This window comes from Zootoca vivipara, chromosome 8, assembly GCF_963506605.1.
Source record: "Zootoca vivipara chromosome 8, rZooViv1.1, whole genome shotgun sequence".
NCBI lineage: Eukaryota > Metazoa > Chordata > Lepidosauria > Squamata > Lacertidae > Zootoca > Zootoca vivipara.
Genome location: NC_083283.1, coordinates 23,841,884 through 23,912,991, shown reverse-complemented (window position 1 = coordinate 23,912,991; position 71,108 = coordinate 23,841,884). Strand labels below are relative to the sequence as shown.

The 71,108-nt window shown below is 43.0% G+C and overlaps 3 protein-coding genes across 5 annotated transcripts; 1 reads left to right on the top strand and 2 right to left on the bottom strand.

Moving 5' to 3' along the window:
* Nucleotides 1-3,763: 3,763 nt before the first annotated feature.
* On the bottom strand, nt 3,764-13,196 carry LOC118089807 (cytochrome b-c1 complex subunit 7). 2 transcript variants are annotated; one of them, XM_035124753.2, is made up of 4 exons: nt 13,143-13,196; nt 10,959-11,030; nt 8,641-8,807; nt 3,764-5,030 (listed from the first exon to the last, which is right to left on the bottom strand). In XM_035124753.2, the coding sequence occupies exons 1-4, from the start codon at nt 13,159-13,161 to the stop codon at nt 4,953-4,955; spliced, it is 336 nt and encodes a 111-aa protein (XP_034980644.1). In that variant the 5' UTR covers nt 13,162-13,196; the 3' UTR covers nt 3,764-4,952. The 2 variants fall into 2 exon arrangements, with proteins under 2 accessions (XP_034980644.1, XP_034980646.1); XM_035124755.2 differs by lacking the exon at nt 13,143-13,196 and adding an exon at nt 12,751-13,061.
* Nucleotides 13,197-17,818: 4,622 nt separating this feature from the next.
* Nucleotides 17,819-31,152, bottom strand: MTERF3 (mitochondrial transcription termination factor 3). 2 transcript variants are annotated; one of them, XM_035124752.2, is made up of 8 exons: nt 30,977-31,152; nt 28,121-28,461; nt 26,966-27,118; nt 25,814-26,003; nt 21,477-21,624; nt 19,452-19,523; nt 18,376-18,537; nt 17,819-18,066 (listed from the first exon to the last, which is right to left on the bottom strand). In XM_035124752.2, exons 2-8 carry the CDS (start codon nt 28,446-28,448, stop codon nt 17,872-17,874), a joined length of 1,248 nt encoding a protein of 415 aa, XP_034980643.1. In that variant the 5' UTR covers nt 28,449-28,461; nt 30,977-31,152; the 3' UTR covers nt 17,819-17,871. The 2 variants fall into 2 exon arrangements, with proteins under 2 accessions (XP_034980643.1, XP_060133679.1); XM_060277696.1 differs by lacking the exon at nt 30,977-31,152 and adding an exon at nt 29,003-30,961.
* Nucleotides 31,153-31,278: 126 nt separating this feature from the next.
* Nucleotides 31,279-70,127, top strand: PTDSS1 (phosphatidylserine synthase 1). The gene is made up of 13 exons (XM_035124756.2): nt 31,279-31,586; nt 39,172-39,263; nt 44,270-44,314; nt 45,828-45,952; nt 48,167-48,325; nt 49,000-49,151; nt 52,403-52,544; nt 53,707-53,819; nt 55,380-55,445; nt 60,595-60,694; nt 61,537-61,605; nt 62,559-62,628; nt 66,670-70,127. The coding sequence occupies exons 1-13, from the start codon at nt 31,408-31,410 to the stop codon at nt 66,777-66,779; spliced, it is 1,422 nt and encodes a 473-aa protein (XP_034980647.1). The 5' UTR covers nt 31,279-31,407; the 3' UTR covers nt 66,780-70,127.
* The last annotated feature ends 981 nt before the right edge of the window (nt 70,128-71,108 follow it).

Sequence of the window (71,108 nt, the reverse complement as noted above, 5' to 3'; positions counted from 1 at the left end):
CTTTTATTATTATTCATTTATGTACTGCAAACTCATGAAATCCATCTCAAAAAGACACAATACTTGAGCTCTGCACAGATTTAGGTGCTTGAATTCAGATCTACTCTCATTAGTCAGTTTGAGAGAAAGAGGGGCCAACTCAAGCTTTTCTCCCACAACCTATTTCCTAGCAATTTGTCAAAAAGGAGTTTGGGTGGGAGGGCAAGAGAGAGAACATTCCTTACCTTTACAGACCCTGTTTTTATGCAGCTGGCACCGATATGGGTTCAAGCACACAGATGTACTGACGTCAAATCTACTTTACCATCAAAGATCAATCACCATCAGTCAAGAGTTCAATATTTCAATTAGACAAGGGATGTGGGTGGCGCTGTGGTCTAAACCACTGAGCCTCTTGGGCTTGCCGATCGGAAGGTCGGCGGTTCAAATCCGCACAACGGAGTGAGCTCCTGTTGCTCTGTCCCAGCTCCTGCCTACCTAGCAGTTCAAAAGCATGCCAGTGCAAGTAGATAAATATGTACCACTGTGGCGGGAAGGTAAACGGCATTTCCGCGTGCTTGGGCACTTGTCACGGTCCTCCCTGCGCCAGTAGTGGTTTAGCATAGCTGCCAAGTCTCCCGTATTCCCCGGGAAACCCCCGTTTTTCCAGCTGTCCCCAGCCGGAAAAACGGTGGTTTTTTTTTTGTTTCCCCCCGGTTTATTCTGGCGCGACGGCCATTTTGGAACTGGGCGGAGCATGCTCAGAAGCAACTTTTGATGCTGCTTTGCCCAGTTCCAAAATGGCTGCAGCACGACTTCTGGTGCGGCGGCCATTTTGGAACAGGGCAGAACAGCATCAAAAGTCGCTTCTGAGCATGCTCCGCCCAGTTCCAAAATGGCTACTTCCGGTCCTCTACTTCTGGTCCAGTCCCTTATTTCTCAGGCTGGAACTTGGCAGGTATGGGTTTAGTCATGTTGGCCACATGACCCGGAAAGCTGTCTGTGGACAAACGCTGGCTCCCTCAGACTGAAAGTGAGATGGGCACTGCAACCCCATAGTCGCCTTTGACTGGACTTAACTGTCCAGGGGTCCTTTACCTTTTACCTTTACCATTTCAATTATGTATGTATGTATGTATGTATGTATGTATGTATGTATGTATGTATGAGCAGTGGTTCTAGGGAACAGATAAAAAGGAGAGGCAAATTACGGACAACCAAGGCAAACTCTTTCCATTCAGTCTATGGAAAGTTTTTTTAGTTTTATTAGGGTAGAAAGGACTAGCATTTGATAGGACTAAAGCTGCAAGTGATAATGGCAGATCAGGGTGTAAAAACTATGCCATCAATGAGTTTTAGAGAACACTACATGTGCACACATGTGCATGCAGGATTATGAAACATTTATTTGGTGCAAGGGGGTGGGGTGGGGAAGAAACTAATCCTTTAAATTTATTGGCTGAAACCTATTTTTCTCCTCCAGTTATTTTTGGGATTCCCATCAGCCCAAGTCAGTATAGCCACTAGTCGGGGATTATGGTAATTTGATTTAAACAATATCTTGAGGGCACCAGGCTGGCTACACCTGTGCTAAAATAACCCATGCCAAGAGAAAACTGGTGGCAAAGCAGAGGGAAGGGAGCTCAGGTCCTGCTTTCAGACTTCCTGTAGGAATCTGGTCAGGCATTGTGAGAATAAGATGCTGTACTCAAGTCGTTGAGCTGATCCAGCCAGCTTTTCTTACATTCTGAAAGGGTTGAGACCCCCTTTTTCTTCCTAAGCATTCTTTGCTCTAGTCTAGACCTCTATATACTTTGTTTGAATTTGCCTCACCCAAAGTAAAGTGCCGTTACCTTTGAATTCAGTTTCGGCCAGTCTTTCAAGGAAGAATTGAATAAATCCACAAATTATCTTCTGCAAGTTTTATTCAATTGCTCCCATTATACCTCACCAGATTAAGACAATGGCGTATATCAGGGTCCCCAAACTAAGGCCCGGGGGCCAGATGCGGCCCAATCGCTTTCTAAATCCGGCCCACTGACAGTCTGGAAATCAGCATGTTTTTACACGAGTAGAATGTGTCCTTTTATTTAAAATGCATCTCTGGGTTATTTGTGGGGCCTGCCTGGTGTTTTTACATGAGTAGAATGTGTCCTTTTATTTAAAATGCATCTCTGGGTTTTTTGTGGGGCATAGGAATTCGTTCATATTCTTTTTCAAAATATAGTCTCCCCTCCTCCAAGGTCTGAGGAACAGTGGACCGGCCCCCTGCTGAAAAAGTTTGCTGACCCCTGCGTAAGATTTTCCTTAAGGGGCCTTTCTGGGGGGGGGGAATCTTCCATTTTACAGCAATTTTGTAATTCAACAGAATTCTGTCCTCTTCATTTGGAAGTTTTCTATTTCTGTGCCGAGGACAGAAAAGAAGTTCACTACAGAAAGGAATTGGAATTGGGGTAGCCCTTGAACTGCCTGCTGCTGGTAGGGGACAAACTTTACCTTGGAATTGCAAATGCAGCCCCTTCAGGTGCTCCTGTTTTTAAGGCATGAAATTGGACCATTAGATGAATCAGAATTAGTTTCTTCTAACTCTTGAAATTGATGCTTTTGAATTATGGTGCTGGAGGAGACTCTTGAGAGTCCCATGGACTGCAAGAAGATCAAACCTATCCATTCTTCAGGAAATCAGCCCTGAGTGCTCACTGGAAGGACAGATCGTGAAGCTGAGGCTCCAATACTTTGGCCACCTCATGAGAAGAGAAGACTCCCTGGAAAAGACCCTGATGTTGGGAAAGATTGAGGGCACTAGGAGAAGGGGACGAGATGGTTGGACAGTGTTCTCGAAGCTACGAACATGAGTTTGACCAAACTGCGGGAGGCAGTGCAAGACAGGAGTGCCTGGCGTGCTATGGTCCATGGGGTCACGAAGAGTTGGACACGACTAAACAAAACTCTTGAAACATTTTGCTACAGTTACTCTGGAACTGCTATGTTGATGAGTTACTCTGAATTCTTAAGTACGTTTCAAAACATAGCCAGATTATGTGTACTTCTAGTCTTGGAAAATGGTATGCCTTTTAAAAGAGAATCTGGGTAGATTAATTTTGTATTCAGCACACGGAGGCATGTAGAACTCATGGAAGTAATCAACAGATGGGATGCACAATTTATAACTGGAGATGTCGACAACAGCTAGCTTCCACCACAGAGCACATTTGTGCATAATCAAGAAGCAAGTAAGAGAGCCTCATTAGTTGCTTGTACCTCTGCTTTGCCAGCTTTTGCTGTTCAGCATCTGAAGTGAGGACTCATTTCACTTGCTCTTTTGACAGATCTATGAGTCCCAGGGCCCACCTGGAGCTCAGTGATCACAAACCTCATACTTCTTTATTTCACACTAACAATCTGATTCCCCAAAGGATAAAATTGCTTTCCTATAGTTTATAGAAAAAGCAGTTATATTATACAACATAGTTTATGAACTATTGCCCATCTCTCTCTCTTCTCTGTGTGTGTACAGTGCTTTTTTTTCCTTAAAAAAATGTTTAGGGGTACTCTCATTTTCCTACTCATATTGAAATACTGCCCCTCAATGAGGCCAAACTTAAATTCACAAAACGTTTAGGGGTATGTATACCTCTGCGTCCCCCCAGAAAAAAGCACTGTGTATATATAGATATATAATATGAAAGCGAACAAATCAATATTTATTTTCTGCCCATTATCAGAAGGTCCTAGGGCAGGTTACAGCAACATAAAACACAGCATTAAAACAGTCTAAAACACATTACAATCACAACTAAAGTTTTATATACATATCAAGTATCAAAGGCCGGGGTAAAGAAGCCACAACACAAGGGCTACATCCAGTGCCAGATTTATGTATAAGGTAAATAAGCTATAGCTTAGGGCCCCATTCTCTTGCCCCCCCCCAAAAAAATAAAGGAAAAAACACTGGATGTACATTTCCAAAATATAAGATAAAAAACAAATAAAATAAAACCTACATACAGCAGTGTTTTGTGTTGACTCCTATGATGTAACTAATGGGCCCCGCCTGCTAGTCTGCTCCTTAAAATATAACTGGTTTGCTCATATAAATTACCATATAGCATATATTCAACACAAAAAACAGCAACAATTTGTTGTTGACAAAGGACAGCTGGACATATGAAGGGCCCCATTACCTTCAGTAGCCTAGGGCCTCATCAAACCTAAATCCAGCCGTGGCTACATCTGTAGCAGGTGGTATACGTGCCTCCGTATGTAGAGTACAAAAGGAACTTTTACTCCAGAAGTCTGCTCAGGACTGTATACTTTAGTAATTCAGCATGCTAAAGTATACTAGGCATGCCTTAGTAATTCAGCAAATAAATCCAAGTGACTAATTTAGGTTAAATGAGGCAATTGCTTTTATTTAAAGATTGGCAAGAAACACAAATTCCAAAAGCATCTATTAATGCAGCATTTCATTTGTTTGGGTAGACACGATAGGGATTACGTAATCCCTATCTAGTGCTGCTGCTGCTGAATACTCAAGTGTGTCTGCATTCCCACCTCCAGAGACAAGAGGCGATGATGGCTATATAGTCATTCTGCAGATGGGCATCCCTTTTAAGAAATGAATCAGAAGAACAGAAACAAACAGCAAAGGTTGTTGCTTATCTACCCTTCCAGCTGCAGGAAACATCTGTATTATGACAAAAAGAATTACTCAAACAGCTGGAATGAAGATCACAGATCACCATGTTAGCATGCAATGAAGCTGAAAAGACTTGAACCAATTCCTTGCAATTTAGGAGAAAGGATTCCAAGTAGATTTGGTAATGTTTATTTTAGGTGGATGAATATTAAGTGAGGAAAGATTTACATGAGATTTCTCCACACCCAGATTTTCTCAGTAGACCCCTACCTGAACAAAATAATTTAAAACTTAAAAGAAAACATTCTTCTGAAGTGCATTGCAGCAGCAGCAGCTATTTCTTTTCCAACTCTTCTCTTTCAAGTCTTTCACGGATGACTTCTTTCAGATATGGCTCAAGATAATGTTTGTCCTAAAAAAGAGAGAGAGTTAAGGATACTGGACATTTCATACCGGCATCTTTTTGTAAGAGCAGCATCAACAGTAACATGGATTATCTGGTACTTCACCACCATTTTAGGAACAGAGCAGGCAGACCTAAATTTAAAATGCTTAATCCATAATTCCCAGTAGTGATGTATGGAAGTGAGAGCTGGACCATAAAGAAGGCTGATCGCCGAAGAATTGATGCTTTTGAATTATGGTGCTGGAGGAGACTCTTGAGAGTCCCATGGACTGCAAGAAGATCAAACCTATCCATTCTTAAGGAAATCAGCCCTGAGTGCTCCCTGGAAGGACAGATCGTGAAGCTGAGGCTCCAATACTTTGGCCACCTCATGAGAAGAGAAGAATCCTTGGAAAAGACCCTGATGTTGGGAAAGATTGAGGGCACTAGGAGAAGGGGACGTCAGAGGACAAGATGGTTGGACAGTGTTCTCGAAGCTACGAACATGAGTTTGACCAAACTGCGGGAGGCAGTGGAAGACAGGAGTGCCTGGCGTGCTATGGTCCATGGGGTCACGAAGAGTCGGACACGACTAAACGACTAAACAACAACAATCCATAATTCACCAACTGGCCTTTCCTACTACAATTATTACTTGTAGAGTCATTTCCCTAAATTTGTGTGATTAGTGCATGCATCTGCCCTACTAAACATCTTATCAGTTACTGAAACTGCCACACAGAATCAGTCTAACTTTTGTGTCTTGCGTTTAAACATGTTTACAATAAGTCAAGCGCCTGTTGAGAAATTTTTCACCACCAAAAATCAAGAGCATCGAGGGTGCTACTGACTAACAAGTTTATCATAACACAAATTTCCATTGACTAGAAGACTAGTTCACGAAAGATTATGCCATAATACTTGTTAGTCTTTAAGTTGCTACTGGATTTGTGTTTGCTGCAGCTAGATTTGCAAATAACACCGATACACCTCTAGACATCTTTCACTCAGTATTGTACCAGTTGTTAGCCAGCAATGGTCTCCATTTCACTGTCTTCTCCTCTGTAAAAGCATGCCCAAGCTGCAGGTCAAGCTGTTGGTGGCTAGGCTATGTGACATTAAAGATTTTGGTTACACTGCAACTTTGCCCTGATATGCCGTTTTTTTAAAAAAACTTTTTCTTATATAAATAATGGGTGGCATCACCAGTATGGGATGAAAAACTGTCTGAGGCAAGCATTGCCATTTACCCCTGGTGATCCCAGTGCCTAGTGTGAGAAGATTTTGTCCTCTAACAACTCTGATCTATATTACAACTATCTTACTTTGTTTTACAGATTTTCATGGGGCCGATTATGACAAAGCTTGACCTTCTCTACACAACACTGATCATGCTAAACTATGACAATGACAGAACAGAGAACCATTTAAAAATAATAATAATATGGAGATAGAATTATAACCCCCCCACAAGACTCAAGGTGGATAATACTACAAGTCATGTATAAAGGAACTGAAGGTTTATGCACTATTAAGTTTCATAAAATTGGGTTTTACTGCACTAAACCTGACAAACAGCAGATTAATGATGAGACAAATATATCCTCCCAAAGCAAGACGTGATCAGCAGGTAAGACCTGATTTCTATAGATAAGTTGTCCCAACCACATTATGTTCGAAGATGCATTCAGTTATCATGATCACATGCAAGTTTCTGGCTGTGATCGAGATCTGTTGGGTCTTTTGGCAAACTGCTCACAGAGCCCATTTCCACTCATGTGCTGTGAGTGAAGGGACCCAGGTGGCGCTGTGGTTAAACCACTGAGCTAGGGCTTGCTGATCAGAAGGTCAGCGGTTCGAATCCCTGTGACGGGGTGAGCTCCTGTTGCTCGGTCCCAGCTCCTGCCAACCTAGCAGTTCGAAAGCACGTCAAAATGCAAGTAGATAAATAGGAACCGCTACAGCGGGAAGGTAAACGGCGTTTCCATGTGCTGCTCTGGTTTGCCAGAAGCGGCTTTGTCATGCTGGCCACATGACCTGGAAGCTATACGCCGGCTCCCTCGGCCAATAATGCGAGATGAGCGCGCAACCCCAGTCGGTCACGACTGGACCTAATGGTCAGGGGTCCCTTTACCTTTACCTGCTGTGAGTGAAAAGTAGTATGTGTTCCCTTATCTCCTCCTCCCAGCCATGTTTTTGCTGAAGAATCAGAGTAGGTTTTCTGCAATTTCTATTCCCCTCAAAGTTCTGAATTGAGCCATGAATATTCCATCCACCCAGAAGCAGTTCTACAGCCTTAGATTAGCATCACAAGAGTTAACCAATACTCAACTCAATTCTTCAAAGTAATAATCATCATTATGAACAGACACCATTCAGTAGTTTAATACAACGGGAAATCAATGGGACTTAAGTCATGGTAAGTAACTTATTTGATTTCAATGGGACTAAATCATGACTTAGTTTAGATAAATCCAGTACAGTGGTACCTCGGTTTAAGTACATAATTGGTTCCGGAAGTCTGTTCTTAACCTGAAGCGTACTTAACCTGAAGTGAACTTTGTGGGATGCAAAGGGTTAAGTGCAGCCAAGTCACAACAATCCCTAGATAGTCCACTTGGAGGACTGAGGAGGAGGATATGACTAAGCCTAGTTTCCTCTTCCTTCACATCTTAGTGAGTCTCTCCCTCAAGGCCTCCAGCCTAGAGAGAGAGATGAGATGGAGTCTCACTTCTTATAAGTGAACTTCACAATGTATATATTACCTTTTAACTAAGCAAGTCTACCTCTTGAGTGTGCTGTACCTCGAGATGCTTGTAAGTAAACATCTTTTATACTTTTAAGAGCATTGTGTTGTGTCTTTTCTTTTAAGAGGGAAAAAGGGGAAATACCAGGAAAATACACTTTATTTTAGTGGCTTAAATCAAGCCTGCGCAAACGTTTTTCTGCTGTGTATTTTGCAAAAGGGGAATGTTTTTACTCTGCTAAAGTTTGGTGCTTGCTAGCGCAAGCGGGGATAGGATATATTAAACAATATCTCCTCATCCACATTCCTGAACATTCCCACAAACTTTCCCATTGAAAGTAATGGAAAGTGGATAAATCTACACCAGACGGGTCCGCGGAGTACTTAAACTGAAAGTACTCAAACCGAAGCGTACTTAAACCGAGGTATGACTGTATCTTACGTTGTTTGACAAGGGAACAATGATGTGGAATGGAAATTTTCCAACTACTACACTTTTTCTGTGGAAAGTTTTCCATTTCTAAAAAATGCATCATTTCATAGTTGGTTACAATGAATGGCTATACCAGCAAAATTGGGCAGTTTCAAATTATAATTAACTCGTTTCATGTATTTATTCTCAGGAAGTGTGCATGTAGAATTCTCTCTCTCACACACATCTACTTATAAACAGAAGTGTTAATTAAAATCCAACTATACTTAATTGAATATGATAAGCTACATCCTAATTGAGTCTTTAGGGCACTGGAAGATTTGATACAAAGATTTCCAGAAAACTCCTATTAATGGGAGAACACAATATTTATGTTGAACATAATATTTATGTTGGCTTACAACCAACCTTCCCTAGAAAACTGGGTTGACTCTTATTATATGGGTATGCAACCATACCTCTTCATATTTTACCCACTGTTCTTTCGGAAGTATTTGATGCCTCATGGACAAGTCCAACGCTCTCTTGATGCGAAATAATCTCTCATTACGTACATCTTCAGGAAGCCTCTTTATCGCTTCTTTCACATCTTCATTTTCATACATTGTATCATCTCGCATAAGTCCTGTAGCAGAAAGATGTTTCTCATGTTAACACAAATGACAGCTGAACAGCAGTAGAGATTATTATTTTTATTAAAAAAACCACACTTTTTGGGGGTAGGAGTACCAAGACCAATGGCATTTCTTTTCACTAGCTCTAGAAATTAATTTTTAGCAGCTTATTAGCTCTAAGTGCCTGAAAACAGGTATTTTATATGAATGTCCATAACTCACAGAACATCCCACTGATAAAGCTGCAGACTCCAAAGCAGTAAATATACACCCGGGTCAGGCCACTAACCAAGAAATGATAGCTCGACATACTCCAGACCATTCTGAACCCATTCTGAACCCTTGCTGCACTTTCAGCAGTCGCCCCCCCCCCACATCCTAACACCTGCCAGCAGTGCAGATCAAGGTTAGACTTGCTCTGCCAGTCATCAATAATTTTATTACTCATGCTAGTTACAAATTAGGTAGCTGATACTGAAACCCAATGAAATTAACTTTCATAGATTTTTAGGCAACCCTGTATTGGGTATAAATAATAAATTGTTGTTGTTATTGTGTTGTAAGTTGCCCAAAGTAGTAGCTGGGGAAACCCAGCCAGATGGGCAGGCTATAATAAATTAATAATAATAATAATAAATAATAATTATTATTATTATTTTGAAATACAGTTTAAAGAGAAGGCAGTCAGTTCACAGGGAGGGGATAACCAAAGTTGTTGAAGTCTTGGGTAGTACTAAGCAATGACTTTTGCTACGGTTTACTTGTGTTCCTCTTCTTCTTCAGGGATACTGACAATTACAGTAGGTAGCAAGCAGGACAAACTTTGCTACCAAGTTAGGTTTAGCCCAGGCTATTGTAGGGCTTGGAAGCAAGCAGCCTTGTTCCTGTAATAGCTAACAAATTTTGCCATAAGGAAATAAGAAGCTAAAGTTCCACCCACATAAACTGGAATATTTGGCATTTTTTATCATGGTCATATGACATCATAGAGTTGGAAGAGACCACAAGGGCCATCCAGTTCAACCCCCTGCCAAGCAGGAAAAACCATCAAAGCATTCTTGACATATGCCTGTCAAGCCTCTGCTTAAAGACCTCCAAAGAAGGAGACTCCACCACACTCCTTGGTAGCAAATTCCACCGCCGAACAGCTCTTACTGTCAGGAAGTTCTTTCTAATGTTTAGGTGGAATGTTCTTTCTTGAAGTTTGAATCCATTGCTCCGTGTCCGCTTCTCTGGAGCAGCAGAAAACAACCTTTCTCCCTCCTCTATATGACATCCTTTTATATATTTGAACATGGCTATCATATCACCCCTTAACCTTCTCTTCTCCAGGCTAAACATACCCAGCTCCCTAAGCCGTTCCTCATAAGGCACCGTTTCCAGGCCTTTGACCATTTTGGTTGCCCTCTTCTGGACACGTTCCAGCTTGTCAGTATCCTTCTTGAACTGTGGTGCCCAGAACTGGACACAGTACTCCAGGTGAGGTCTGACCAGAGCAGAATACAGTGGTACTATTACTTCCCTTGATCTAGATGCTATACTCCTATTGATGCAGCCCAGAATTGCATTGGCTTTTTTAGCTGCTGCATCACACTGCTGACTCATGTCAAGTCTGTGGTCTACCAAGACTCCTAGGTCCTTTTCACATGTACTGCTCTCAAGCCAGGTGTCTCCCATCCTGTATTTGTGCCTTTCATCCCCCCCCCAAAGTGTAGTACTTTACATTTCTCCTTATTAAAATTCATCTTGTTTGCTTTGGCCCAGTTGTCTAATCTGTTAAGGTCATTTTGACATATGCCTGATTGGTCAACTGACAAACCTAAACCACCCACACCTGTATTAGTTTTTGATATATATTTGACTATTGTTCGTGACCAAAAACAGGGACAGCCAACTTCTGTATTCTCAAAGGCCACTGGTTTACCCAAGTTTATTTAAAACTGTCCCATTTCTTTTCTGCAAAAAACCCCATGTGGATAATAAAAATTCACACACAATCACAACACCAAGAAGAAGAATCCAAAGATACTAGCAGAAAGTGGACAAAATGCAAGATAATTCTCCCCCCACAACAAGCAGACCCTTCTTAGTCAGGTTCCAAATCAAACAACTTCAACAGTAAAGGGCTTCAGTTACAGAGTACATGCACTTCCAACACCTACCAATTTTGTTGAACCCAGCTGCATTGTAATACCATTTGCGAATACCATCAAGGAGACGACCGCTGGCTGCAGCTGGAAGTATTAATAGCCTCCGTTAGTTCAAGAGCATAACTGGTAGAGGCATTTATTCAGACACAAAGAATCTACAGTATTTTAGTTTGCTTTTATAAACATGCAACATTTGTAACAAACAGAAAGCAGGAACAACAGTTTGGATGCTGTGCAGTTGTCAACAGGATGTAAAAACACAATGCTACTCAAAATATCCATGAAACAGCTATGCAACAGCAGATGAGATGAATGTTTGCTTAGTCATCAGCCCCACCACCTGCACCCACCATCTACAGTGGTACATCGGTTTATGAACACAATTGGTTCCAGAAGTCTGTTCCTAAACTGAAGCATTCATAAACTGAAGCAAACTTTCCCATTGAAAGTAATGGAAAGTGGATTAATCTGTTCCAAACGGTCTGCGGAGTACTTAAACTGAAGCGTTCATAAACTGAAGCGAACTTTCCCATTGAAAGTAATGGAAAGTGGATTAATCCGTTCCAGATGGGTCCGCGGCGTTTGTAAACTGAAAATTTGTAAATGGAGGTGTTCGTAAACCGAGGTTCCACTTTATTGTGCATTAGCAGCTATGCAACAATAAACAAATCATGAAGTAAAACCTGGCCTCAACTGCAAGCAGTGTCACTTCATAGCTTTCCTCAAAACAATAAGCATTTTAACATGTTTAGTGCCTTCAAGAATTTGTTGTTGTTGTTTAGTCGTTTAGTCGTGTCCGACTCTTCGTGACCCCATGGACCATAGCACGCCAGGCACTCCTGTCTTGCACTGCCTCCCGCAGTTTGGTCAGACACATGTTCGTAGCTTCGAGAACACTGTCCAACCATCTTGTCCTCTGACGTCCCCTTCTCCTAGTGCCCTCAATCTTACCCAACATCAGGGTCTTTTCCAAGGATTCTTCTCTCCTCATGAGGTGGCCAAAGTATTCTTCAAGAATTACTACCCCTTTGATAGTTGACAGTATATGGCTAGATTCATAATTGACATTGTACTACTGTATGTGCACTGCAAGCAGTGTTCAAAACTCCCACTGTTCTAGGTGCATTTTGCGACAGGGAATTTCATTAGTCTGAGCTCTGGGTGCAGTACTGCGCCTAAGATTTCAGATTAAAACTGCAGAGTGGAAGGAAAGGATAACCGTTTTCTGCCTCCCCACTACCATCTACTCTCTGAAGACTGGAGAAGAGATGCTCTTAAGAATATTAGGGGGGTGGGCATCCCCAAACTTTGGCCCTCCAGATGTTTTGGACTACAATTCCCATCTTCCCTGACCACTGGTCCTGTTAGCTAGGGATCATGGGAGTTGTAGGCCAAAACATCTGGAGGGCCGCAGTTTGGGGATGTTATAAAAAAGTGTGCCTAAGCACTTCATTGCAGCACCCATAACCTAGATTTAAGGTGCTATTTAGCTCCTAGCTTTCTAACACGGACTGCAAGCTGGGGAGGAGACACATTCAGAAGGATGCATTGTGTTGCAATTCACAAGCTAAAGGAGAGTGACAGATTTGCTACTTGCTGCTGTCCTAGAGGACCGTTTGCCACGTTTTAAGAGACAAGGGTGGCCAAAATGAAACTTTTCATTCATCTACTCTTTGCTTCCCGCATACCCTTCGATGACTTAGAATGAAAGTCCGCGTGGGACAATTACGAATTGCTACTGGTGCACAGCATGAAGCGTGGCTATAAACAACTAAATCAAGCTTGAGAAGATTTGCCTACTAACCTTTTGCTGGTTATGTGGATAGCGGGGGGGGGGGCGATAAGGCGGACCTCAGAGCAGCACGTGAATAAAGGTCCCACAAGAGTAACACCCTTCTCTACGGAAACTGTTAATATGCAACCCTATTGCCTGCGCTGAACGCGACGTGGCTTACTTCTGAGTAAGCCCTTAAAGGATTACACTATGGAAAAACCCACAACCGCTTGGCACGCCAAGAGTAGCAAGTGTCCTCTCCGTCCCCACCAGGCAATCATAACCTCTCGCACACGCCCCATGTATTGCCCCACAAGCGCTGGGGGGCTCCCTCAACCATTCTCTTTAACCGGAGAGCTTCCCGCCCCTCCCCTCCCCGCTGCAGCCCCTTCACCACCGACTCGTCCCCTCTCCTCACTCACCCGGTGCCCTCGCCGCCATCTTGACGACCTCTGAGGAAACGCGCACGCGCACCGACGTTCGGGAAAAGCCAAGATTCCCCCTTTCAGATCACGTGCTCGCAACTCGCCTACCCACCCACCGCACTCCCTGTGCTGTCACGTGATCCTTAAGGTTGGGTTGCGCGCGCTTATGCGTCCCTACGCGGCGGCTGGACCATAGACTCTTTTTTTTTCCTTAAAAAAAAAAGCGCGGGATGTGATTTTCTGTTGCGTGGAGCGGGCGCTTCCTGGCATAGCTGCCAAGTTCTCCCTTTTTAAAGGGAAATTCCCTTATGCTGAATAGGCTTCCTCGCGAGAAAAGGGAAAACTTGGCAGCTATGCTTCCTGGTTCGTTCTGATGTTGTTTCCCCGCCTGCGATTTCAGAAAACGTGAGCGGCTCCGTGGACCCCATGGAAACAAGCGCCGCAACTGGAGAACATCGGCCGAGGGAGAGCTTCTCACGGCGGCAGGCTTTATTAGGCCCCAGTCCACCCCCCCCCTACGCCCCATAAATCGTGGCCACCTGCGGCTGGCTCACACCTGGCAAGGGCAGGTGCAGCTGGAAAGGAGCAATGGGGGCTTGAAGGTTAAGGCGGAGGGAAAAAAGCAGGCAGGAAGGAAACTTAGGTGTCGATTTGATTCTGGCCATAATTAGCCCGCATGCACAGCTTCTTTGGAAACAGCGTATTTGGCCAACTCGGCATTTCACCTTCAAAATATTGCGCCGCAAACGACTGCTAACGACTGACTGGAGCCCTGCTGCCTGCAAAAAGAACCACCGAGTTCCCCATAAACAGTTTCCGGTGGGGCTTTGTTTTCTTAGCTGTAGTTACTATACTAAACAACAAACCCAAATAAGACTCAAGCTACACTGAGAAAAATGATAATAAAGTGCAGCATTTTATAAATCAATAAATCCAATACCGGTAGCTTACTATTTCCCTGTGCTGTTAAATAAAATTGGAGGAACTCCAGGAAATGATGAGGGGTGGGGTGAGATTGCAGTGCCATTAACGCACTCCTAACACCAGGGGTTGAATGCTTGAAATAGAAGCGGTGTGCTACATACCCAAAAAGGTTCCTAGTGTTATAAAATCATATTGGGGGGGGGTGTTGCAGGACACCATTATTAATGAACAGAGAGGGGTGACAGAATTTGACAGCTGCAATACCCAGAATCCTGTTCAATGCCATCTTCCCTGTCTCCCCACCCCTCCCGCTAGGACGCGACCCTGCCTGAAGGAAGGCTTAAGGATCTGCATATGCACAACAGTTAGCATAAACTCACACATTTCCCCTCTCCACCTCCCCTCCGCCCAGAAGAAAACAATGTTTCCAGAAGAAGGGGGGGGGGGGGAAACCGCCCAAATCCAAAGTGACACTTTTCTACTCAAGTTCTACTCAGCCTATTATATGTTCTCTTACCATGAAATCTCTATCCGCTGCCTCTGTATTAGAATTGCTAGTATCTCTCTGTATTGGAATTGCTGTTTTATATCTTAGAACTGTATTGCTACCTTTTAATTAGAAATCCCTGTATTAGGTATGTTTTCCAGGTATATTTTCTGTATGAACCCTGTATGATCCCAACCCACCTGAACCTTGCCCTACTACCACCCTATACCCATTCAAGGACACACGGACAATAGAGGGATTAGCTGGAACAACTTTATTCAAATAAATTGCCATCCTCAACGTAGCCCACCCTTCCATGGCCTGGAGGAAAACACCTGCCGGGCGGACTTCCACCCCACGGAAATCGCCAGGAACTGCCCCACCTCTGCACCCATCTCGACTGATTGCCCTTCCTGCCAAACAACAGGGAGCACCATCAGCGACAGGAGAAGAGTGATTGACATCTCTCCATCTGAAAGGAAAAGTCATCTCCGCACCCAGCTAATCCGATCCCCCACCCGTCGCCCTTGTCTCCCCCTCCCTCCCAGTCCAGAGATTTCCATGCAGGGACAGGAGGGTATATAAGGGGACTTTACCATTTTCCGGGGTTCCTTCCTTCTTTCCAGAGGCAGGGACCCTACAGCTGTAGCTTTGCATTCTGCAATAAAGGGATCAGTTTGTTTTTCCTGACAGCATCGTGTGGTCTCTGTCATTTTCCCGGCGGAGCTGAACTTAGTGCAAATTTTGGAGCTTCCGACCCGCGTCTGTCCTTCTTAAAAGGCAACGCATTTTGGGGTACATTTTTTCATAACAATAGAATAAGCACCCAGTAAGAAGACCCAAGGGACCCAGGTGGCGCTGTGGGTTAAACCACAGAGTCTAGGGCTTGCTGATCAGGAGGTTGGCGGTTCGAATCCCTGCAACGGGGTGAGCTCCCGTTGCTCGGTCCCAGCTCCTGCCCACCTAGCAGTTTGAAAGCACATCAAAGTGCAAGTAGATAAATAGGGACTGCTCCGTCGGGAAGGTAAATGGCGTTTCCGTGCACTGCTCTGGTTCGCCAGAAGCAGCTTTGTCATGCTGGCCACATGACCCGAAAGCTGTCTGTGGACAAACGCCGGCTCCCTCGGCCTATAGAGCGAGATGAGCACCGCAACCCCAGAGTCGGACACGACTGGACCTGATGGTCAGGGGCCCCTTTACCTTTAAGAAGACCCATAACAAAAGCTGATGCCTATAAAAAAAAATGAAGGAAATGAGCATACTGAAAAAGCCATTCATCTGTAGGTCTTATCCATTGCCTTTCTTCATTGCTAATATAAAAGTAAGCCCTTTGATTGGTAAATTCTCCTGTTGCATTCCAGAAGACTATTAATTCCATACGTGAATATTAACTCCCTTTTTTGGAGCTAACTTTCACAACCATATTAATAGTTATTAAGTGGAACTGTTGAACCTTGTTAGGTTCAACTTCCATTTCCCAACCCACTTGTAAAATTCAATGTCTCTCACCACCTTACAGTTCTCAAAAATTATAAACATGGGAAATAGTTCAATGTGTTTCATGTGTACCCTTGGCATCATTGAGAAAAGTGTGGAAACAAGACTTATTTTCTGAGTTGGACCTCCACTCCTTTAAATGAATATTGCCAAGTACAGAACTGACTACTGTAGAATGGCAAGTAACAGAAATTCTGTACTGGTCCTTAGAATGTGCTATGCAACCAGTTTTGTGGTTATACAGCAGTACTACTGGCACACAAAAGACACAAAGCCCTGAAATAAGATTTGTAAAATAGTTGATAAATAGAAAGCCTGGCCAATTGCCTTGGCATGACCTATAATTAAGATGGCCATAGTTATAGAGATGTTAATTACAGATTTGGGGCCATAGTAATACTAATACTGACCTATTAGCATCAATCTAAAAGCCTCTAACAAAATGTAGTGAGGGCTCCAGATACTCCTTTTTATCCCCCTTGATTTCTATGGGCAGCTCTCACTTCTATTACTGGGAACATTTAAAAGTATATTCTCAGTCTGAACTGGGACATGGCGTATCCAGACAATGAGGTGGCTCTTTAAATTAAGTTTTTCTTTCTCTGGCTTCCTTTTGCAGCCACTCCTTTCCATTCCCCACTGATCTGGTTTTCATGTGGGGTTTTTTTTGGCTGTCAACATTTTGTTAGCAGCGCATATTGGACTGAATAGCTCAGTTGGTTAGTGTGATGCTGATACTGCCAAGGTTGCAGGTTTGATTCCCCATAGGACAGCTGCATATTCCTGCATCACGGAGTTGGACTAGATGACCCTCAGGTCCCTTCCAACTCTACAACTCTATGATTCTAAGTCTAAGCAGCACTATTACTATGTCCAAGTAGAATGAACATCGGCCTTCAAGTCAAGAATTATATATAATTTTTAAATTAGCCAGTCAATGTATTTTTTTTAAAAAAATGATGTGTTGTGTTTTTAACACTGCACACTGCCCTGATATTTCATGATATGGCAGAATAGAAATACTTTTATAATTATCCTTTGATTGGTTTGTGGCAATATCTACCTTTTACAAATACTGTTTCTGTGCTGGGCTGAACTCAGTGCACCTATATATTAGTTGTGCCCTCTTCTAAATAAGTTTGTATTTTTTAAAGGCTTCTTTATTGGTTTTCATAATCATATTGTGGCATTTGCCCATTCTTTGGGGATACGTTTGTACTGGGGAAGAGAAAAGGTTAATAGGTTGACCAATAAGAAAACCTGGAGGCGGAGCCTACCTGATTTTGAGGTTCAGCCCAGAGGTTTTGACAGCGAGTTTGGTTGGAATAGAGTGACAGTGTTTTAAATGTATTTTAAAACTTTTTTGTATTTTGTATTTTAAAGCTTGTTTGTGTTTGAAACTTTAATCTTCATTGTTAACTCTACCTGACTAAGACTCAGTACTTCACTGGGGAGCCCTGGGTTTCCCCCCACAAAATTGGTGGCAGCGGAAGAATAAAGTAGTGGTGTACAGGTCAATAGTCCGTGAAACGACCGGGGGCTCTCTACAAACGCCACAAAAATACCAAAGCTTAACAGAAAAGAGCTCCAACAAATTCCCTCCCTCTCTTTCTCACCAGCAAATCGGTAAGTATTATTGCCTTTATTTTGGGTCTTCTTTTGGTATTTTGTCAGCAGTATAAAATATGCCTGTTTGTATATTTTCAAGATGTAGGATTAGATGAAGTAGCTTCACAAGTTGTCATTTTTGCCACAAAACGTGCAATTAAGAAAAACACCTTCAGATTTATTTTATCAACAAAGTTTGTTTCTTTTCTTTTACAGTGTTTTCAAGAAAATGCAGAAGTCTTGTTTTTCTGCTTTGGCAACATCTGCGCAGAACACATCATCTGGCAGCGATACCAGTTTTTCTAAGGAGATATAATTGGGCTGTTTGGGATCATATTGTGCTCTTCCAATGAATTTAAGAAACATGTGTCTTTCTTTGATGCGCAGCAGCTTTGAATTAAAAACCTGAAATAAAAACAAAATCAATGCTAATGACGGAAATTGCCAAGACTGCCCTCCTATGTGCACTTACTTGCTAGTAAGACCTACTGAAAACAGTAGGACTAACCTGTTAGCTCAAACCTGCCCACATTTGCTATGTGGCATTTAAGGCGAACAATCATAGCTACAAATTGATGCCATTCTACAGTATATTAACCTATGCCTTTCCATCACACAGTTTGTAGACTACAGAACTTTCCCTTCAATACAGTTCCCCGTTTTCAAACTTCTTCCTATGACTGCAGTTAACTAGGTAGCATCCAAGAGTCTCACCTGAGGAAACTGAACCATCATGCTGTGGGGAATGCCCATGACGTTGTGCACGTAGTCAAAGATCTCTGTTAGCTTCCTTTTGCTTATACCTAAATTCTTGGGGATTCTGTGTGCAATATGCCGAATTTCGTTCTGACTAAAACCAAGTTCCAGCTCATACACCTGAAAAAGAGTGATTATGATGAAGTCAGCTGATGTAGCTTAAAACACATCAGGAAAGAGGGAAATATGTTGACAAGTGATGAGACACAGGAGAGGCACTTATTTTTATTGTATTGTAGGTTGAAAACTTTCAATAGAATTTCAGATTAAAAGAAGGAGAGGCACTTTTGTAGCAACCTGGAAGCTGCCCAGGCAGCTTATAAAGAAGAAGAAGAAGGAGAAGGAGAAGGAGGAGAAGGAGAAGAAAGCCTCCATCACATTTGCGCAAACTGCCAGGTATGAAGTCCATAGTCTCATGCTTACGAGGCCACCACAATTCTTTTCAATAAAACCTGAAGTCCTCTCTTGTGCTAGAGGAACATGTGTAACTACTAAATTATATTGGAAGTCTAAAATTGCCATTTTCACTCATGAAAAAGTTCTAATGACCCCTGCTTGTGCGTAAGTCTTTAAAATGCCATTTTATCATTTGTCTCTTCAAAAACCCGAATAAAATGGCACAAGGAGTTTTGGCCGATACTTTGATTACCCTTAGGATCTCATGTCACATACAGTGAAGGAGTATTGCTGAACTGACTGGTGCCTCCTCATTCCACTGATGGATGCTTTCCGTCATCAGGAGACACACTAACTGTATCAGAGTTTGGGATCAGAGCTCCAGTGCTTGGGCAAAGGAACCAGCAGCAACCCTTCTCTAGGATTCCAGCATCCACTTTGGCAGCGTTTTTAAGTAGCAGATTATAAGACCAAGTTATTATTCACGCTACACTTTGCCACCTGACACGTGTTAAGTTGTGCCGCCGCCTGTGCAACCCTATCTAGGCTGCTGTACTTCTTATATTTCCTGTTACATCTCTTAAAGCTTTTCTAAGAGCTCAAATGGCTAACTACTCTAAGATACTACCCTAACTTACCTTCAGATTTTCTTTAATAGGCTCAAGACTGTCAGTCAGTAACCTTGGAAGACGAGTTACTACATCTCTGGTCTGCATTTTAAATACAAGGAAGGAAAAAAATAATAGTAAGTAAAGTAATGTGTATTAGATAATATCTGCTTAAGATAAAAGAAATTTGTATTTGCATTTCTTTACTGGACATTTTTAAAACAGCACTGAATTATTCTACTTGAAAAGGCGTACATTTTCCACTGGGTGAGCAAAAGGCCCTCAATATGTGGCATTTTTCCTGCACAGGGGATTTTTTCCTGTACAATAATGTGTGAAGAGACTTATTTGTTCTAATATGATTACAGTCAAACCTCTACTTACGTCCGTCTCCGCTTGCATTCATTTCGCCCAACGTCCGCGGCAAACCTGGAAGTATCCAGCGGGGCTGCCGCCATTTGGGGTTGCAGGAGTGGTGATCGCCGTTCGCACATGCGCAGAAGCGGGCAATCGCCACTTGCACCTGCACGCAACGGCGCCTCTCCCAGCGACCTGTTTCAACCTCCGGACGGACCTCCAGAATGGATTATGGTCGCAGGTAGAGGTTCCATTGTACATGCAGTCTTGGGCAGGTCACTATTGGAGCAATGCTATGTACCTCTCTGCTGAAGCAAGCCCCACTCTTCAATAGGACATACTCCTGGGTGTGTACAGTATTTCAGCCTGTGTCTCAGGATCAATGAATATATGACTATCTTTCCTTCATGTGTACTGTAGGGTACTGCATGCATCAGGGGTCGCAAAGTGCCCACCTCACAGCCAGAGGGAGCAGAAGGGAAGCCCTGCAATGCTTGGCAGAAGTCTCTCCCCCCCTTTGTTTCATAGTCTCGAACCAAGGATAAACTGAAAGATTAGATCACCCAAGTCAGTGATGCCACTAATTAATGGAAGCCCAAATTAAAGAACAGATCCGGCCTGGGTGATTCTTTACACAGAGTTTCACCCTTCATGCTGCCAGCTTCCAGGCACCACAGGGAAAGGCTTAAGTGAGGTGGAAGGAGTGCTGGTGTGTTCAGACAGCTTCCCTAAGGCTGGGTCCACTTGCCTAAAAGCCTCAGCTCTGTAAGCAGAAACTCCAAAGCTACGTTCTGGGGTTCTGTTTGGGATTGTATGGTTGTTGGCTCTACCCAATCTTGTTTGGGTTGCTGCTGACCGCCTTCCACTGTTTGCGTTGCGGGTGGGGTATGGCAGCTTTAGGGAACATCAGGCCTCTCAACATTCTGGGGTCCTGGGGCTACTTTTAAGATACAGTGGTGCCTTGACTTACAAATTTAATTCATTCCGAAGGCACCTTTGTAAGTCGAAAAATCCGTAAGTCGAAAAACGCCATTGAAAATGTGATTTCCCATAGGAATACATTGAAAACGGAAAAATCCGTAAGTCGAAGCAACCCTAACTAAAAATTCGTAAGTAGAAAAATCCCTATCTAAAACCGCCGTGTCCCCCCCCCCCCGGATGTCGAGACATTCATAAGCAGGCGCCCATTATCCCCATTCGTAAGTCGAAAAATTCGGTTGTCGAGTCGTTCGTAAGCCGAGGCACCACTGTACGTTCTACCACAGGCCAGCTATGTATGCTGCACCTGTGATAAGCGTGTGTATTTGACAGAACAATTTCAAAAAGGCTTTCGTAGGACAAGTTCTCAACATATTGTGCAGCTGAACCTCCATTCTGTGATCTTGTTGTCTGAAATTCCAAGTCAATTATTTATCTGTTAGCTTAGGCATTATTCCATATAAAATTAGTATTTCAGGATGACTAGCAAAGAAATTGTAATGGGTGTTCCTCAAAAATCTGGATGAACTAGTTTGAACTGTCTGCACAAGGTTGTATACTTTATATATGGTTCTAAGAAGATAATAGTATTTAAGAAACAGCATTTTAGGTCCCTGTAATGCGAGAGATATTAGCTACCTGCTTGTGGAATTTGTTTAGTTATTTTAACAATAGGCCCTCTGCCCCAACCACCATGACCCAAGTGAAAACAGAAGGCACCTTTTGTACATTGAGTCCAAGTTCTTTTTGGAAGAAACCCAGCCTATTATCCAGTCTTTCCACAGAAAAGAGAAGTAAATATGGAGCCCCTGAGACCATCTGTGCAATTGCTTCCTTGCTGAATTTTTTTGATGTTAGATATGCTACCCTGGAAGAGAGAAAGATCCAAATTAAAATGAGGGAAATAAGAAAGGCCATCATTTATCCAGCTCTGCCAGTTCCTCAGCAGTATGTTTCAAAATGACGGATGTTGTAATAATATTAACAAGCAAAGCTGCCAAGAAGAAGGGTGGAAAAGTCTGCAGGTATGACAAAAGCAAAATACCATGATTTCCAATTAACGGCAAAGAAAATAAACACCCTTGGTGCAAAATATTTTATGCCTGGATTAATTTAATGATTGCCAGCTGTATTTAAACAAAAATTATGTCAATATCAGCCCATGATCTTATTATTAAAAAAATGGCTTGCACTGAAAGAAATGTCCATTTTCACCATCAAAACTGGCAATTTAATGAAGGTGATCTGATGAACTAAAGGGCATCTTTAGAAGAAGAAGAAGAAGAAGAAGAAGAAGAAGAAGAAGAAGAAGAAGAAGAAGAAGAAGAAGAAGAAGAAATCACAGGAACAATCCTAAACATCTACACATCCTACATCGACATACAGGTGAAGGAGAGAAGCAAATCAGGTTAGCTGCCACTACTGCCAATCCTGCCTGCTAAAGACTAGGCCCTTAAAGGCTATGATATGCCTACTTAAAAGATCTCAGAGGGATATAATCCTAGGTTCCCTACCACAGTATACTCCTCTTAGCCGTGTCTTTTTGTTTCCACTGAGAAGGTGAAGGGAGCTGAATGGAACAAGTTGTATGTTGTGAAATTCTCCCTGTAACCGGGGAGAAGGGGAGCCACAGAGGCAAGATAATGTGAGCTCAGTGGCAGAACATCTGCCTTGAACATAGGTCCCAATTTCAACCCCTAGTACATCCAGGTCGAGCAGGGAGAGACTGCCTATCTGAAACCCTGGAGAGCTGCTGCCAGTCAGTACTGACAATACTGAGAGCAAGATGGATAAATGGTCTGACTCAGTTATAAGGCAGCTTCCTATGTTCCTATGACTTGTTCCCTCCAACCAGTAGGGGGCAACCTTTTGCAGCCTAAGGGCCACATTGCCTTATGGGAAACCTTCTGCAGGCTGTGTATCAGTGGTGGGCAAGGCCAGAGGCAAAATGTGGATGCAGCAATCCATGCAACTCTTACTTGTGTATAGTAGGGTACATTATAGCTCAGTTGATAGAGCATGGAACTCTTAATCTCAGGGTCGTGGGTTCAAGCCCCATGTTGGGCAAATGATTCATGCATTGCAGGGGGTTGGAACAGACGACTCTATTCTAGCCTTCTATAGTTATATAGTAGGCTACTTTCCAGCTATATAAAAATCAGTGGTTTGCATTTACAACTGCTGCCTCTTCATTCAGGCAAGCAAGAAATATTACATAGTTCAAAGACACATTCCAAGCAGGGCAAAATCACTCCATGAAGAGCAGAAACAGTGAGGAATGTGTCCTATGGAGAGTCCTGAGGGCCAGATATAGAGAGCTCTGGAGGGCACAACCAGTCCCTAGGCCTGAGCCCCCCCCCCCCACATCTTAACGTTATGCTCAGATTGTGAGCTCCTCTATGGACAGAGACAGAAATACTGACGAAATGTATATTAGGTACCCTGACCCCATGGAATAGTGGGATACAAATAAAATAAAGTAACACCTATTAATTTAAGGGGTTTATTTCAGATAGGACAGAGCTGCACATTTAATAAATTTATACCCTGCTTTTCTCCATATGTCTCAATGCAGCTTACAAAAGATGCAGTACAGAACAAAGCATACAATATCTCATTGGTGGCTCAGTCACAAGACTAGGAAGCCTGTGCACATCTAACTGGGAGCACAGGGTCTAGAGCAGACATCCCCAAACTGCGGCCCTCCAGATGTTTTGGACTACAATTCCCATCTTCCCCGACCACTGGTCCTGTTAGCTAGGGATCATGGGAGTTGTAGGCCAAAACATCTGGAGGGCCGCAGTTTGGGGATGCCTGCTCTAGAGAAATACACTAAGTTAGGCAATGCTAAACAAATTATTTTCAATGTAGTCTACCAGCTGTTGCTTCAGCCCAGCTTTACAAAATACCACATCCTGCTTCTGTTGCATCAGCTTATGCCACTACAGGAAGATACAAAACATTTGCATACTACCGCATCTACTTATCTAAAAAGCTATCTGAGTTCAGGCAAACATCATTTAGGGTCTGTTATCACAGGAGCAAGAAAGGCCCCTTTTGAAACCCTGGCAGGACAGCAGTTGCCAGTCCATGAAGACAATACTGAGGTAGATGGGCCAATGGTATGAGCTGGTATAAGGCAGATTCCTCTGATCCTAATGTTAACTATTAATTTGGTAGTTAACAGACATGAATACATTTTGCAGCAGCACAAGTACAATTGCACACTAGATTTTAAACCTGCTCAGATGCCCCAATGCTCAGATGCCCCAGCCAATTTTGAATCCTTTTTTCCTGTTACGGTAATTGCATTCAATGTTCTGGAGAGGCATGTAGGAACTACAACAAAACAGAGCATTGTGGAGTGCTCCTCTTCAGGGTTCCCACCACTGTCTTCTTTTGAGATATTCCATTATATTCCCCCGACTCGTCTCCCTTCAACAGTCACCTAACATTTCATAGCCACTAAGTAGACTCATTCCTTAGTACTGTAGGGTCTTTTCAGTGTTTCCCACCCCAGTTTCCCCCCACCCTTGAATAATTTTTGTTCTTCTGCAGATCTTGGGGTTCACCCAAGCCTGCAAACACTTCTGTCAAGCACAGGTATGGTACTCTTTTGGCTACATAAAGATGCAGCCTTGAAAAATGTTTAATGATTAGTATACATATTTATGAAGAGATTGTATTGATGCCTCATTTTTAAGAGCCATCATTTCACTGCTCCAGACTGTCTGAGCAAATTATTGCGTGAGGCCTATGCAGGGTCAATACAATTACTCAACCCATCTGGTATATAAAGCTTTTTATTGCTCAGCTTTGCATTCTCTCTCTGAAGCGGATACTGGCAATTGCAAAAATGACACTTTCACTTTAGACAAATAGATCTATGCTCCTGTTCATTCTGTTTTAACTGCATTATGTTTAGGATGAAGGGACACGGGTGGCGCTGTGGTCTAAACCACAGAGCCTAGGGCTTGCTGATCAGAAGGTTGGTGGTTCAAATCCCTGCGAAGGGGTGAGCTCCCATTGCTCGGTCCCAGCTCCTGCCAACCTAGCAGTTCGAAAGCACATCAAAGTGCAAGTAGATCAATAGGTACTGCTTTGGCGGGAAGGTAAATGGTGTTTCCGTGCTGGCCACATGACCCAGAAAAACTGTCTGCGAAGAAACGCCAGCTCTCTTGGCCTGTAAAGCGAGATGAGCGTCACAACCCCAGAGTCGTCTGCGACTGGACTTAATGGTCAGGGGTCCCTTTACCTTGACCTATCTTTAGGATGCAGTAATCTTCAGCCAGAACAGTCAATTAATAACAAGCCTTCAAGAGGAAGGGTGAGACAGGAGAAATGCATTTCTAACCAACTTCCTAGTTTCCCCATTTATTTTCTACCACTCCACCCTGCCCAACAGCCTCTAGGAATAATTCCAATGACAAAGAATATTTGAATTTGAATTCCACTCCCACAATACTATTTTTTGTGTAGTTTCCCCTACACCTAGGTTCATGTTTACGACACAAGATTGATTCTAATCCTCCTTACTTGAGAAAGCTGTCCTTTAGCTTAGCTGGTGTCTACATAAAGCTAAACTGTTCTGACAACTGCCATGTTCAGAAGAATGTCTGGAACAAAATTCTGCGGTTATGATTCAAAATACTTTGCTATTTCTGTTGAAAACAGACCAAGTATCTCCCATGCCCAGCTTCAGAAAATGTACCAATGAAAGCAAAACTTATGTATTAAAAAGGTTTGCTCATTTTGGGACTCCATTTGGAAATAATCATTTGCAATAACGGAGTCTGACCACCTTCTGGATAGCATAATCAGCACCTGCTGATGCTTGAACACTTGAAATTGTGGAACAGGATCACCAGCAATCCTTCCCCTACTACAACATTTGATTGAGAAGGACAGCTTAAGCAGACTGTACAAAATCCTTAAAGCAAAGTAACATATTTCAGGCATACACCGACGAAATATAGGAATATTTCAGGCATGTGGATAATGATAGATGATAGATAGATGAGAGAGAACAAGATAACAGAATACAGAAGTCATTTTACCTTGTCTTTAGATCTTCCACTTCTTCTCTGAAAATATAGGGATTTTTTGTGAGGAACGGCCCAAGCTGCTTATCTTCCAAGCCAACATCCTTGAGAAACAGGATGATGTTTTTTATATCTTTTTCAAAGTCCAACTTGAGAAATAGCTGGCCCGCAACTGAACGTTTTTCCACTTTGGACAAATCAACTCCTGCAGCACATTCAAACATAAATTTAGTGGGATGCTTAATGGAAAATTCTGGATTTCTAATAGTGTAAGAACGTACAAGTTTGTGCAAAGTGTCTTCAATGCTTTTTTATGGTATGTAGCAATGTTATCTATTGCTGCCAAAAGGAGCTATGATACAGCAGCTCTGAACTACTGAGGATAATGGCAGAATGGACTCAAAGGCTGCCCTCAGGTTTTTACTTATTGGGGTTTTAAAATCTGCAACAAACAATCATATAATTGTGGATTGATTGAATGGGTTGGTTTCACTCTCTAGAACAATTCTCTGTGGCTCTCTGTATGTTGTTGGACTACAATTTCCATCATTCTCGAATACTGGCCATGCTGGCTGGAGCTGATGGGATTTGAAACCCCCGCCTGGAGAGCCATGCATTTCTTATCGCTGTTCCAGATGAAGCCATTCAGAAAAAATGCTGTCATAGGCATCTTGCAATTCAACATAGTACTTTTGCAAACCTGAAGCTGCAAATCTTAAGGTCCACGTAGCTAAAATGAAGCCGTTCTAAGCAAGTTCTCATTTTTCACCGATTCCTCACAGTTCACACCGACCTGCTTCCTGTCCTTGAAAAATGTGAAAGGTGCTTTTGCAGTGCTTTGCATTTTCCTATCCTCACTATACCCTTCTTGCTTTGTGGTCTATATTTTTGAATATAGGGATAGCCAACATGGTGCTTGGACTGCAACTGCCCAAGCACTATGGTCAGTGTTGATGGGAGCTGCAGGTTCAACATCTGAAGGCCACAGCTACCTCTGCACTATACATTCTGCTGCTATCATGCTGTGCATGCAAAACCATTTTTTTGCCATTTTACTGTATCAAAAGCAAATAATGACTTTGTATGCACAGCATCATGATATAGGAAGAAAAGGCTGAAGAATCTTTAGCATATATTGAAGAACCTGCCCAGTACAGCTATGCTTACCTAGAAGCACCAGCTTCTGCAGTGTTTCTGAATGATCAACATAATCTTGAAGCGAGAACGATTCAAATGGAAGTGGTGGCTCAGCCCTGATCTGAAGAGCCTCATCTTCTGAAACTTTCTCAAAAGGGGAAGGCGGCAAAGTGCCTTCTAATCCTGAAGGTCATTAAGGAAAAAGAACCATTGAGAAAACAACAGATATAACATTTTCTCTCTCCCTCTGTGTGCGGCATTTACCTTCACAGAGGCCAGTGGGAATATAATACCAATAAGTCAGGGAAGAGAAATTTCACAATTTAAATTTAGAACCAGAGTGATCATCAGCTTTCTGACAGTGAGATATTCTGCTATGCAACAGTTACTGAGAAAAAATGAGCATAAGGACAGAAAATAGACACTGAACTGGGAATGGGTTAAGTTAAGTTACTGTCACATTATTTCATTATTGTGGACAATTAACAAGTGTTCACTGATCCTATTGTTCCTGTTTGTCTGACTTTCAACAGCAACTGGGATATTACTGTTCAAAGCAATAGAAGAATAGACAATGCATAGTTATTGAGGAGTCCTATCCTATGTATTCCAAACAGGGATGGGTATATCTGCCATTTTCAATTTCTCTCAGTTTCTTATTTTCCAATCTTAAATCAAGTCCCCTGTATTTCCGTATCAGTTTGCTTTTTTTTATTTAAAGTCCTCATAATAGTACACATTGTTATGTAATACACATTTCTGCAAAGGAATGCTGCCTAATATAACATTATTTTCTCTTATCTAAGGTGAAGATTTAGTATGCTGGTGTGCAAGGAACAAAAATAACTGTTCTTTTGTTGGGCTGTCGTGACCTAAGTTATGGTTGGCTTAGCATTACATTTCAAACCTGGGCTCATGATTGTCTCTCTCCAAACAGGCCATAAGCCATAAACCAGGATTTGGATGCAAAGCTAAGCCAAACCATTGACTTAAATCCCAGCAGTTCAGGAAGAACTGAGCCCTTAAGAGTTTACTGACAAACAATAATTTGGAAACATAATCCAATAATTCCAAGCCTTGTTACAAGTAAGCAAGCGATGCACAAGAAATGTGCATTAAAATCTAAATTTTAGATATGGCGTTAGGAGGGTCACAACTTCCATACATATTTTATTCGTTACATACCTTCTTCATGCAATGCTTCAGTATACGAACTGGATATTATTTCAGTTTCTGGTCTGTTAACTAAGGATGAATTATTATCTGGACTCCGATTCAGTTCAGTGCTTGAACTACAGCATCGTACATGGTTATCAAAAAGTACAGTCTTAGAGTTCTTTAACACTAGTTGACATGAGTATCTGTAAGGACAAAACAATGGCAATCCGGATTGTTGAAGAGGAAGTGTCCATGTTTTGACAGCTTGCTTTCTTAGCTGTTTTGCACTATTCACAATACTGTTTTTCTTTAGCAAGGGGCAACATCTGGATATCTGTCGAGTCAATGAAGCCATCTTAGTCAATATTCTGTCAAAATTGAGAAAGAAAATGGTCAAGGGAACATTCAAACCAATTTTGTATGCATAAAAGTTTACACAGGAACAATTAATGAATTCAATTAATATTTAAGCAGAACTGAAATGCATTCAGTACCATTTTGCAAAAGTATTATTTCACATATAGCAAAGGTCTAAAGCATCCATCCCCAAACTGCTGCCCTTCGAGGACTACGAGTTCCATCATCCCTAAGCATTAGTCATACTGCCTGTGACTAATGCGAGATGTAGTCTAAAACATCTGGAGCATATCAAGCTGGAGAAAGCTGATATAAAGCAATATACTGTAATGTTACCGTCATGCTGTATAAGCGTAGAGTAGCAATACTTTATTGAAGATGTTTTTGGAATACTCCAACAATCTGAGTCCTACACAGCAGCAGGGGTCCCACTGCTAATTCTGGAGCCTCCTGGCTGTGCTACTCCGTCTTCTTGCTGTCACTACCCATTTCCCTGTCCTTTCTCAGCAACAATAGGAAGGAAAAGGAATAGCAATAGCAGCCTCCACTCACTTGCCCTCCATTCCTCTGAGTGGTGATGCAGATAAGCTCCACAGCAGGTAGGAGGCAGCAGCAAGCAAATGGATACTGGCAGGAGGACATGGATCCACTCAAGGAAAAGTGCCCACTGAGGACATGAGTACCTTTTGAACTTTCCCAAGCCTCCCCGCACAGCACCCCTAGAGCTAACACTGCTATACCACAGAACATAAAACAGAAGAAAATGTTAGCTTAAAATATCACAATTTTCCATTATTTCAGGTTGGTATATCTCCCCGTGGAGAGTAAGAATTGACTTCAGTAGTCAAGCAAGGACACACACTCTCTCTCTCTCTCTGGCTTGTTTATGTGCCACAAATAAATTATGAACTCTGGTGCATTTAGGTTGGCTGGCTAAGATGACTTGCTGCCAAAAAGAGAAGACTGCTTCCATCATAAGTCCCACCTGCACAGCCCCACTCCACAACATTGGATTCGCAAGTATTGTGGGGGTATAACTCCCATCATCCACCACCCATGTAAAACTGGCTGGAGATGACTGGAAAAGTTGCACCAGGATTGTGCTAAGAGCAGCTCCCTGGTATGGTATCAGAGAAGAACATGAAAAATGCCGTCTGAAAAAATCCCTAGATTTGGTGTGATATTAATTTGAGTGTCTTTTTGTAAACTGTTGTAAGTGACGCTTGAGGTTCCAAAGAGGGGCACAACTAATCTACGTAGATAACTGCTTGTGTCAGAATTGCAGCTTTAACTTCTATGTAAATATGGACAGAATTGGGCTACACATATCCTGTTGTGCTCAATGGCCCTTGCTCTCAAGGCAGTGTGCACAGGATCCCACCTTCATTCTCCCAGCACACGGCTACATAGCCTTATGCAGTTTATCTGGAGAAGGGCCTTAGCTCAATGGTAGAGCCTTGCATGCAGAAGGCCCTAAATTCAATCCCCTGCATTCTCCAGGCGGAGCTGGGAGAGTGTAGACCAGCTGCTCTCAACCTTGAGTCCCCAGATATTGTCAGGAATATTATCTCATGCAGATGACCACAGTGCCTAGAGACAGATAGGTGGACTGCATATCCACAGCAGTGACCAAAGGAGAAATGACTGCTGGGAGGAGTGCAGAGAGAATAAACCCCATGGTGTATTTGAAACCAGACGCCTTCATTTGCCCAAGCTGCAATAAAATATGTCTCTCCCATTGGTCTGGCGCTGTAACTCTCAAACTGTTTGACTTTACCCTGATGGCGCACTCTTCCATTGCCTCTCAAGACAGCTGGATGCCAACTAAATTACCCTGTCCATCTGGCTGGGTTTCCCCAGTCGCTCTGGGCGGCTTACAGAATACACAAACCATAATAAAGCATCAAACATAAAAAACAAACTTCCCAAAACAGGGCTGCCTTCAGATGTCTTCTAAAAGTTGTATGATATGATAGCTCAGTTGGTAGAGCATGAGATTCAGTCTTAGGGTCGTGGGTTCGAGTCTCAGGCTAGGAGAAACATTCCTGCATTGCGGGTGTGTGGATGTGTGTGTGGACAAGATGACCCTCAAGGTCCCTTCCAGCTCTGCAAATACCATTCCCATCATCCCTGACCCCTGGGTCCTGCTAGCTAGGGGATGATAGGAGTTTAGTCCAACCACCTCTGGGAACCCAAAGCTGAGAAAAGCTGCTGTAGACAATACTGTACTGAGCTAAATGGACCCAGCAGCCTGACTCTGTATATAGGGCAGCTTCCCACGTTTCTGGTTGCAAACCCCACTGAACCCAGAGACCGGGCCTGACTTCCGAGCGAAGCATGCAAACTGATTGGGGCAGAGAAGCGAATCGAGACGAACCGAATCAAGAGGCCCTTCGGGGACGCAACAATAGAAGCCGCCGTTCCAAAGGGGATTCCTCGAGGGGAAGATGAACTCGCACCAGCGCTGAGTCCGCAGGGTCCAGCCCCGAGGCCCGGCTCTGACAAAGACCTAAGCGAGGCGATTACCTGGTGTCCCGCCGGCGCCGGCTTGTCCCTGTCAGGAAAGTCCCCGGCTCGCTTCAGCCATGCAGGCCCTCGCCTGCTCCGGACTCGCTGCAGCGGTCGCGCTCCCCGCTCGGGCGAATGCTTCTGACGCGCGGGAAGGAGGCGAGGCTCCCCAGCCGGCTCCTCCCCGCGGCCTGCGGCGGCCCAGCAAGGCCCGTCCCTCCGCAGCGCCTCCTCTCCCCCCGCGTCCCCTCCTGGGGCCGCCGCCGCGGCGCCGCTGCAGCAGCCTGGCCAGCCGCCCAGCGCGCTCCCTGCCGTCTTTCCACCCCGCGCCGGCTCCTTCGGCCGCGGTCGGGCTGAGGCGGCGGGAGCGGGTCGCCCCCGCGGTGGCCGCCGGCGAGGCCAGGAGGCGGCGGAGGAGGCGGCGGAGGCGGCCGCCGGTCGGCGAGGCGATGGCGTCGTACATGGGCAGCCGGACCCTGAGCAAGGACGACGTGAACTACCGGCTTCACTTCCGCATGATCAACGAGCAGCAAGTGGAGGACATCACGCTGGAGTTCTTCTACCGGCCGCACACCATCACCCTGCTCAGCTTCACCATCCTCAGCCTCATGGCCTTCGCCTTCACCAGGTGGGAGAAAGGGGTTGGCAGGCGGGGAGGGGAGCGAGCAGCTCCATTGGGGGAAGAAGAAGAGGAGCCCCCCTGGGGCAAAGTAGGGACTGCGGTGGGTGGGGATGGCGACGGTCAGCCCTGCTGGGGCGGGCGGAGAAGGGCTTGGTCCGGTTCACCACCCGAATGAGGACATCTCTCACGAGTCCTTATGTTCCTCCAGGGAAGAAAGATGGGCTGCCGGTGCCATCGGTTCTTCCTATGCACGTTTACCGAGGTGTAAGTTCCACTCAAAAAATTAGGCAAGTTCCCCCCCCCCCTCCGTTATCTGAGAAAACACAGAATCGCGAAAAAGTACTGGTACCCTTTTCCTGATGAATTTGCAAACGTGTCAAAATCAATGGAAGCAGCAGAAATTCGTTTTACTTATTCCCCCCTGGTGTTTATCTGCTTTCTTATTCCCCCCATCGATCAACAGTTCAAGTAATGAATTCCGAAAGGTATTTAAATAGGTAGCATATTCATTCATAAATGTAAATTCATTCATTTCCCCAGATGCAATCAACCCAATTAATTGATTCAGAAAGGTATGGAAGATGAATTTGTTTATAATCAAGAATTCATTCATTGGTTTCCCCAGTATACCCAATGATCAACAACCCAGCCAAACAAATTGAACTAAATAAAAATTGATTCCCCCCCAGTAAACTCAGTTGATGCAATCCCCAACAGAATTAAAATGAAAATTTTAATTCCTGCTAGTATAATACATTCCTATGTATAGAATCAGCATTACCAGCTGTAGACTTAAATGAAATCCCTAATCCCTAGAAGTAAAGCTTTTATGTATACTGTACAGTTAACTTGTTTGCAGTTTTTTATTTATATTTATTATTTGTATTTATCTATCTTCTTTATAAGGCAGTGAGCATGAGCAACAAATGCTATTCAGAACAACAGCCAGCTCCAAAAGATCTGCACACCAAATGACCAGAATACACACAACATAATTAGGCAACCCCAATCCACAGAATTTATCCCAACAAAGCACTATAAACCACCTCCAATAATGCTAAAACTAAGGAATTTGAATGTAATGATGAATTAGGATGCAGAAATCCTGCTAATGGTCCACTGCATGGAGCCTGTTAAAATCAAATTAAGGGCCCATCAATAAGTCCTATGTGTAGAAGACCAAGAAACCCCAGGCGCAATGAGTCTCTGCGGACAAAGCTGGGAAGGCAAAGATAGAAAACTAATGCATTCCTATGCCTTGCCGTTGGGCTCTTCTAAATACACCAAGCACTAACGAAGGAAAGCAAGGAAGCTTACAGGCCAAAGCACCTGATTCACTGTAGCACACGTGGAGATGCCACTGCAAAGAAGAGGGAGGCTGAGGAAATCATCGCTGGTTAGAGGAGCATTACTTGTGGACCCATTGGGATAACTGTGGTCCCTGGTGGTCTGCAGCTCACAGGTTGGGAACCATGGCTCCAGTAGACTAGGCGAGAAAGGCCTGAGAGTAAAATATGTGGAGCAGAATCAGAATACCAAGCTAGGCATGACAAAATATCCTTCAAACTGGCCAGTTATCAATAAGTTCATTTAGATTCATGCGTTGTTGGACATGGTAATTTAATGTAGGCTTCCTTTATGTAACTTTGCAAATATGCTGGGATAGGTTTAGTAAATAGAGAACCTTCTGAAGTTTTCATTCCCCACCCTGTTCTTGTCAAAGCATGCTTCTAGCGATTACTTCCCTCTCAAATTCATAAAGCTACTCATGGGAAAGAGGTTTGTTTGTTTTTTAAGTATCTTACAGTACTAGCGGCAGGTGTTTTGAATTGTTTCCCTAGGGCAAAGTACATCTGATACACTTCATACAAAAGTATTGGTCACTTACTGAGCTGTCAAGCTTTCTGGATAAATTATAACTCTTCATTTATAATTTGAGGTGGTTTTAGGGCCCTTTCAATTTCACAAAGTTCCAACGTGGTTACCTTTCATATTAGAATTAGTGTCAAACTGCAGCATGTAGAGTGTAAGACCATAGCACATGAGAGTTTTCTATCTCTTTATGTAGCTTTGTGTGCCAATGGATTGCTGTGACCAATCACAGTTTCATACTATACATAATGCAGTGAAAAAGCCATGAATGCATGTGCTCTGTGCGTACGCCTTTTGTGCTAGTTTCGGGGCTGCTATACTATACTAAAATGTTGGGATGACGTGACTATAAATAGTAGGCATCAGTTTGCAGGAGAGTTGGGAGATGCTAATTAAGAATCCTAATGGATGTGCATTGCCCATATACAGTAGCACCTTTCTGAAAATAGTTGAGCTGAACTGCTTCCAAAAAAAAGAAAGAAGGATGTATAGACAACTTTCAGTGCATGGTTGCTTTATGTTGGTGTAGTTCGTTTCAATTAAGCGTAGGTTTAAGAAGGTGAGTGCATCATCAGTTTACATCATAGGTACAGGTGAGATACAGAGACTCCTTCCATGAGTCTGGCTAAGGCCAACAGTTAATTGGCTCCCCTATTCCTGGGCTGCGAACACACATTTAAGCACATTATCCTGCCCCCAAATCCTGGGGACTGTAGGGTCATGGGAATTTGAGGAATGAGCTAGAGTTCCCAGGATTCTTTGGAAGAAACAATGTGTTTTAAATGTATGGCGTATATATACAACTCCAGAGTGTCTCAGTCCACAACCATTTTATGTGGCTGTATCATACCAAACTGCGGGAGGCAGTGGAAGACAGGAGTGCCTGGTGTGCTATGATCCATGGGGTCACAAAGAGTCGGACACGACTAAACAACTAAACAACAACAACATCATATAAAGAGATGATACTGTGAGCCCCCCTTCACTGGCCCGGCTGGGACCAACTACATTTATTTAATTATAAAAAACTATTTATATAATGCTATATCATAAAAAATAGCAAAGTGTTTACAACAGTATCTTTACACAATAAAACCATGCAAAAAATTGAATTTGGATACCGTCAAATTACTATTACAGGAATATATATTTTCTTAATTGCCTGCATAAGCTTGCTGGCATAGAAAACTTCTCAGCAGGCATTTAAAGGTTAAAACAGAAGGCACCTGCTGAAGCTCTATTGGCAGAGGATTCCACAGGAATTAGCCAGCTTGGTTATTGTTGCTGTCAGATGAATCTTGCCAACTTGGGGGACCGGTGATGCTCCTACAGACGATCTCAGTGACCAGGCTGGAGATGTAAGGGTTCAGGTTTATTTGCTTATTTCTTTCTCTCCGTTGCTGCCCTTTCCCTTTTGAAATGTCTTTAAATGTCTGTTGCTTTTCTCTGGGCAAAAAAACCCCACACCAAACCTTCTTCAGAATGTTGTTGAAGGCAATTCTAGTGATATCCTTTTATGCAAATGAACTTTCCAGACCATCCTCTCCTAGTGGATTTTCACCTTTCTGGTGACAACGTGTGTTTTGATTCCTTGGATTTTACTTTATTGCTGATGTTAGGATATACGGTTCCTATGTACTTCAGAGAGACTGTCACGGCTTCGTTGTCACTACTTGTTAGTGTTAATAATAGGGGTGGCCAATTTTTGCCTGTTTTTCTTTTCTGTATGAATGAAACTGGGAGAATATTTTGCTATATCTTGATTAAGTTGGGCAGGGATCTGGTGGCACAAGAAAACTGAGTTTCCAATGGCTAAAATGCTAGACTGGGTAATACCTTGGTAATACCTTGTAGGACACTTTTTAAAAATTGTGCCCAGATCTGCCTGTCGGGCATCCCTAGAAGCTTAGATTTAGACTTGCAAAGGACCATGGATGCCCTCTGCTTAATGCTGGCTTCAGCTACTTGCCTTCCCAGACGGGCAGCTGTCCAGCGTCTGTTTAAACACCTTCCGTGAAGCAGGGCCCATTACCTCTTGAGCAAGTCTGTTCTGCTGTTGAACTGCTTGTACTGTGAGGGTATTTCTTGATGTTTTGTCGAAATCTGTTTCTCTCCAATTTCCACCCACTAGTTCTGGTCATGTGCTTTGGAGCTACAGAGGACAATTCTGTTCCATCGCAACAAGTTTTCCTGATGTTTATTGTTCCAACCCTGTGCCATGCGCCACAGATTCCCTGGCAGAGAGGTTGCACAATTACGGAACAACCAGAAGCACAAGAGCATTAGCCAAAGGCAGAGCTGGGAAGCAGGGAATACGTTCCCCTTGCTGTGTTTGCCTCATGAACCAAATATGGAGCAGAGATGACAATGACAACTTGCTAACTTACCAGATGCATGGTCATTGTGACATCTACCTAGTTTGTCTCTAATTTTGGAAGCTGAGAGTGCCTAGGTCAGGCATGGCCAAACCTGGCCCTCCAGATGTTTTGGGACTACAACTCCCATCATCCCTAGCTAACAGGACCAGTGATCAGGGATGATGGGAATTGTATTCCCAGAACATCTGGAGGGCCAAGTTTGGCCATGCCTGGCCTAGGTTGATATTTCAAGCTAACTTACATTGTGCATTATAATAGCACAAAGCTACCCTTCCAGCCACACCTGTATTGATGTGATGGTATGACCACATATCAAGGTTATCCTCTGTTTTGATTCATCATCCGTTATGGAAGAGGAGCAGGGGAGAGTTGTTTTTCTGTAGATCAAGATGATAATCTAAAGCTGATGATTTCAGCATTGAAACAGTTTGAACTGGGTTCCTCCATGTGTTTCCCCATCCTCCTAAATCGCCTCATGTCCAGGCTCTTTGGTAATCCTGAAGTTCCTGTTTTGCCATCTCCTCTGCTTCTGTGGTCCTAGAGCAGGGGTAGGGAACCTAAGGCCCGTGGGCCAGATGCGGCCCAATCGGCTTCTCACTCTGGCCCACAGACGGTCCGGGAATCAGCATGTTTTTACATGAGTAGAATGTGTGCTTTAATTTAAAATGCATCTCTGGGTTATTTGTGGAATTCGTTCATTCCCCTCCCCCCCTCAAAAAAATAGTCCTGCCCACCACATGGTCTGAGGGATGGTAGACCGGCCCACGGCTGAACAAGGTTGCTGACCCCTGCCCTAGAGCATATGCCGCTGAACTACACCCATCACCTCTGGCCATTGGCTTTGCTTGCTTCCCAGTTGGAGTGCCCTGAGGCTGCTTTCCTTTAAAACAAAGGAAATGTTAACCAACACCTGTGTGTAATGCTAGTTTGGCCCTGCATCACCTTTTCCACATCAGGTTACTTACATTCGGTGCTAAACAGGGACGTGGCACAGCGAGTGTGTTAGCAGAAATTCAGAGAAGTGTTCTTAAGACGAATGCCGCCATGGTCATGACCTCTTTTTAAGAATATTTTAAAATCTTGCCTATGTCTTACACACGTTGCTTCAAAGAGCTTAAATATGTGCCATTGTTCTATCTATTCATGTAGCTGAGATGCCCGAACCTGTATCCCTTGGTTACTGTTAAAAGCAATTTGGTTGCCTTCATTTCTGTGAGAATTTTCAAGGCAAAAATAAGTGCTAATGTTAATAACAGTAATAGTTTTGTTTTCTTTGAAACCCTCTATATTCTTCCTTTAACACAGCTTGAGGTGGTTTGCAAAATCATACAAAAACTATAAAGCAAAGCCAAACCTAGTGGGGAAAATATAACAGCAGAAGGGGGAAAAATCAAAATAGAATAAAGCTACAGGTTGAAAGCAGTCGTTTTTTATTTTTCCTTCTTTCAAGGTGTGAAACACAGATGAGAAAAGTTGGACCTTGCATTTTTATTTAAATCGAAAGCACTGGAATTGACTGCCATGGAATATGGCATTTGGAGCACAGCTCTTTCTGAATAAGTGTGTGAGAGCTCATAAAGATAGTCCCCATTTTTGTTATTTATAAAAAGAAGTTTTATATCTTGCATACTGATTTAACACAAAGCTGGGGTTGCTTGGAGCCACAATACTTTTCTATAGAGAAGAGCTAGGGGAGAATGTAAATTCAAGTGCTGGATTGCCCTTGCCTAACTCAGTGGTCTTTTTGGCACATATGATGCAAATTGTCCAAAACATTATGGGGGTTGTTTATTTTACAAATTTATGAACTGCCCCATAGCTTACAAACATTGAAGCGGAATGCAACAAGATGGAAATGACACACACACAAAATCTAAAAAGCAAAACAAAACTATTTCTACAGATGTACTATTAATATTTCACAAATGACTGGGTCATACCCCAGGGAAAGCCTTCCTATCTGAAATAACTTTTGGTAGGCACCTGAACATTATGACACTTGGGTCTAATTTCAGCTGGTAATTGAGCCCAGAGAGTTGGAGCTGTGATACTAAGAGCCCAGTTTCTAGTACAAACTAAGTGCACCTCTGTGGCATGTCTTAAGTCTCAGAAGTGCCCTATATGAGGAACACAGTGACCAGGCAGGAATACTCCTGGGGCGAGGCAGTCCCTTCGGTAACCTGGTCCCAAGTTGTTTAGGACTTTAAGTGCTAAAAGCAAAAACCTTGAATTGAACCTGGTAGCATATTAGCAGCTAGTGCAGCTCCCTCTGTAGAGGTTTTACACAGTGTCAATGGGATACCCCAATCAACAACCTGGCTGCCGCATTCTGCGCAAGGTGCAGCTTCCGGGTTCAGCCCAAGGCAGGCGCCACATAAAGTGCACTGCAGTCCCATAATCCAGTCTTGAGGTTACCAGTGCCAAGACCACAGTGTCCAAACTGTTTTAGCCTAGGGACAGCCATAGCTGTCTTACCAACAAAAGCTGGTGTAAAAAAGGGCTTAGCCTGGACAAAGATGCGTCTGGGAGCACCCCCAGGCTGTGTATCTGTTCTTTCAAAGGAAGTGCAACCCTGTCCAGAACAGGTAACTCACCTTTCTGCCAGTCATGGGACCCTCTTTCCAACAGGGCCTCTGTTTCGCCAGGGTTTAAATTCAGTTTGCTGTTCCTCATCCAGCCCTCCTGTGTACCCAAACACTGATCCAAAGCCAGTCCTGATTCAGATGTTCAGATGAAACGTGTTATCAGTTTACTGGTGACACTTTGATCTAAATCTCCCAGTGCCCCCAGCAGCTTCATATAGCTGTTAAATAGCATTGGGGACAAAATAGGCCGCAGAGGGACCCCATAATACAAATGCAAGGGTGCTAAAGGGCATTTCTCCAGTGCTACTCTCTGGAACTGATCCTTCAGGTAAGAAAGGAATAGCTGTAAAACAGTGCCCCCACAACTTAAGCCTGCAACACCTGTGGGGTGGGGGTGGGGAACTGCACCTAGAGCCAAAATTGTACAGTATATGGTCTAAATGCATTGCGTACAATGGTGGTTGGGATTGCCAAAGTCTTTTCCCTAGACGCCCACCCTCTTTAATTTTTAATTTTTTTTTCGAAGCTCAAAACTGAACGAGCACAAGTTAAATGAGCAGAAGTTGCAGGCTTACTCTATTAGAAAGTGTTTGTATTTTATGCTTTATTGCTGTGAGCTACTTTGAGCTCAATTTAATTGTTGGGAAAGTAGCCTACAAAGATTAAATCAAGCCTGCTATGTTCAGTGGAATTTACTCAAAGATAATGCCTGAATCTCCTATGTTGTTGTTTTAATTACAAACTTTTTCTTTTTAGGGATGATTCAACCCCAGAAGATAATATTTGGAAAGGCATCCTCTGTGTGATCTTCTTTTTTCTAATCATCAGTGTTTTAGCCTTTCCGAATGGTAAGTAACTTTCTGTGCCGTTTCTCCCCCCCCCCCCCAACTCCTTTTGCAGATAGGAGAGCAAGGTAAACACTAAGGTGCTTGGGGACTTTTGGAGCAAACTGTTTTATGAGTATTCTGAAAATGGTCCCAGTCTCTCTTAGACTTTCACCTTGATAAGGGATAGTCCCTGGAAGAGCATCTTGTGCAGTGCCAAGCTGCAAAAACAAGGCAGTAACGTGTACTCCAGAGTATACTCTTGAAAAGGAATGCAAGATGGGTCTAATTTCCATGAGATACTAGTAGAACATAAGTTGTTGGGCAACCATGCAGTTGCAGTTAGTAAATAAATAAAGTCTTGCATGCTAGAGTTCTCTTGACGGACACAGCATATGCAGTTTCAGGGTAGAAAAGGCAGCTCCCATAGAAGAGCCTTTCCTAACCTGGTACCTGCTGTATAGCATGAGCCTCATAACTTCAGGGTTGTGGGTTCAAACCCCACATTGGGCAAAAGATTCCTGCAGTGCAGGGGGGTTGGACTAGATGACCCTTGTGGTCTCTTCCAATACTACAGTATGATTTGGACGGTAACTGCCCTAATTTATTTACTGGCTGTGGCTGATGGAGTCCCATTTGGACGACCCCAGTTTAGGGAAAGCTGAGATAGAGCCTTTTCTGTTGTCTTCTGTTGATGTGTTTTAGTTATAAATGTGCATGTTTATATGCTTTAATTTATAAAAGGGGGTGTTCTTGCTTTCTCCCTTCCTGTGCTGTGAGTGCTGCTTTCCTGAAGAATAGGTGGTAGGGAACAGCTTTCTGGGTGGGGAAGGTGTTTGTTAACTTTCCCCCTACTTCCCAGCAAAAGCCAGTTTGGAATAATATTTAACAGAAATAACATGCATTTTATTGCTACCTTTAAAAGATTTCCAACTAGGGCATTTTAAAATTGAAGCAACTTTTTTCCCCAGCTAAAGAAAATGAGTTTAAAATTTCTAAATCTTTTGTCCTTTTGATTAGTTGTTTGAAACAATGTGAGCCCTTTCTTTGACCTCTTCAGCAAAGAAAATGAATTTTAAAAAGAAAGAGGGGGAAAAGCTACACATAATTGCATGGTAATCGAGGAGATGCTCTGATATGGGGTGGTTAAATGCAAATAATAGGTGTGATCACACACATGCCTATCTGGATGTAAGCCTCCTTGCAAATCCATAATGCCCTGTTCAAAATAAATATGTTTAGAATCAGAGCAAAACAATTGTGTTTCATTTTCATTTATAAAGTGGGGGGGACTCCTTATGTTGAATCAGGTCAATGGTCCATCTAAATTAATAGTAGCACTTCTCCTAAGATTTCCAACAGAGTTCCGTTCTGCACCTACTGGCACTTTAGCTGGAAATGCCAGGGATTAAAACTGGGACCATTTTATATGCAAAGCATGTACACTACTGTTGAACTGTGGCAACTTCTGAGTTGAAACTGAAGAGGCTCAAGGCATGTTCCTATTAGCCTTGAGACACTAACAGCTTGATTTTTAAACACATGCTTACTCAGAAGTGAATCTCACTATATTCAGTGAGGACTGCAGCAGCCTGAGATGTTCTCGTCAGTTTTCCTTTTCTACCGGACAGTGATTGATCAGCCCTTGCCCCCATGCAAATGTATCCCTCAAGATGCCACTTATTTTAGTGGCAGAAACAAAAAGGGGAGGGGAATAATAAAGTAGACGCAGCACTGGGGTGGGCAGAGAGGTTTACACTTCTATTCCCAACAAAGGACCCTAAAGGGGAATGGGGATGTAAAACACCCCACCCTGGTTGTTGGATCAATCATTTGGAGAGCAGGGAGGGAATGATAACTTGGATTAGCTGAGCTGGGGCAGAGAACACCTGTGCAAAAGTATGGGGTTGGGCGCACTCTCTTTTGGCCACCTCCGTGTCTGGTATGCAGCCCCAGAAGGTTCTCCAAGTATAAATGTGACCAAATAAAGGTTAGCCACCTCTGGACTAGGCTAACTTGCTATGCAGTTCATCCCACAAGCATTGTTTTTTTTTTTTCATTTGAGACCTGGGTTCACATCGGAAGGTCCATACTGCAACTGTTATCCCTGTTTATTAACATTCGATTAAAAGAGGGTGGTTTGTACCTAGGTAAACTGCTCGAGAGAGGAAAGGGAAGTGGCATCCCATAAATCTTGCTTAGCTGAATCCCAGTGTTCAGTTTTTCAATACCTTGCGCCTGCCTCTCTTACTGGAAACATTAGAGTGATCTCATTGTGTCTGGTGTGGGAATAGATAGTAGCCGTGGTCATTATCTGCAGCAGATGCTGACTGGCTTTCTTCCAGTAAAAGCAACTGTGTGTAGTAACTGTTTGGTGTGAGTAAAGTTGATTGCGCTCTCTGACCGAAGCTATAGCTGAATTCAGTCCTGGGCATTTTTGGCAAGAGGCAGAATACTAGGGAACGCTTGCACAGGGAGATGGAGCTGCTGCTAAGAGGACTTGTTCCCGCTCCTCTGAGACTGGCCCAGTTGCCTTGGTAGCCAGGTTACAGGAGAAGCATTTAGCAGCAGCCAGAATACCTTCCCAGTGTGCACTGTTGCTGGGGGGGGGGGGGTTCAGAGAAGCATCCACTCCATCATCTGAACTGCTGATTTATCAAACGATGTCTGATACCCTCTAGGAATAATTGGGATTGCACTGGGCTACATTTTTACACAGAGGGCACTGAGCTATAAGTTACAAAGCCAGGCACCTGATAAATGCAGACATAAATAACTCGAATGCAAAGACTGCAAAGTTGAGCAGATGTGTGCCTTCGGACACCTCACATCAAGCTGCTTTGAGCCATATAATCTGGATTTGTATTTGATCCCAGTAGCGTCTCTAAAAGGTATTGATTTCAGTGGTGTAGCCGAGAGGAACGATTTTCCACCCGAATTCAACCTGTGTGCATGGCACTTGATATCCTTTGTGGTATCTAATGACGGGCTTGCTGGAAGTTTTAGGTGGCCTGCCTGGCGTGCCCTTCCTCCAGTTTTGCCATTCACCTAGTTCCTTTGCTACATGAATTCATACTATTTTCATTCAAGCTCTTGTGTACTCTATTTGGAACAAATGTCAGAATAGGAAAACTAGCTTTTCCAAAGTGAGCTAAAAGTAAACCTCAGAAACGGGGGAGATAAAATTTGAGGGCTCAGGACAAAAGTACTGTCAGTCTTGCAGCACAATCCCAAGCATGTTTTCTCATAAGTAAGTCTCAGGGACTTAACTCCTTAACAGGGACTTAACTCCTAAATAATTGTGTTTAAGTTTGCAGCTTTAAAATAGTACATATATTCTGTGATTGGGCCTCCTGGCTTTCATGGGGGTCCTAAATTAGTAACCTGCTTTGAACTGTCCTTATCACAATCTTGTGCTACACACATGCTTGTTCATTCTCTCCATTTCTTAGCAGATTCCAGTAATCTTAGTTGGCTGGCTGGTTTCCATAAGTCCCTAAAATTTGATAGGTTGATTAAAGTCGTTGCGCTTAGATTTGTTCTGAGCAGTGGGGTTTTTTTTGGTAAAAAATGAGGCACAGGTACTCCTGTCTTGTTACGAGTGTCATGGGTGCCAGCACAAAATGGCTGGGCAGCAAAACAAAAAAGAGGTGGCAGTACTCAATACTGATGAGTACTGTTGCAAAAGGAGAACTAGTTCCAAGGCTTGTTAAACATCTGGAGATACAAAAAGGGGTTCTCCTTGGACAAGCTTTGAGCAAGCAGTTGTAGATGGGGGACTCCTTATTGAGGGACCCATGACTTTTAGCTGCCTCCCCTATGGGATGAATTCCTGGTTAGATTCCAGTTAAGTCCTTAACCACAAGTTTCAAGATGTTGGAAATAATTGCTTTGGATCCCAATATAAGTTAACTCAATAAAGTTCACAGAAGGAAAGTTTCCTGTCCCCTCTTCTCCCCTGCAATCAGCTGTGTCCCTAGACAAGAGGTCCCTTTTAACAATGAGGGATGAGGGACATGGTCTGCTGAGAGAGGTCCGAATTATCCAAATTATGCACAGGTCTGCCCAGTTTGGGGCAATTCTTCCCTCCCCCAGGAGCTCCCTGCACCGGGAAGACTGGAAGCTTTCGTTCTGTGAACTTCATTGAGTTATTGACTTGGATCCTAAGATAATGCCGCTAAATGCCCCATTGCTCCATAGTATATGTAAAAACAGTTTCCTAGATACACTCACATCAGACGAAGAAATGGAGCTCCCACTGAAAATGCAGGCAGGCAGGGGCTAGCTCAGTTCTTCATTCCATGGGTCAAAGTAAATGTGGGCCACAGCTGGGGGTGTGACTCGAAGGGGAAGGACACAAAATCTGAACATGGAAAGTAAATGAAGGGATGGCAACCCCTGACCACATTCCCAACACTGGAAATCCTGGCTTTCTTGACAAGGGCCTCTGTAGTGGTGTGTATAATGCATTTCTGCGCATAAAAAGACATGCAGTGTGTATTTGTGTGTGCTTGTACGCATACAGTCCTCACAGTATCTCCCTTCCTCCTCGACAGAACCATCACACTCACAAACATTTCACTTGTAAACTCATAATTTTCAGGCCTGCACATTCACTTCTGCCTTTCCCAATTGCTAATATATCCCAATTTCCTGATATGCCAGCACTAACGTTCCCACTACCTGGGAATTCCTGCTGGCAAGCACTGATCTTCCTGCAGATCCTCATCTGCTTTGCGGTATGAAGTTGGGCACTTACTTTTCTATGTACCGTTTTCACAACATTGGGAGCCCTTGTTCTTTGGATACCATGGTAATTTCTACAGTGTCGCCAACAACAAGTTCTTGAGGATCAGTCTCAGTAGTTCCTTTAATGGCTTTAAATAGAAAACTCGGTTTGTTATAAAGCTTGCTCAGTATTGATTCTTGGCTGGCATGGTTGCATTTCTTTCATATTATGTTTAGATGACCTATTGCAATTCTTTCTGATCCATCAGTTTGCTGTTATTGAAAAACTTTTTTCTCTACAGGGCCTTTCACTCGCCCACACCCTGCAATATGGCGTATGGTTTTTGGTAAGTTGCTTTTAAAGAGGTGCTTTCACACTGTTCCAGAGCATCAAAAAAATAGTAATACTGTATTTTTCCTGCCATTCTGCTAAAAGTACCCAGGGTGACTGACATACAGCATAATCATAGAACCATATAACTTAATCAGTGAAAAAGGGAGGACAAAGAACTTGCAGTGTTAACCAGCCCTTAACACCAAAGAAAGAACCTAAGAGAAGCAGGAACAAAACATGTTACAAATTAAAATCAGCAACAGTAAAACTAAGTGGTATGCATTAAATGCCTGTTGCAACAGAAGTGATTTCAATTTCTGGCAAAAGACACGCCAAGAGTGAGCTCAACAAATAAATAATTTGGAAAACATTCCCGAGTCAGAGAATCACTACGGAAGAAGGCTCCAATCTCTAGTGCTTACTCACCAGATCTCCTGAGATGGCACTAAGATCAAGGCCTCTGATGTTGATCAGAATTCCTGTGACTGCAAATTTAATTGGTAGTGCAAAGGGCACTTGGTCATGTAAACTCAATTTCGACTTAATTGTATCTGCATGCAAATACACTGGAGTTTTGAAAAGGGAAATTGAGAATCGAACAACGGTGGGAGAACCAGATGCAAATATTCATTGGTACCAAATCACTTCTCCGCTCGTGGGCAGGGTATAAATAATAAATTATTATTATTTATCATCATCATAATGGCAGTTCTAGGGCTCTCAAGAATGGGGTGGTGGGAGGGTACAGCAAGCCTCCCTTCTTGCACCATCTTAATGAACATTTCACAACCATGTTAATATTTAATATATGGAAAGAATTGGGGACAGTTCTCAAGTGTTCCAGAATTGCTTTGGAAAATGGGACTCGGCCTCCTAAGGCACTGAGCAGTATTCTCAAAAATGTCACCCTGTACAACTATAATCTGCTGGCATGTGGAGCAGCTGTAGCTATTATGATTACAGCCGAATTTCCAACATGAATAGTTTGGATCCCCTTCAAAAACCTTCCCAAGGTTGCATCTGTTTTATGACTGATGGATTAATAAACCTCTTGGCTGCCACAGGATGCTTAAATTCCTCTTGGAGTGTGACCTCTTTAACCTTTGCTTGGTCTCTCCATGACGGCGAGGTTAGAATGAAGTACAGTAACAACTTATCAAGAACTGCCACATTCTGGAGGGTTGTGAATAAACTATGGTGGATAAGTTATATGAAGAGTCTGGGTTGTAGCTCATGGTCCAGTACTCATTTGCTTTGCTCCTTTTTCTGTTCCATGTGAATGCAACATTTCACATTTTCACACATGTACCTCACTGGGGCGGGGGAGATTTCCAGCCATATGGAATTGTATGAGAAGAATCTTCCGGAAGCTGCTTAATTATGAATAATTCATTATTATTATTTCGCTTTGATTTTATTGATCTGAATTGGTCCATTGACATTGATATAACATGGTTTGTTTTTGTGATTTTTGCTGTTGCTCTTCAAACAAACATTTTGGACATCTGACTTTGGTTTTCCTACAGGTTTGAGTGTTCTCTATTTTCTGTTTCTGGCCTTCCTGCTCTTCCTTAACTTTGAGCAGGTGAAATCCGTGATGTACTGGCTGGATCCTAATCTTCGATACGCCACAAGGGAAGCAGACATCATGGTGTGTATTGATAGTGTTGCAAGAAAATAGATTTGTTCCAGAGTGGATAAAGCACTACCATATTGCTGTGTTAGAATAGCATGCATTATCCCTTTGAAAAGGGATAGGAATTCTCCAATCCTCTCTGCAAGAAAGTTCAAATATCCTGCAATAGTACCGTGTTCCCCCTATTTTAAGACGTGGTCATAAATTAAGCCGTAGCAGGATTTTTAAGGATTTGTGAAATATAAGACATACCCCGAAAATAAGACATACTTCCGCGTGGAGCGAGACCGTCGAGCGCCCCAGCCAGCAGGACCCAGCACGCCGGCCACGGCAGGAGGAGGTGGAGGCCTTCAGGGTCGGCGCCCAGCAGTGCTGTGCCGGATCAAGGAGGTGGCCTGCCAGGTGGGCGCCCAGCAGCACAGCACGGAGCGCCGGATCGAGGAGCCGGTCTGCAGAGTCGACGCCCAGCAGCGCCATGGTGGATTGAGGAGGTGGTGCTCCATGCGGCACTAATCAGTGCCGACCTGGCAGGCCGCCTCCTCAAACGGGCGCTTCGTGCGGTGCTGCTGGGCACTGACCTGGCAGGCTGCTTCCGGGATCCAGCAGCAGCAACACGGCAGGAGGAGGAGGAGGCTTGCTGCGGGACCCAGCAGCAGCAACGCTGGCCGCGGTAAGGAGGTACTTACAGTAATAAAATAAAAAAGACCCCCCGAAAATAAGCCATAGTCTTATTTTCTTGGGTAAAATAAATATAAGACGGTGTCTTAAAATAGGGGAAACATGGTATCCTAGTATCATAGAGTTGGAAGGGACCCAGAGTGTCATGTAGTCCAATCCCCTGCAATGCAAGAATTTCAACATGTCTCCCATCCAATTTGAAACCATACTGGACTCTGCTTAGCTATGCAAATGGATTAGCAGATTTATTGCTGCACCACTAAAAGATACTGGATATGGTTGAGAGGTTGAAGCATCTTCTCTAACAGGAAGTTTAAAGTTTTGTGGCCTTTTTAGCAGGGATGAGGCATATGAGAGGGTGCATCTTACAAACATTTCTTTCTCCTTGCAAAATGCATCTCTCTTGGGAAGGAAGATCTCTCCCCGCTTTCCAAATTGTGAGAGAGTCGCAAAGAAATGGCATAACCTGCCTGCCACGTTTTTGCACAGTGGTGTGAATATTCATTTATGAGTCTCTTCACGGCCTTCTTGGCTGCAGCTTAAGTGCAGTTTGTTTTGTTTGAAAAACAGCCCTTCTTCCTGAGAACAGTGACATCAATGTGCAGTCCGTTCGATTTGACTGGGTGACTATGGGGGGTATTGAGCTAAGTCCTACTCTGACCCAATTTAGTCATGTTCATTATTTTCAGAGGGTTTACTTTGAATAAAATGTCGCTGACTATCACTCCATGTCACTGAGGGCAAACGAAACTCGTTCATACCAAAGGCAGTGTTTCAGGAGTGGGGTATTTATAGGTGTTCAGTATTGCTCCTTGAGTGAATAAATCAGAGCAGGTAAATGAATGCTTATTTGTATAATTTATTGAGGTTGCAGAATTTGCCCCCCTTTTTGGTTAAAACATAGAATATTCCATATCTGGCAGTAATGATCCCTAATGATGTAGAAAACAGAGTTTTTATGGTGTTTCATTCCTTCATGTTCTGTGATGAGGACCAGTAGAATATATATATAAAAAGAATTAGGCTCCAATACTATTTCGACTTATCTGGGAGTAAGACCACTTGAACTCAGTGGGGATTAATTCTGAGTATATATGTGCAGCGTTACATTGTTAGCCATTCTCGAAGGATCGGCATGTCCATTATTACAATCCAGCATTATAAAAGCATGCACTTATCTTTTGTTCTGTTGTGTATTTTAATTAACGGATATTTATGTTTTAATGCTTGTGCAATTCATTTTTATGCTGCAGCGTGCATAAAAACCTATTTTGGCATTAAATGGTATATAAACTAATGATAATACAAGGCTAAGCTATAGCGGACCATAAGACGAGTAAATAACGTTATCTGATAGTCTCTGATATTGTAGTCTGCAGTTTTATTTCTTCCGAAATGATTCCAGAATAGACTTGTAACTTCCGCTTCTCTCTCTCTCTCTCTCTCTCTCTCTCTCTCTCTCTCTCTCTCTCTCTCTCTCTCTCTCTCTCTCTCACACACACACACACACACACACACACACACCTTCCCCTTTCTCCAAACCAACAACAGGAATACGCTGAGAACTGTCATGTTATTACTTGGGAGCGAATCCTCAGCCATTTTGACATATTTGCTTTTGGACATTTCTGGGGCTGGGCAATGAAGGCTTTGTTAATCCGTAGCTATGGGCTGTGCTGGACTATTAGCATCACCTGGGAGCTAACCGAGGTAGGTTGCATCTTCTCAGTGTGGAGTTTTTAATATCCTTGGGGTGGGGAATGACTGATGTGGCTTTCCTAGCAGTTTGTCCACATTGCAAACATGACACAAGTTTATTGTCTGCTACTTAAATTTGACACACATGCGAGATGTGAAGTTTTCCTCTTGCACACGAGTGTCTGGAATCGCCAAATCAGATTTATTTCATGTTTAAGCCAGCCTATTTTAAGTAAGTTTATTTACTCAATTACTTGGAAATATGCTGGATGAATATAGACTTCAGTATTACTATATAGTACCCTATGTGCAGCTTGTCTCAGTATGTTCCCTATATTAAAACCAGTCATGTAGTTCTTCCTCCTATAATTTGTGCCTTCTGTAATATTAAATCGTCTAGTGAAAAGGCAATATTTGCAACACTGATTTTACAGTGCAACTCAGTAAGCTTTTGGAAACACACAGAGGGAAAGTGTAATAATGCTTTCTCACCAAGAAGTGCCAACTGATCTAGAGCCCTCTGAAGCTGTAGGTTGATAGACTTTGGTCGAATTCACCTGTCATATGGGAAATATTTCCTGTCTTTTCAGCACCTGCAACTTATGTGAAAGCCACATTCTTATGTTAATAAGATACCTTTGTCTGAATGAATTCCTTACCCAGAATCTTTTTGCTGTATTCCGTAGCTGTTCTTCATGCACCTACTGCCTAATTTTGCTGAATGCTGGTGGGATCAAGTCATTTTGGACATCCTGCTATGTAACGGGGGTGGCATCTGGCTGGGCATGGTAGTTTGTCGTTGGTTGGAGATGAGGACCTATCACTGGGCCAGCTTCAAGTAGGTCTCAAGTACAAGCAAATAAGCATTATATTAATGATACTGCAGTATGGAAACTCTGAAATATAATGTAATGTTTGGTAGATTGTCAATTGTGGAGGTTGTCCCATTGCAGGCTGCTAAAATAGATTCATGCCGATAATTCTGAATCCCTAAATAGGAAATGCTGAATATTTACTTGGATGTGACAATTGGTAATACAGGGCTATCCCAAATCTAAAACCTCATGTTAGATTTAATTTTGTAGCCGGGAAATCACAAGGCATGTGGCGCTATAGACCCAGGACTCAGCTATATTGGCATATGCGTTGTACATGCATTATAGCACTGTGGCACCAGGTGGCGCTGTGGAGTTCTGTTTTTGCCAACCCGATTCCTCATACCAAGTTTACAATGCGTTTAACTGGAACGCTTCTTTGAGGTGTCTGGATCCAGCCCCAGTGTATTAGAGGTAGCATGCATCTGCATTGCACTTGCTGGGGAACATGAGTGTGTAACCTCAACCTGCCAGATCCCATGGAAAATCTGTTAATTCTGGATCCCATGGAAAAACTGTTAAAAACTATTGCATCCCATAGGCCTCTGGTTGGCCACTGTGAGAACAGGATGCTGGACTAGATGGGCCTTTGGTCTAATCCGGCAAGGCTGCTTTCATGTTCTATGTTCACTGTCTTGGGTGATTGATTCCTAAATCGGTATCAGTGCTGCGATTTATTTTTAAATCCATTTCCTTGACAACGTTGGTGGATCATGACATTATGAATGTGTTACAATGTTATTTCCATTAATAAGCAAGGGAAGAGTCTCTGATTGTTCATGGTCCCTTGGGCTCACATTTGATTTCCATCAGCCTCTGATTTTACCTCTCATGGTGCAATCCTGTGTACATTTACCTGGAAATAAGCCTCACTGAACACAGTGGGAGTTACTTCTGAGTAAGCATTTGTAGGATTGCATTGTGTAACCAAAATACAGTGTATGGTTCAACTCTCCAAAGCGACACCCATATAAGTAAGCAACCTACACCTTCTTTCTATTATCTTACTACAGTGGTACCTCGCAAGACGAATGCCCTGCAAGACGAATTTTTCGCAAGACGAATGTGTCTTGCGATCTGATGGTGACTCACAAGATGAATTCGTTTTGTGACAAATTCGTCTTGCGAATCGCGGTTTCCCATAGGAATGCATTGAAATTTGATTAATGCGTTCCTATGGGCAAAAAAAGAAATTTCAATGCATTCCTATGGGAAACCGCAATTCGCAACACGAATTTTTTGCAAAACGAATTGACTCGCGGAACGAATTAAATTCGTCTTGCGAGGCACCACTGTATATTGATAAAATCCAAGTAAACCTCCCCCATGCTTTTTAATAATATATAGTTAATATTTCAGAATTGGAGTGTGAGGGCCAAACTTCTGAACAGTAAACCGTTTCCTGATATTTCTTTTTATGATGCAATAGATGAGAACTGTATTTAAAGGCCTCCCATTTCACCTGCTTGTTTTCCTTATGAAACTTTTGCCAGGAGCATATTCCTAAAACAATTTTCTTTCTGTGTTCCTCTCTGAGAAAAGAGCCTCCATTCTAAACTTTGATTCTGTACTCCTTAGGAGTGGGGGTTAGGAATGTTGTAGCTTTGCACTTAGCCATGTGATTGGGACCTTTAGTCTCTAAGCTGTCCTTTCTGCATGCCTTACATACTCAGCGCTGCTGTTTTTGCTGAAGAAAAAGGAACTGAAACCCGCTATCATTGCTGACAGTACCATATTGGCCCGACTATAAGCCGCACCCGCAGATAAGCTGCACCTTTAAAATTCAAGGCTTATTTGCGGGTGCGGCCCGCCTCCTTGAATTACTGCATTGAACAGGCAGCGCCCGGCGTCCCGCTCCCCAAGCCGGTGCCGGCACTCGGCTCTGAATATAATTAAATCCACTGGATTTGTTGCTAGAAGCCAGCATTCAAAGAACGCCATGAATGAAAGGAAAGTACCTCTATTCATGCGCAGTTAAGTTTCCTGTTCCCCGTCCTAGCTGCACCTCTTAGTGTTTGCCACACACCATGGCCAATAATGGTGAAAGAAAGAAAAGTAGGACTGTTTTTTCCAGATGCACCTCACTACCAGATATTCTTGGACTTTGCTGGCTGAGTCTGATGGAAGCTGGAGTCCTACAATAGACAAAGGGCCACAGGTTCCTAATCTCTGATACACACTCCTGGATTCATTTATCCAGCTAACAGTTGATTACACAAGAATCTAAATTAATTTGATGGTGTTTTGCTTTTACCAGAACATTGGAAGTCACTTTCTGTGTTACTTCCCAGTTATTATTTTGAAATGAGTACAGCATTACGATTGTTTTTTTGTTGTTGTTAATTTGATTTGTGTTCAGCTCTAGCTGTGAGGGAGAGAATTACTCTGAACATCATGGGGCTTGGGGCAACTCTAAGCTTCTTAATCTGGTGCTTCTGAGAGCCTTACGCTTTCTTTCACCTCATGGGCTGCTGCCCCAGATGCTCTCCCAACCTTCAGGAGCACCGTAAATACAAAAAAAAATTGTTTGCCTGGTTCTGGTTAGAAAATGTGTGGTTTTATGCTAATTTGCCCTTAATTAGAAGCATGATAATTAAATTATTTAAATTAAATAGGGAGGCCTAGACCAGGCACCCCCAAACTTTGGCCCTCCAGATGTTTTGGACTACAATTCCCATCTTCCCCGACCACTGGTCCTGTAGCTAGGGATCATGGGAGTTGTAGGCCAAAACATCTGGAGGGCCGCAGTTTGGACTCTCAGATCTTTCAAACACTTTCCCTCAAAAAAGCATTTGTTTAGGTTTTTTTTGCTTTTTTGAAAGCTTGGTGTTTTGATAGCTTTGGAAATTAAGGGATGTTCCCAACTAAGTTATTCTCCAAGCAGACTCTTAAGTTATCCATGTCCATTAATTTAAATGGGTCTACTCTATGACTAATATAAGCTATCACCCCCAATTTTCAGCTTTGTTACATTTGAGGAGCAAATCACGCATGTGGAAAAGTTTGCTTTGGGGCAGGTTTCTTCTGATCGCAAATGTTTGCTTGCTTAATTACAATCGGTCCGCTTCTTAAATGCATCTTTCTCCGCAACGGGCATACTACCTCTTGTTACAAACCCCAGTGTGATAGAGCTGTGTTATTTTACATCATTTGTTACATAGCAATGCAATGTTGATTTCCTTCTTTATTTACTGTTGTCCTTATCTGCTTTCAGGGACATTCACACCACCACAGGTAAAATCAAGAGAGCTGTGTTACAGTTCACTCCAGCAAGCTGGACCTACGTTCGCTGGTTTGATCCCAAGTCTTCATTTCAAAGAGTAGCTGGAGTGTACCTTTTCATGATTATCTGGCAGGTAAAAAACAACAACAGCAAAGCTATTGAAAAGAAAGCCCGGGAATCTCAGCTAGGGTTGACTGAATCAGGCTGTTTCCTTTTTGCGTTAGTTTCACATGTGTTCATTCACAAATCCACCCCTTCTCCTTTCTGCAGCAATGCGTTGTTTTTTTAAACAAATCCATATGAAAAGATGTGTTTGAATTTTTATTTCACCACAATTTATTGTTATCATTAATTGCACTTATTAATTGCTTAGTTATGAAAAGTAACTCAAAACGGCTTACAAAAAAAGTAGAACATAAAGTAAAACCAGCATGAAACCTAAATAGTAAAAGATAAAAAACAACAACCCATGTTTATAAAAAGGCTAGAAATATTTTTTTAAACTTCCCAAATTTTAGCTGTTGGCATGCTGGCTTAAGCTTATGGAACTTGGAATCTAACAATGTTTGGAGGGTCACAAGTTCCACATACCTGTGTTAAGAGTGTAAGACCAAGACTGGGGAGAACCAGGTAACAAACCCAGACTCAGCCATGAAGCTCACTGGGTGACTCTGGACCAGTCACTGTCTCCCAGCCTAATCCATTCCACAGAACTGTTATGGGGATAACATGGGTGGGAAGAACTGTTTGTGCTGCCCTTCGCTTCCTTGAGGGAGTGTAGCATAAAAAATGTGTAATAAAATTATATGATATGCCAAAACTGCCTGGTGCCTGACACAGAAAATCCAGATGTAGCCCTCACGGTGGTAAAAATAAGACAAATCAATTTAATCATTGACAAGTGTGATACTTTTTATTGGTACTACAAAAATCTGCTTTCTCACACTATATAAAGGTAGGGCAGGATGCAACAAAACGTTGCTTTTGCAAAGAAAGGTAAATTGACTCCATAGTTGTACACACAAAGAAAAGAACGAAGCAGTACGTTTATCTAGCTCCCAAACACAGGCATTTAAATGTATTGATTACCTTCCCAAAGGATTTAATTCTTTTTGTGGAGTTCATAATTTACTGTTCCTAATGGAGACAACAATGATCCGCAGGCCACCAGGAGTGTCATATGTTTATTGTCCTGGAGCAGACCGTAAGCAGTTGCTAAGGAGTTGCATCTGTCTTATTTGTCTAGGTTATTAAAGGTTCCCAGCTCATTTTCTTCTTTCTGTTTCTTCTTCTAGTTGACTGAGCTGAACACATTTTTCTTGAAACATATCTTTGTTTTCCATGCAAGTCACCCCTTAAGCTGGGGTAGGATCCTCTTCATTGGAATTATCACAGCGCCCACTGTGAGGTACTTTTTGTTCGTTTAATCTTCCTCACTGTAAAATTGCTGGCCAGCAGCTGGTGACCTCGAAAAGCCTAGCTCAGAGATGGGGAGCCAGTGTGGCCCTCCAGATGTTGCTCACCAAGCTAGCTGTGGTTGGTTGGAGTTGGAATCCAACAACATCTGGGTGGTCACAGGTTCCTTGCCTTTTCTCCAGCCCATTTACTTTTGGAGATGAAAAAAAACCCTGGTTTGGACGTAAAGCTAAACCATAATTTAGTGCTACACACATGAGCCGCAACAAGCCTCATGTTCATGTCTTCCTCCCCTCCCGAATGAGGGGGAGATTGGAAACATCTGCCTCTGCTTTTAAACTAACCAGGGTGTTCCATTATGTCCAAACCAGGGGACTCTGCTTAGTTTAAAACAAGCCACCGTTTGATATTGGCTTGTTTGAAAAAAGCCATAGTTCAAACTAACCAGAGTCTGGAAACAGGAAGCAGCGCTTCTGATCTCCTTCTCACAGCTTTGCCAAAGGAGAAGCGGAGAGCACATAAGCCCCAGGCTCACTGCTGCTAAAGTTTAGGGCAACCTTCCTCAACCTGGTGCTCTTTCCATCAGTCTTTCAGAATGGGCAATGGTCAGATATGGTGGCCCTTGTAGTCCAAAATCCCTAGAGAGCGCCAGGTTAGGGAAACCTGGCTTGGTATGTCCTAAAAGGGCCATAGGACATTCCACCCAATTGCTCACTTAAAAACTAATACAATTAAATAACAGCAAGCATGTCAGAGAATGTAAAATCACCTGTAAAACAGCAGGTCAAATGACAGCAAGTGTGTTAGGCAAATGTATATTCCAGGTGTTCAATAATTCCTGCCCCCCCCCCCCCGGCTACAAGCCTGAAAAGCTTTTAACACAACTCTGTTTCCCATTCAACAGACTTCCATGCAGTGCAGTTTTTTTGTTTGAAGTAAAACACACTTGTATTCAGTGGGGCTTCCTCTGGGTAAGGGTGCAAAGGATTACAAGTCTTATTTCCCATTGTTCAAAAGATCTCTGTCCTGAGTCGCTTCTTAATTTCTAAACTCTGATTCCTTCTTTCCTCAGTCAAATCTCACAGGAGCTCAATTTAAAAAGGGGAAAAATTAGGAGAAACAACTTAAAATATTAAAATAGAGACAGTTGGCAGAAAATGCCGAAATGCCGATCTAAGCTTAGGGCTGTGGCTGCTTTGTGCCCCTCTGCGTTCAGGCAAACAGACATTCCACTGACATGCTAGCTGACTTTTCTGCCCACTTTCTCACCCTCAGTTGTACATCCCTCTTTATAGCTGACCAAGTTTCAGTCATTGGTTTACAAATGTCACATTTACTCGATCTCCAAGATAGCAGTAGAGAGGTTTGAGGTACGGTTTTGGAGTTCTAGAATATGGCTGAGCCTTTACCATGTTCCAAGTAATTGAGCTGCTTTCTCCAAAAATTGAATATCAGCCCCCCCCCCCCCCGAGCCAAGTTGTTTTTGCTAACTATAACCTATACGTGCAACTATCTGTTACATTGACATTTTCTCCTCTGTTTTTACTTCCAGGCAATACTATGCTTATCTCACAGACACACAGTGCAAAAGGGTAGGAACTCAGTGCTGGGTGTTTGGGTAAGTTTTTGTGGCAGTTGAAAACATTGAGACTGTTGTAGTGTTGACTCATTGACAAGAACAACTTTGCATCCCGAAAGCTTTCAATTACACGCTCCGTGGGGGGTTCCGTTTCTATTTATTTGTTGTTCTTATTTGCTCTCTGTGTAACTCCAGGTGGCAGATATAGGGATGCAAGGCAGATTCCTATCCTGGCCCCGACCAGGCCTGCTTGACTTCATCCAAGTTGCTGCCCCCAGCTGCATCCATTGGCAGCTCTGCCAGCACATCATCCACGTTAGGGGACACAAATGCAGAGAGGAAGGCTGCTAAACATGTAGAGGCTGTCCCAGGGAGCAGGAACCATGGCCGTTCATGCTGGCATTTTAGTAATATTTCAACAAGTACAGTATTTAATAGAAAAACATAACGTAACACTGGGGGGAGAGGGGAGGCAGTCTCTCTCAAAGCTCTATAGATATTAAAATTCCCAAAGCCCTAACAGAGCTGACCATTCCCAGCACCCTTGTTGTTGTTTAGTTGTTTAGTCGTGTCCGACTCTTCGTGACCCCATGGACGCCAGGCACTCCTGTCTTCCACTGCCTCCCGCAGTTTGGTCAAACTCACGTTGGTAGCTTCGAGAACACTGTCCAACCATCTCGTCCTCTGTCGTCCCCTTCTCCTAGTGCCCTCCATCTTTCCCAACATCAGGGTGGTGCTTTGAAGTCCCAACAATCAGCTGATCATAGGGACTCCAAATTGCCACCCTGGGAATTGCAAAGAGACTGGTGTGGTGCTTTGAAGCCCCAATAGTCAGCTGATTATCAAGACTTTAAAGCACAGCACGAGACTATTTTCAAAGGGAGTTGCAAACAGCCCTGCACTGCACTTTGAAGTCCCACTAATAGGGGATAAGTATGCAGTGCTTCTGAAGTCCCTTTTGGCCCTGCATCATCATCGTTGTTGTTGTTGTTGTTGTTGTTGTTGTTGTTATTATTATTATTATTATTATTATTATTATTCAGTCCTTCATTCAAAGATCCCAGGGCAGTTCACAATAGAAAAATGCAAAATGAGAAAACATATTATTTTGTATTTCTTTCTACCTGCCTATGCATCAGGTGATTGGCAGGTAAGCATGGCTTAGCCAAAATGAGGATGCCTGGCAGGTTTAGACTGAATGAGTTAAAATGAATGACACTTCCAGCGTCTTCCCTGACACTTTAAAAAATCATCCACTTTTTTTATCACCGGGGCAAATTTAAATCATTTATAAACAATACAATAGGGGATTTTTATACAGGTCCTGATCCAATATCAAATATGAAATATTTAAAAAAATGACAATATTAGACCCACATGGAAGCAATTTAATAAGCTATGTTTTACTTTTATGTCAATGATGAAACAACAAGGCTTCCCATAGGCATCGGATTGGCCACTATGAGAACAGGATGCTGGACTAGATAGGCCTTGGAGCGGTCTTTGAGCTTAAAAGTACTTGTTGTTGTTTAGTCGTTTAGTCATGTCCGACTTCGTGACCAGAGCATGCCAGGCACTCCTGTCTTCCATTGCCTCCTGCAGTTTGGTCAGACTCATGTTGGTAGCTTCAAGAACACTGTCCAACCCTCAATCTTTCCCAACATCAGGGTCTTTTCCAGGGAGTCTTCTCTTCTCATGAGGTGGCCAAAGTATTGGAGCCTCAGCTTCAGGATCTGTCCTTCCGGTGAGCACTCAGGGCTGATTTCCTTCAGAATGGATAGGTTTGATCTTCTTGCAGTCCATGGGACTCTCAAGAGTCTCCTCCAGCACCATAATTCAAAAGCATCAATTAAGAAACTACAGAACCAGCACCCTTAAGAAACTACATTTCCCAGAATTCTTTGGGGGAAGTCCTGTGCTTTAAATGTACCTTAAATGGACAGTGTGCACACAGTCTCGGTTGGTTCTGTTTGTGGCACTCTGTCACATGAATTCTTGGGGGGGGGGGGAAATGGGGCAGAGCATATTGGCGTGTGAAGAAATCTGGTTTGGTATGAACTAGATGACCCCCAGGCTATTTCCAGCTTTCTGTGATCCTCTGGAACCGATTGTTTTCTCTCCTGCACACAACATAAGAGAAAGGGAAACAAATTGGTGTAGAAATCCAAGGCTTTCAAAGGAAGTTTTCCAGCTCATGAGGTTACAAAAATAGCAGTGTTCAGATCAGCATAGTCTGCCCTTGTGGAGAAGGTCACGCTGAGCTAATAGGCCCTGAGGGACTTCTAAACTGCTGCTTTATGCCCCTGGCAAAATTAAACAGGCTAATTTAATCAGTTGACTTGGCCATGCTTAGGAACATTCCCATGTCATCACTTACTTCATGCCAGATCCATCCTCCAAGTCTCATTCGTAATTTTGCTCCACTTTTGGCAAAGAAGAAGAAGAAGCCTGCTTTCCTATGTACTATTTGTTGAACAACACCACTGGCATTAAAATTAAACAGGAAAGGGTAGGCCACCTTTTTAGGGTCGTTTCATTTCCAACGCAGCCCAACATAATAACGGTATACTAAAACCATGTTACTAAAATCACATGAAAGAAACAAAGCCAAAATCAGAGCAGCAGATAAAACAGTTATTAAAACACAGCACAAAAATAAATCATCCAAACTCTGAATGGAACAGAAAAGTCTTTATTGGTCTCTTAAAGGCTGATTTGTGCTTTCTCTGAGGGTGGGTGTCAGAGGGTCGTCGTGGCTCCTCTGGAGTAACTCAGCCGGAGTCCAGTTTGTCTTCAAAGACGTTTATTGTGCTATTTATTTACAGTGTAGAGACAGCTTAAAACATGACCTCTCATCCCGAATCAGAATTCGGCAATGGCGTACGTCTGTCCCTACGCCAGCAAAGTAGTCTGGGCACCCCAAAACTCCGCCCCCTTGACCTGCGTTGCGGCGCTCTCCTTACTTCTGGCGCCGGAAGGAGTGATGCCCTTTCAGCTTCCTCCCTCAGCGGTCGGTTCCCTGGCTCTACAGCATCCCTAAGCGTCTGCCTGCATCCCTCTGCCCCCATTGTTCCTCCCTCTGATTTCTCTCTTCCACCCGTTTCTTTTTTATTTTAATACCTTCACTGTGTGTGCCCCTTAATATGTTAACAGAAGGTTGGTGGGAATGGGACAGATCCCTACCCCAAAGGTCTAAATTTTGGCAGTGGTGTAAGGAAGACAGCAAGGGGAGGGGAGGGAATGAAAGCAATTGGCAAATGTTTTTTTTTTTAAAAAAAAAAAACCAGACAAGAGGAAAGAGAATATGAGAAAGGTCTGAATTAAGAGGTCTGTCTTATTTCTAAATAATGGTTTTTGAATTTACAAAAACATAAAGATACACAAGTAAGATGCACCCGTAAATACTTGCGCAATGCTTAGTAGAAGTAAATGGGACTAGAGCTCTTTGATTGCCTGATGCTCTCTGTTACAAAGCAAGGGCAGGGAGTTGGATTTTAATCCTGCATCAGTTCAGATCGTCTCTTGCTTCAGGGAGCTCAAGACACAAATAAATATAATCAGAGACAGTTAATGTAACAGACAAGTTACTGGTATCTCACTGGGTTGTTTTTTTTTAATGTGGTAAACTGAATTTTCATCTATCTGGCGAAAGCTGCTTAGTGCCTTGCCAGAAGGATTAGGCTCCCTTCCTTAAGCGTAATCTTAAATCGTAAGTTAAATGAACTTGCTCATCCAGTGAAATCCTTGTAAAATACACAAGGAAGAAAAAAAGGAAGCTCTAAGAGAAATAATGGCTGGTATGCATGTGTGCCCACAGTATGCTTAAAAAGGAAAGAGAGAGAAAGAAAGAAATGAAATTCCATAATTTAAATTCTTCATTAAGAAAACATGGATTTTGAAACCCATATAAATCATGCAAATTTCTCCTGTTTTGCATAATTTTATCCTGCCACTTGTACTAGATCATCGCAGAGAGAAGCAAGGATCTGTGCAAGACCTCCATCGCTAGAAACTTTATTCAGCTACCCCTCTGGCTTTTGAAATCATCATAAACATGAGAATTAGAGACTTGTTCATTCTTTACGAAAATTAAAACAGGGTTAGGGAATCTGTGGTCCTCCAGAAGTTGTTGAAGTGTTTACTTGTTTATTTATTGAATTTATATACTGCCCTATACCCGGAGTTCTCCCGTCACCCCAACCATTGGCCATGCTAACTGTAGCCATAGGTTCTCCATCCCTATTATAATGGGGGATAAAAGGTAAAGGTAAAGGGACCACTGACCATTAGGTCCAGTTGTGACCGACTCTGGGGTTGCACGCTCATCTCGCGTTATTGGCCGAGGGAGCCGGCGTACAGCTCCCAGGTCATGTGGCCAGCATGACAAAGCCGCTTCTGGCAAACCAGAGTAGTGCATGGAAACGCTGTTTACCTTCCCACTTGGAGCGGTACCTATTTATTTACTTGCACTTAGACGTGCTTTCGAACTGCTAGGTTGGCAGGAGCTGGGACCAAGCAACGGGAGCTCACCCCATCACGGGGATTTGAACCGCCGAGCTTCTGATTGGCAAGCCCTAGGCTCAGTGGTTTAACCCACAGCACCACCTGTGTCCCCCATTATAATGGGGGATACTAGGAATTAAACCCAGGACTCCCTGCATGCATAGCATGTGATCTACTATTGAACTGTGATGCCACCAGATACCACTTTTATTGACTAACAGAAGCTAGTCTCTTCTTCTCATGGCATGTTCACACATTCACAACATACTATTTATGTTGCCATTCGCCTGCTGATAATACAGAAATGGAGGCATTTATAATGCAAATTACCATTCTAGCCCATGTATATTGTTTGCATTACAAAGCAGCTCTCTGACTAAGATATAAAAATGCTCAAAGGGGTTGTTTATTAAGCGGAGCAAAGTTGTAACAAAAAAATGGAAGGAGTTTTTGTTAAAGGGGGACGGAGGCTGACCCAAGGTAGAGGATTTATTTTAAAGGCTTTCAAAAGGGAGCTGTTTTATGGATGGGCCTCTAAGGTTATTCCCCCCCCCCCCGGCCCAATAACATGAGAGCAATTTATAAACCAGCTCACAAAATCATGCAAACACCCCCACCCCCCCAATGAAGATATTAAAGCATGCTCTTAAATTAAAACCAGTCTGTACTTTTGCCATTCCCTCAGAGTTATTGGTTTCCTGGAAGCTATTGTGTGCATCAAATTTGGTCAAGACCTCTTCTCCAAAACACAGATATTATATGTCGTGTTTTGGCTCCTTTGTGTGGTAAGTGGCTCTTTATTTTGAACAATGCTTTGCTCCTTAGGTCTCTTTGGTACAACAACCATGTTAGTTGCCATGTCTCTTTGGCCATTGGCTAAATGTAAGCCGGAATCTACCCATTGACACAATTTTGTGACCAGGGCTGCAATGTTTAACCTAGACAAATTGCTTAAAAATAATAATTGAAGTGGCGGATTCCTCCACCAAGAAATCTATCCCGGCTGTGGCATATCTGGTGCTCTGCTGACATGGTGAAGCTTCTGCCAAATTCTGTAGCCAGCGATGGACTTTTCTCACACTCTTCTGGGCAGCCTTTCGGGGACCACATGCCAATGGTGTGTGGGGCCAGAGGAAAAATGGACAGAGCATTCGATGTGAATTTTACCATTACCCAGTAACCTCTATCCTCTCTATCCTCCATCCAGACAAGGAAAGAAGCATTCACAGATTAGAGTATACCTCACAGGCCAGAGATTCCTAACATTTGCTAGAGCCTCTTAAGCAGCAGGCCTCCTGTGTAGAATTCAGTCCTAAAATTCATATACATAGTTGTGCTTCGGTTTGGTTTTTTTAATGGGGTGATAGCCCTCCCTGTTCATAGTGGTAGTGTAAAATAAAAACATTTGTAGTACGGTGTAAATAGGTACTATGTATACACTAGGAAGAGAGGCTCAGTGTTCATCAACATTGTTCACCTCCATGGGCCAGCGATGCATTGTAAGTCATCCTGAGTCAACCTGTTGAAAATGGGGTGTGGTGCCCTGAAATAATAAAGGAATTAATGTAGAAGCTGGTAGGTTTTGACTCTTCTTCCTCCTTTTCATTCCTTTCCCCCAATGTTGTAGGCCGTTACTACTTTCCTCTGTTTATATGGAATGGTTTGGTATGCAGACCACTACGGACAGCGAGAAAAGGTAATGCTTAACTGGGCACAAGGCACATTTTGAAAGCTGCTGGTGTGGAAGCCATCATGTTAAAAGTCTATTTTGCCGAAGCTTGGGGAGGGTAAGGTGTCAAGATTCTAAGGTCCGCTCTTTGATATAGAGGAGAAATGACCAAAAAAGGCATTTTATTATAAGAGCATTGATTTTGGTTATTTCTAACGGGTTGGGTCCGGATTTTGCCTTCTGCAGACTGAAAGGCTTTTGATCCAGTGGACTCAGGATTCTGAACTCAGTGGTCCTTTTGGCGTGATGCAGCAGGGTTCTTGAGCTCTGAATTGTAGATCTAGCCAGTCTTATTACGTTCCCAAAGAATAGTAACTTGATCTTGCAACACCTTCCCTCCTCACTAAACAGGTGCTCTTGCCACACGATTTCGTGCACCTCAATAAATCCTACGCCACATAGATGTGGATGCTCTGTTGCCAAAATGGATGGAAATTATCCCTTCTATCATATCCCTGCTGACATGGTATTGAGCACCATGTAGATGGGGGGGGGGAACATGGCATTTCTTCATGCATAAATTTAACAAGCCCACTCTTTGCAGGAAGACTTGCATTGCTTAAGCAGAAGTCAGACCCAACTAACTCCCTGCTGTGTAGCCATCCCTATCATTGCAGTCTTACAGCTGGAAAAGCAGTTTTTTAAAATTGTCATTGCACCTGGGCGGAAGGGCAGATGGGAATGCCAAGCACCGGAAGGAGGTTTGGGTTACATAACAAAGTGCAGTGGACCTTTCTCTCTCCCCTCCTAGCTGTTAGACCTGTATAGCCCAGTGTGTACGTTAGAAAGAAGGCAAGAGGGAAATGCCCTGTGTATAGTGTTTGACTCTGCATAAAGCACATTTAATAGAGTTTGGAGGCAATAAGCATAGATAATTGCAAAGGCGGAAGCCCCACGATGATCCCTCTTTGTCTCCACAGACGCTGTCAGAAAGTGAAGACAGCTCCTACATCCCAGATGCTTCCTGGCTTAACTCTAAGTTTACTAGAGGTACTGGTGGTTTGTATGGTACATTCTGTCCCAGCCAAATAGTCATTGGAGATATATGGGTGTGGGTGTCCTCTCTCTCTCTCTCTCTCTCTCTCTCTCTCTCTCTCTCTCTCTCTCTCTCTCTCTCTCTCTCTCTCTCTCTCTCTCACACACACACACACACATAGATATACAAACATCTCCCTCCCTTACCCACCCTAGTTGTTTCCTTTTCAGCAGCTTTCTTGGCTGAATTCCCAAGTTGCTTTTTTATTGGCCCTTTTATTTATTTATTTGGTTTCATAGACCACTTTTCAGCAGCATGCCAGTACACAATAAAGACGATGCCTAGAAAAATGGGCACCCCAAGTGGTGTGAAGCAGCAACTGGGCTTCATAGGTCTAGTGTCAGCCTTAAGATTCCAGGGCACTTTAGTTCTAGGGCACTGAAGATTCTGGGGCACTCAGTGCTTTTTGTAGCATTCTCCCTGGTTCTAGGGTAAGTAGGTGGCATTTCCAGCCTACAAGGTCCCCAGGAGCCTCACCACAGCAAGGACAGGCATCATCACCATGGCGCCACCGATGAGTGTGGCGGCGGGGAAGGGGTCACGCGCCAGAGATGCTCTGAGGGTTTGCGCCCTTATACAGTGGTGCCTCGCTTAACGAATGCCCTGCTTAACGAAATTTTCGCTTAACGGAAGGATTTTTCTAGTGGAGGCTGCCTTGCTAGACGAATGCGTTTTACAAAAAATTCGTCTAGCGAATCGCGGTTTCCCATAGGAATGCATTGGGCAAATAAAAATCAAAAAAATCCAATGCATTCCTATGGGAAACCGCGATTCGCTAGACGAATTTTTCGTTATAAGAAAAGACCCGTGGAACGAATTAAATTCGTCTAGCGAGGCACCACTGTACTAACGCCGGCACTTATAAGCCACCTCAAAGACACGCAGGTAAAGGATCGTGAACAGTGGCCTTGTGTTTAACATTAAAAATAATTCACGCTGGAAACGGTGGCTCGAAAGAGAAGAGACGAACAAAGGGAACATCACACTTGGCTTGGGTCTTCATTGATCTCTTCATGCCTGCTTATGCATTGAGGCTTGCACTCTCTTCTGAATCGGAGGGATGGAGTACCTGTGGCACTCCACTTCTTGTTGGACGGCTCCAGCCACCGTGGTCCACGGTGAGGGACAATGAAAGTTGTAGTCCTCTGAGGCCCACATGATCCCCATCCCAGCTGTATAGTGAAATTGGCTGGGATTGAAGGAGCTATTTCAGATGCTCTAACGTTCATGCCCATTGGAAGTTTGACTTTCTTCTTTGAAGAAATGCGTCCCCATCCCATTTTGTGAGTTGGGATGCTACAGGGTAGGGCTGCCATTTGTGAAACCCAAGTTCAAGCCCTCTTTGGCATGCAGATACATTTGTCTGGTTCCTTGGATCTAGGCCCCTCCGTCCTTACATCAATATGGAGTGGGGGGATGAAACAAAATTGCTGTTGAGCATTTTAATAGCCCACACTTTATATAGCAGTTGTTCTTTGTCACAAATTGAAATTTTATTGTAAGTGAAACACTTGTTTCTATATACATATAGAGAGAGAACATTTATTAACACAGATTTTTCCTTCTGATTTTCAACATACTTTTTAAAGCTCTATGTAATCTTTTTTCTATACACGTGTTTCTTCTACGTTATATGAAAACACATTTTTTTCTGTAATATGATCCCTTAATTCAATTTCCAGGCAATTCCTTTCCCCCATCTTTTAGAAACTTCCTTGAAATCTATAAAAATTCTAAACAAAATAAACTTTTCTTACAAAATATTACAGTGCTGAAAACATTTTTTTTTCTTTATATTTTTCAGCTTTAGTGGCCTATTCCATTTTGGCAAGTGGTTTTATAAATTAATAAATGACGATCATTTGTATATTTTATTTAGGTTTTTGAAACATACCAGCATGTTTTCTTTCTTGTGTTTAGTTGTTAAGGGGATCGAATTAAAATAGTCTAAAACTGAATCGTATATGCTAACGGGCATCTCAGTTCTCTGAATCGCAGCTCACGTAGCACCACCCACACAAAGGGGGCAGATTTGGGGGAACCACAAAGTTTGCAAAAGTTCAAGAAATATTTTTGAGGTGTGAGGAAACTCTAAAGAGGAGGAGCCCTCCAATAAGCAGCCCAGTGTGGGCTGAACATGCTTAGGGACCACAGAATCATTTTCCTTCTCTCTCTCTCTCTCTCTCTCTCTCTCTCTCTCTCTCTCTCTCTCTCTCTCTCTCCGCCCTCCCATTTTAAAAAAATGTATTCTTGCTCCAAATACTGTTCTGACACCCCATCCAAGGTATATTAAACATGCTGCCTGGATGTTGGGGATAAGTTTTTGTTGTTGTTGGGGAGTTTATTTCCTTTCCCACTTTTGGCTCCAGTGTTCCTTTCCCTTGTTCCCTAATTTTCCCGGCATAATCTGTGTTAAATTGTGTTGTTTTATCTTCTACACGTTTCTGTCCATTAATGCCACCATCTACTCCTTCCTTGTTTTCCTTTGCCATTCTTTGTGGTTTATTTAATCTTAATAAAGGGTTGGATTAAACCAGGCGTCCCCAAACTGCGGCCCTCCAGATGTTTTGGCCTACAACTCCCATGATCCCTAGCTAACAGGACCAGTGGTCAGGGAAGATGGGAATTGTAGTCCAAAACATCTGGAGGGCCGAAATTTGGGGATGCCTGGATTAAACTAACGGACCCCCCCCCCCACTTAACAGAAGCGTGCTCAAGGAATTCTGCTGGTGTAGTGGGGCTCCCCTTCCCCTCCCAAAAATTGGCTTTGGGGCTGTCAGAAGAATCTCCAGAACAGTGTGCAGCGAGGAGAGGGGAAATTGCACCACCGGGCAAGCAGAAATTCCCATGCCGCTGGAGAAATTTTAGCTCTGCGTTGAATTCCTCCCAAAGCTTCTAAATGTTAAAGCTTCTAAATTTGGAACCTGGGGTTTGGCAGCCCAAGGAGAAAGTCTCGCCTTCAAACCTAGCCACCTCCTTATGCTACGCACTGCAGGGTGACCAAAAAAAAAAAAAGCACACGGGTTGAGCGCTGCCACGTGTTGAGAAAGAGGTCCCAGCTGATTCCCATCCCTGTCCTGATCTGACATCCATGCAGCTGCTTCTCACCCAAGAGAAGTGGCCAAAGCAACCGTGTTCTCATGGCGACCAGACTTCTCCATGCAGGTGTCCAGGTAGGCACGCTCAACTGCATGATAAATGTGTCCTGTTATTTGGTGGAATCACACAGCTAAATGTGGAATCACACAGCTAAAATTCTACTGCTTGATGCCTCTGCAAAGAAGCTCGCTGCAGTTCCTGGGGGTTGGCTGAGTAAAGAGTTTGTTCTGCTTTCTTTCTTCTCAGCCTTTCTCTTTATCTCTTCCCCATCCCACCAACAGCAGTGTCCCATCTGCCTACAGTTGTGCCCTGCTCTCATCTCCTACCCCTCACTCTTGATGCACACCCACTAGATTTTCACAGGGTTTGGGAAGCAGAGTGTGGGGACCAGGATCTCACCCACAGCTTCTGCCTTGCAAACCTATAGGTCGTTGTTTCCCAAGCTTGGGTCTCCACCTGTTTTTGGACTACAACTCCCATCATCCCTAGCTAGCAAGACCAGTGGGCAGGGAAAATGGGAATTGAAGTCCAAAAAAAGCGGGATACCCAAGTTTGGGAAACACTGGTCTATAGAGTTATTCTGCCCCAGAGTCCTGCTCCAGCACCTAGTGTTTCCACTTGCTAGCTAGCTTAATATCAAGACTGAAGAAAGAGTTGAGACAGCTATGTTACACTGTAGGTAAACAGTTTTCTTAACAGGTGATATAATTGGGGGAATATAATTTGGGAGTTAAGCCACTAGATGGCATACCGGTTTCAACTAAAATGTCTTAGTATGCGTTAATAAATCCAGAGATTTACATTTGCCGGTAAGAAAAGATGCTCTTTAAAATAACCACATCTCACCTGTGTGTGTGTGTGTGTGTGTGTGTGTACGTGTGTGACTTGCTTGTTAGGAATGGAAGACAGTCCGCCCAAACACTCAAGCAACAGCGAGAGCCATTCATCTAGGAGGAGGAATCGCCATTCAAAAACAAAAGTAACCAATGGAATTGGCAAGAGATAGAGAGGCAGACAAGAGAGAAGGAGAAAGAGAGAGAATCAGTTTCTAGATTTGTTCCAGAAGTGTGCCTCTGAGAGCAAAGAAGCAAAACTGGGCCTGGTTCTGAAATCCCTGCTTGAAGGTCGACAAGAGAATAGGCGGAGGAGACGGGGACAACATCTTCAGCAACCAGAGTCCTTGGACCTTGTTAACATGGAGCTCACCTGTGTATCGCAAATCATTCGCTGCCGTCACTTGCCATCCATTGGCTCAAATCTTCTGCACTCGACACTCAAAACTGTAGTAATATGTTTAAAGGCAAAATAGTTGCTTGTTCCTGAAGGGTTCCTGTGATAGTCTTTGTTCAAGTAGTGTGTGGATGCCTTCTGAAGGCCTTTCTTTAATTGAGGACGATAACTCCAAGTTAACTGGCAACCAGTTGTTGTTTTTTGTTCGTTTTTCAGTTGTGGGCTTTTTACATTCTTGTTTGTTTCCAACAGAACCTTTTTGACTAAAAGATGCTCTGCCTTTGTTCTCATTCTGACACCTAAGCTTTTCTGTGCTGTTAGATCCCCCCCCCCCCCCGGGAAAATCAACAGTTCCATATTTCAGTCAGCAGGGCGCTAAGTATTAGAAAGTACGTTCATGATTTTTGTTCAGGTCATTTTTATAATTTTGTAACCCTGCTAAAGGTTCATTGTGTTCATGACAGTCTGTTACACAATCAGGGCTGTGTCAGCCCTTATGGGCAGGAAGACAGGCCCAGAGCCATTGGCGCATATATATACATAGTTTATTTTCTAACATCTCCACTGTTTCCTGTATGTTTATTATCACTGCAGCTACACTGTTCTTTTCTCTTGAAAGGCCTAAGCTCCCAACAGCAGCAAAATGATCCAAATTATAAACCAAAATTCATACTTAAAGCTTTGCAAATCTCTGCCTGGCCTAACACAGCAGCTTACCCATGGATGATACAATGTTCCTTGTATTATTGTGGTGTAACATTTAAAAAAAACCCCACATTTAATACAAACTAAGTCCTCTTCTTCCAGGGGACAGTTTTACAGAATGCTTCAGCAATTTTTGTTCCCTGGTGTTTTTTTTTTTAATTCCCCCACCCATTGGAAAATTGGTTTCACAGCATCATTCCCGAGAAATGAAATAATCATCATAATGAAGTATTGAACCCCCAAATCTTAAAGCTGTTGGGATTAAGCCAGTTTTGCATAAGATTCTGCTTTCTGTGTTTAGTTGGTCTTTATTTGCGTGTGCCAATCAAGTTGTGGGGCTGCTTACTCCAAAAGACATGGCTAAGGTGACCGGTTAAGTGAGAACCCACATCCTTTCCATCACGCTTCAGCTGGGAAGAGCTGCTTGCTGTGATAATGTCATGGGATACGCACTGCAAGATATGAAGCATTGTAAAGAACTTCAGCGTACAAGCAAAGTGACTGTAAATAGAAAAAAGACCACCATAATCCATGACTTCTTATGTGCCACAAAGGATCAGCTTTTTGAATGCGTTCAGTATGCAGCTGCTAATCCATGGAAAGCTCTGTTTTTCTTTTCAATCATGAATGTGCAAACTCTTGCATCAAAAGCTGCTATATCCTATTTGCTGCAACTGTGCTAAATGTTACCAGCCTGGGGAAAATATACATGTCTGGAACTTTCCCCGTTGACAAATGTTGTTTTCTGGATCATATTTTGAAATATGTGTACTTTTACATCCGTGTATTCTTAGCATGCTGCATAATTTCCAAATGGGTTGGTTTTTTGTTTTTGTTTTGGTTGATGCTCAAGGTCACTTAGTTTTCTGTCTTAATCCCTTTAGAGTCAGTTACTCAAGAGAGACCAATGTGTATGTGTGTGTTTTTCTATTTATTCAAGACCAAAGTCAGAAAATGTTAAGGCTGTTCTGAATGAACATTTCACACTCTTCAGTTTAGTGTTAATAATGCCCATTCTCCCAAAGAGCCTTTCCTGTTTTTCAGAGCCTGCAACACATAGAAATATGACTGCTGGAGTCAGTAATAAAATTCCCACTCACACTGGTAGAGATGTGGCCCTAGTTATAATCCAGTGCTGCCAAAAGCCATGTTTGTCAGCTGAAACTAGTGCTCACATGCACAGTTAATTATATCCATAGATAAGAGTGCAGAATCAGAAGCTGTGTTAATATTTTACTGTGGCTGGAAAACAATGCACCTTGTGTTCATTGGGGCTTTTCAGCCTCCCTCTTCCAGCAGTAACTCCCTGACACACACTTAGCACCCCCCCCCCTTCCCAAAATGCTGCTCCGAAAGATCCAGGGACCATGTGAAGTAGCATCCTGTGGAGGCTGCACTGCTGCTGGAAGGGGAAGCCAACATCATAAACATAAATCTGTGTGCACACAGATGTACTTTAGATGCGCACTTTGAATCCTGGGCTCTGTACTTTTTTCCATGGAGGAATTTAAAAATGCCTTCCATGAGTGAACTCGGAAGGTGGACAGTCTTTAATGCCCATAGAAAGGAAAGCACCCTATACGAATGTTGTTTCCCTATTGATAAATATCGGTTATGTAAAAGTCTTCAAGTATTGTGTGAAATGCGGCATTTTCTGTAGAGCCATCGCTTATCCTATCTCAAAGTGGCACGTACACACTCAGTTCAGAGTGATGTGTGTGCTCTGTGCTTTCTATGGAAATGGAACCCGGACCACTAGAAAAAAAGCGGGTTTTGATCAGGTCCCAATATGCGATGTGGTCAGACTCGAATGTTTTGCCCCATAACCACTGAACTCTACACCAGAGCTGTAGCACTCTCACCCTTGAGTTGGGAATTCTGGAAGGAATGTATTTGCTCCCATTTATATGCTTTTAAACTTGCTTTCTGCCTTCTTCATGTCCCCCTCATCCCACTGTTCACACACACACACACACACACACACACACACACACACACACCAGTTGTGTACACTCCAGTTTGTGGTGGCTGTTTTTAAATTAATCATTTACTGTGTGCTTATTGGAAAAGAGAGAGAGGTTGACCTGGTTCTGCTGGAGACTCTGCTGTATTATCAGTCAATGATGGGGGAGCCCTAACCTCCTGTGGCACAGCCCAAACAGTGGCAACCGGTTTATAGCATTTGCAAAAAAGCTCTGATGCGAAGAAGCTTATACATATATACACACACCACTCGAGGCCAAGAGTACAGAAAAGTTACCCACCCAAAGTAAATCTATTGCTAGCTGCCAGTATTAAACCTGGGTGGAGCACTGTTATGTATAAAAAGACAGTATCTAATGAACACATGGAATCTGGTTTCAACTCGGCTTTTGGTTACTCGCCTGTGAAAAATAAAGCCCCGAATACCTGGGATAAATTTGGTGGTGGTGTTTTTTTTTTTTAGTTAAAGCTGTGATTGTGTGTTTTTCTTCTGTCTACAATATTTAAGCAGATAATAAGGCTATGCTGTGTGAATTACCATTGTCCCTACTAGAAGTAGACATGCTTCACCCCTTTGTGCCCCTCACAATAAAAAGGAAATCGGAATCTCTAGTACTGCAGGCTTGATAATGATGAAACTGAAAATCTGACCCACAAAAAGACTTCTTGCTTCTAATGTACTCCCATAGTTGGCTAGTTCAAATATCTTCTTGAAGTTTGGGGTGCCGCTGGCTGCTTTGCTCCCACAAGGGGGAGCACTTTAGCTCATTCTGTATCCAAGAATCAGATTGATGTTCTGGTATAAGGCTGTAATCCTTAGCTTTTCACTTTGGGGAAACAAATGCATGGGAAGGAATGAAAATTATAAACACTGGATTCCTTTTATCAACTAGTATCGAAGTGCCAAGTACTGCAATGTTCATATGGAATTAATGCATTGTAGAAAGTAAATTTTTTGCATAAGATTGCAGATGAAAGCAGGATAACTTCAAGTGTGTGTTTATGGGACACAGAAAACCCTTAACGTTGCGTTATTTGGAAAATGGTGTTAAATGAGATGACAGAAATTTTAAGAAAATAATTGCAGCTGAGTAGAACAGCTAAGACAGGAGTGCCTGGCGTGCTCTGGTCCATGGGGTCACGAAGAGTCAGACACGACTAAACAACAACAACAACAACAAGAAGAAGAACAAAGACTAAATTTTCACCAAAAGAGGTTTATTCAGAACAAAATAGTTGAACAGAAAAAATCAAAGTAGCAGACCTATAATTGTTGTTTCAGAGGTCTCCCTGAAATCTGGGTATGGGAAGGAAACTTGAGGAATAGACTGGACATAGAAAGCAGGTGGCTTCCAAGACCTTGTTAGACTCCCAAGTTCCCATCAGTCCCAGCATGCATTGCCAATGATCAAGGATG

Excerpts from the sequence above, each read along its gene's own strand:
- LOC118089807 (XM_035124753.2), bottom strand. Across the intron at positions 8,808-10,958 it reads AGCTGGGTTCAACAAAATTG|GACTTATGCGAGATGATACA; the intron begins GTAGGTGTTGGA and ends TTTCTGCTACAG. Across the intron at positions 5,031-8,640 it reads AGTGGGTAAAATATGAAGAG|GACAAACATTATCTTGAGCC; the intron begins GTATGGTTGCAT and ends TCTCTTTTTTAG.
- PTDSS1 (XM_035124756.2), top strand. The coding sequence starts at position 31,408 with ATGGCGTCGTACATGGGCAGCCGGACCCTGAGCAAGGACGACGTGAAC. Across the intron at positions 39,264-44,269 it reads TGTTTTAGCCTTTCCGAATG|GGCCTTTCACTCGCCCACAC; the intron begins GTAAGTAACTTT and ends TTTTCTCTACAG. Across the intron at positions 53,820-55,379 it reads ATCACAGCGCCCACTGTGAG|GCAATACTATGCTTATCTCA; the intron begins GTACTTTTTGTT and ends TTTTACTTCCAG.
- MTERF3 (XM_060277696.1), bottom strand. Across the intron at positions 21,625-25,813 it reads GTGGAAGATCTAAAGACAAG|GGTAGCATATCTAACATCAA; the intron begins GTAAAATGACTT and ends TCTCTCTTCCAG. Across the intron at positions 18,538-19,451 it reads CTATTAAAGAAAATCTGAAG|GTGTATGAGCTGGAACTTGG; the intron begins GTAAGTTAGGGT and ends ACTCTTTTTCAG.